The sequence below is a fragment of the Pelodiscus sinensis genome, chromosome 9 (assembly GCF_052426305.1).
Source record: "Pelodiscus sinensis isolate ZL-2025 chromosome 9, ASM5242630v1, whole genome shotgun sequence".
Classification (NCBI taxonomy): Eukaryota; Metazoa; Chordata; order Testudines; family Trionychidae; genus Pelodiscus; species Pelodiscus sinensis.
Genome location: NC_143060.1, coordinates 17,063,636 through 17,135,724, shown reverse-complemented (window position 1 = coordinate 17,135,724; position 72,089 = coordinate 17,063,636). Strand labels below are relative to the sequence as shown.

The window sequence follows — 72,089 nt, the reverse complement described above, 5'->3', positions numbered from 1 at the left end:
CAGGACCTTGAGATAATATTTTTGCAGGCCAGTAGTCCCTCCCTCCCCTCCGGCCCCCTCTCTCCTCTCCACATACACATTAGTTTAGCTTCTTGAAGTGTTTGGGTTTTTGCCTGTCCAATCTCCACCTTGACATCCAGTTCCAACAATAAAATCTCTTGCTTTTGGCCTATTGCTTCCATGCTTGCTGACAACCTCTGGACAATTTAAGAAGGGAGCAGGGTAATGGGATAGGCACACTTGTTAATATTCCTTCCTTCCAGCAAAATGTACAGCTGTCCTTGAAATGCTGGCTTTGGGTAATAGTTGTGAAAGCGGTTCCACTAAGATGAAACAAAATCCACAAGCAAAAGTTGCATGTTGCCTGGAAAGAGCTAAAAACAAACATAGGTCTTAAACTATGTATTTCCGCAGTTAACATTTTGTCCTGTTTACAGGATCTCAGCAGAATACTAGGGTTTTTGTCCTGTTCATATGTTTTTCATAAGGGAAAATATCCATGCTGTTCTAAAATTTTATTAGATTCAAACAGGAAAGAGAGAGGATGTGGTTTAAAAAAATACTATTCACTTTCTGCCTTTTTTGCATAGCTTCTTAAAAAATTTCTTTGAAGTAAAAAAAAAGTCAGGTAAATTAAAGAGGGGGGAAGTGATTTCTCATAATTGCTATGTGGATAAATTAAGACAATATGGGACAAACCTAAAGAAAAAACCATACAGGCAAGGCACATTGGCTGGGATGTAAGTTCAACATATGAAGAGAAGGAAAAAACTGTCTTTATTTTCAAAGCTTTTCTATTTAGAAACAGGAAAGCTGATGGAAAGTGCTGAGGTCCATGAGTAATAATAAATCATTTCCCCTCCTCTGCCACCTTCCTTCTTAAAAATTAGAGATGCAAAGTGAATAAGAACATTGTGTTAAATTCAGATGACAATCTGGGTGGTGGGAAAGGATCATTGAACAAATGTGATGTAGTCAGTTTTACTGAGCATTCTATCTCTGATTCTCCTGAGGCATCTTCAGTGAACCAGGAAGTTCTAGGAGAGTTTTACAGAAGGAAAAAAGCATTTTAAGAAACCAGCTTCTTTTTCTGCTAACTGTCCTTGCCTTTGGGTAATGAGAATATTAACAAAGAAATCAGTGCTTTACTCAGTTTTCACTTTACTTTGAATTTCATCTTTGATAAATTAATATATGAATAATCATGTAGATCTCATTACTATCAGTTATTTGCTGTAGCTAGCACTTCCAATGCACTAGACTCTTTCTAAATATAAAAGAAAGGGTCCTGCTCCAGTTGCCCTAATAAGTTTACAAGCTAATGCCTGATCCTGATATTTAAGAGCAGGTTGGATAAACATCTATCAAGGATGAGATGTTGCTTGGTCCTGGCATGAGGGCAGGCGACTGGATCTGATGTCCTCTTGAGGTCCCTTCCAGACCTAGTATTCTATGATTCTATCCTGCAAACCCATACGAACATGCTTTTCATTGTACATGTGAGTGATTCCATTGGATTCAGTGGGATTATTCACATATATAAAGTTGAACACATGCTTGGGGGTTTGTGAGGCCTAAAAGACAAATGAACAAAGTCGCCAAGGTGGTAATATATCACTCTAAATTCCTCTAGTTTTTCTATTTAGTAAAATTGTACATGCATTTAATAGTTAAGTAAGGGTAGAATCAGGCAAACAGGTGTACAAAACCATGGCTGCTGTCGTGCTGATAATGGCTTTATGAACTAGTTGCAAGAACTAGTTCAGTTCTATTTTTGTCCCCACCAGCCGTCCTCCCTTCAGTTTACTTTCCATCACAGGGAGAAAGAATAACCTGAGGGTTCATAAACTTCTCTGTTTTGACTTTTTAATAAAAAGATAAATGAAATGAAATGAGAGTAAATACACATACAAATTTCTCCTATAGTCATGGAGAGTGTTTTATTGAAATTAAGACATGAGGCTCAGCTTCTAAAATTATTACTGATCTGGGAAGGGTTTCTGAGGCACTTGGCTTCTCCCTATGAAGCTTGAATTTGACTCTTTGTACACTGGTCTTGGACTGTGTATACACTGGTCTGGTTTTATTCATCCTTTTTAACCTACCATGGCTCATATGAGGCCCATCGCTATTGACAAAGACCTAACAGGAGAGAGACACAAGAAACGTATGCAGGAAAACTATGCAGTCTTGTGAGATTTGTTTCTTCAACATAAATAAATAACTTATAAAATAAATAAATAAATAAATAACAGAATAAAAAAATAAATTATTTGTTTCTTCAGCATAAATAAATAACTCCATGTCATGATGCTTAGCTCTGTTGTAAATATATTTCCATAAAAAAAAGTGAGGGCACCTGATTTGCATGAAACACAGGTAACTTGGGGATTAAAATGAGTGATGTCTTTCCATATAAAGAGCATTTTGAGAGGTTTTCCTGGTTAATGACGTGAAATGTTCATGTCAAACAAGGAAGGAAGGGGAGCTACACTAATCTGTATTTCTGCAGATTAGCTGTTGTTGCTTTCACCAGTGCAGATTCATCATGGATTACACCGGTGTTTACTGGTTTGCAGATGTTTTAATTAATCAATATATTGTTTACCCCTGTGTAGAGCAGGTGCAGATGACATAGTGGTTAAAATGCCAATGCTTTGTCTATAATAGCATTGCCACCATTCCTACCACATACTAAGTTAAGTGTTTTTTTAAATTTCCCTCTAGCCAGTGGATGGGAAAACCTAAATTTTCATTGATATATGCAGTTTGGGAATTGATTTTGGCTTGCTGTAGAAAGGCTGGGAGTAACAGATTCCTGCTTAACCTTCCTTTCTCATGGGATAGTGGAAACTTCATTCCGATGTCCTTGTGACAGACCCAGCCGGGTCCGCACTCACCCCGGGGGGGGGGGGGAGGGAGATCGCCCTCCCAACAGCGCCGGGCGAGCAGGCAGTCAGCCCGGGAGACGGGGGAAGCCTCGGCCGGGTGGAAACCCGCCTCGGGGCGGAGCGTCCTTCCCCACACTGGGGAAGGCAGGGCCAGGAGCGACCACGGCAGGCGGGAAGGGAGCCCGAGCTTGAAAAGCAGCCGGGCAGAGCAGCTAGAGGCGGCACCCGGAGGCGCCGCCAACGACTCCGCTGCCAGGCAGAGACCCTCCCCCCTGTTGGAGGACCGGAAGGCCAGCCCCAGAACCTGCATGACGGCAGCTGGACGGGGCCGACGCTTCGGGCGGGGTAAGCACCTCTGGCAGGCACGCCAACAGGGCGGATGGGAGTGGGGAGTGGAAGAAGCCCAGGGCGGGGCCCTTCTGGTGCCCGTGGACAGGTGAGTTACGGGGATAGACCCCACCTGTCACGTGGGGGAATGCGGCCATTCTTCCCCCACTCAGGGCCCCGGGCTGGGACCCGGTGGAGAGGGTGGGCCCGGGTCCCCCACACCCCCCCCTCCTTGCACGAGCCCGACCAACTTTGCAGGCTGTGGTAACGCTCGCCTGCGCCTCGGCGGTAGACCGACAAACAGGACTACGCGGCAAGCCGCCCTATATTTCCTCCCCCCTTCCCAGAAAGGACCTTGTCCCAGGACAGGCCCCGGGAGGTCCCGCACCCCACCTTTACTGTACATTCGGATCCAGGGACCCTAATTGGGCTGGGCCAGGAGTTCACCGAGCCCCGGCCCGAACCTTCGGCCGGGTGATCGCACTCCGATTCCCGTACCTGGGGGTCAACCCTGGGACAATTGAGGTAATTTCAGGCGGTGGGTCCGCTGAACCCCCCTGCCCTGCCGGGAGGGGGTGCTCGCACCCCCTTACAACCGTCACAGTCCTGCTCAGCCTAATCACAGAAGAAGGTGATAATCCTTTTAGGAAAGTATCATTTTATCCTAATCCAGTAGATGAGAATTGCTGTGTTCCAAGAGGGTTAGCGGTATGGGAAGGAAAGATTTCTCTAAGGATGCACTTACATTTGTCTTTGTTCCCAAACATTTCTCACCACCATTTCCACTTGTTCTTCTACACCAGGGGCAGCAATGATGGAAGGGGCTAGTGAAGATAAGGCTCCAGGATCCTGTTGGTGATTAAATATTGTATCCTCTAATTTCCTCCTTAAAATCTGTCTTTCCCACCAACAACCTCTGAAAACACTGTCATCCGATGCTACCTGGTCCCCCCAGCGCCTCTTATTCATTTGCAATGTATTGTCTAAATCCACCATTGAAGTTGTCTAGGGCAAAGTTTTCCTTTGTGTTATCTTTGAGTGCCTAGTACAATGGTGCTGTGATCCTTGTTTGGTCTACCTAGATGCCAGCACAATAGAAATAATAAATAAGAATTAGAATATGTGTTTACTGCAAAGCATTGTGTGGTATGCAGCTCCAAAATCTCTACTCACGTCAGAGATCATAGGCACATCTTTGGAGCCTTCACACGCTGTCAAGTCAAAACTCACTTATTTAAAAAGCTTCTAAATATGGGTCTATAGATCACAGTAGCTTCATTAGTACAGTAAACTCACGTATAAAAATTTGTATAAATACTGTATGTTTCGGCAGGCCGAGCCATCTGCTGTACACAGCACACACTTGCAAAGCTGGTTGGCTGGAGATACAGTATGTGTTTACAGAACACCATAACAGTTCTAAAGAAGCCCTTTAGGTTTTATCATGTCAATTTTCATAGAACTCTAGGGGGAGAGAGGTTTCTTCAAAATGACAACAGGACAAACAGACCCATTTTGATCTGGTAAGTTACACTTGTTGGAGGAATAATATATTTGTAGTGGCAAAGGCCTCCTCATTTTTTGAGCTTTCAAACAATCAAGTTACTGAACATAACGTTATTGATAGAGGATAATGTAAGAATGAGTCTCTTGCATTTGTTTTCCTTTTAATATACAGATGCACAAGTTCTGTAAATATTGCCCAATGAGAGCCATTAAGAAAAAAACCATATAGAGAAATGGCTTTGTTCCAAAATTAATCTCAGGCTGAGATACAAAATTAATTTATTTTCTTAAAAATTAAATGAAGATGGGATTAGAAACGTTATGTTTTGGTTACAGGAGCAATATTGCTGTAATCGGCTATTCAAAATATGCTGCCTTCATGTATCTCCTCCAAAATACAAATTGTCAAACTGAAAGCGTGTGTCTACATGCCAAACATGTTTACAGTGTCTCATAAACATCCATCTTACTAGGTCTATGTTGCTTATAAAGCACCTAAGGTTATTTAACTTGCAAAATTCTACTATGCTGTGTGTCTACAATAAAAAAGAAGTTTAAATTGAGTAGTGAGGGATAGTTGTGTTGAATTTTCAGGGATTTTCAAAAGATGGAAAGTAGTCCTGCTTAGAGATCAACTGGTTCAATGAATGTACCAGAGTCACTATCACTATTAAGCATATATATTTAATGTAGTTTGCATGTACATATTCATTATAATGCAGAGACAAAGGTAGAATTCCATTCTAAGTCCAGAAAAGTCCAAATCCAAAAGATTAAAGGGGAATTGCGTATTCAGATTGGAAGTGTTAAGATCAGCCATGATGTGTTGATGAATCTTCTGGCAATGTAACATAAAATGGTTTCTCAAATTGCCAGTCATATCAATTTTTTTAAATTTCATTCAAGTTTCTTAGTTGCTGATTCCTACTGAAGAACATTCAACATGGTCTAGTGGAGTAGACACTTGACTAGCATCTGGAGACCTAGCTTCTAGTTGCAGCTCTGCCACTGATGTTTTCACCTTTTTGTGGTTTTCTTTCCCCCCTTGTCTTTTGTCTGCTTCTATTGTAAAGATCTTCAAGGCAAAGAATCTCTCTTACTACAGGTTGAACTTCTTTTATGCAGCACCCTTGGGACCTGACCAGTGCCGAACCAGAGAATTTGCTGAACCCTGGGAGGTCAATATTGTCTAGCAGCATTACCAACACTTCCACTGCTTACTGTACTCTTAGCAGACATTTAGGGGTAAATTAGAGCTAAATAGCAGCAGAGAACACTGAGGCTGTGTCTACACTGGCATGAATTTCCAGAAATGCTTAAAACAGAATACTATTCCGTTTCAGTTTTTCCGGGAAAAGAGCGTCTACATTGGCAGGCTGCTTTTCTGGAAAAGCCCTTTTTCCGGAAAAGCGTCTGTGGCCAATGTAAACGCGCTTTTCCGGAAAAGAGCCCCGATCGTCATTTTTGCGATCGGGGCTTTTTTCCGTAAAAGACTACTGGGCTGTCTACACTGGCCCTTTTCCAGAACAGTGTTCCGGAATAAGGACTTATGCCCAAGCGGGAGCAGAATAGTTTTTCCGGAATAGCGGCTGATTTTGTACAGTAGAGCATCGTTGCTTTTCCGGAAATTCAAGGGCCAGTGTAGACAGCTCGCAGCTTATTCCGGAAAAGCGTCTGATTTTCCGGAATAAGTGGCCCAGTGTAGACACAGCCTGAGAGCCAGGACTGGTACCCATGAACAAACTTTATGGGACTGTGGGAAACTTGGCCACACCCATAAGTGGACATCTGGCTAACTAAAATTAAGCTGGACCAGAGAGTGCTGGACTTGAGAGGTTCAACCTGTAGTACAATCAGCACAGTGGAATCTTTAAGAATTACTGGAGTACAGATAATAAATGAAATTCATACAAATGACATACACAGAGCTTTCTGTATGATAATATCTCTATTTTTAAACATTTCTCATGAAGGGCCTGATTTTGGATCAGAAAAGCAGGACTAGGGCTACGATATTTATGTTTTGAATGTAAATAGTAGTTACTACATTGACTATAAAATGTGGGAAATCATTCTCCCTTTGACCTTTGTTGTCTGCCATGTAGATCCCATGGTCACTTAGCCAGTGTGCATTCCCCCAAGGAAATGTCATGGCTTTGGGAGTTTGTCAATAAACAGCCATTTTGGATTGGTAAATAACTTTACTTCATTCGGTGAAAAGTCTTAGGGAGTAGCTGTATTTGCAAAAACAAGGAGGAGTCCTATGACATGTTCGGGTGTGTCTACACAGCAGTGTTATTTCAGAATAATGGCCTTTATTCTGAAATAACAATGTGGGCATCTACACAGAAATTCCATTATTTAGAAATAAATTCAAAATAACGGATGGCTTATTCCAACTTCTGTAAACCTCATTTCATGAGGAATAATGCCTCTTCTAAAACTGCTATTTAGAAATAGCTGTAATGTGGATGCTCCACTGCTGCTATTTCAAAAGACCTCCTCCCCAGGGTCATTCAAAGTAATTACAGTACTCCCTAGTGCTTCCTGGGCTCTAAATTGGGGTAGCATGTCCATATGGGTACGTCTACACTACCACCCTAGTTTGAACTAGGGTGGTTAATGTAGTCAATCGAAGTTGCAAATGAAGCCTGGGATTTAAATATCCTGGGCTTCATTTGCATCTTGCCGGGCACCGTCATTTTTAAATCCCCAGTAGTTCGGACTCCGTGCCCGCGGTACATGCGGCATGGAGTAGGTAGTTCAAATTAGGCTTTCTAATTCGAACTACCGTTACTCCTCGTGGAACTACCTACTCTGTGCCGTGTGTAGCCGCAGGCACGGAGTCCGAACTACTGGGGATTTAAAAATGGCGGCGCCCAGGCTTCATTTGCCACTTCGATTGACTACATTAACCACCCTAGTTCGAACTAGGGTGGTAGTGTAGACATACCCTATTAGAAGAGCCTGCCTTAGAGTAATTTTGAGACTTCTCTCTAGCGTAGATGCACTATTTTGAAATAAGCTATTTCAGAGTATTTCTTCCAGAATAGCTTATTCCGAAATAAGCATGCAGTGTAGACGTACCCTTTAGAGACTAAAAAATGTATTAGGGCATGAGCTTTTTTGGGTAAAAACCACTTCATCAGATGAATTGGAATGGCAGTTATAGAAGGAGGGATATGTATAAATAAGGAAGAAGTTTGTATTAGGGAAACTAATCAAGTCAGGGTAGAAGTGGGTCATTGACAGCATTTGGTGTGGAGATATCAATAGCCCAAGAGAGGAAATTGCCTTTATAAAGTATTAATCAGTTGAAATTATTTATTCAATCCTAAATTGATAGTGTTGAATTTGCAAATGAGTTCCACTTCGCCTGTTTCCCTTTGTAATTAGGTTTTGAAATTCTTTTCTAGAAGTTAAAATGTTCCCTTACAGGTTTAAGTGTGTTATCATTCCTGATGTCTGATTTTTGTCCATTTCTCTTTTGGGGAAGAGAGTGTTGGCCCATATACATGGCAGAGGGGCATACCTGGCCCTTGATGATATATATCAGGTTAGTGGATGTGCAGGTGCCTCGAAGGTGCCAGAGGACTTCTTGTTGTTTAGACTTAATTTGTTTGCACAGAGTTTGCACACTATTCATTTACAAGGTATGTAAAGATGTATGCTGTATGTTTTCAGTTCTCAAATAATATTTAACATAGAAGCATGTAGCTCTGGCTTTTTAGTTCTTTCTGTCCTGTATTTTCCACAGTAGCGCTAGAATTTTCATACTTAATCTATTGAGTGCTAAGGGCACAGATATTCATATTTTTATCACTGATCATGTTTTACTATTGGAAAAATTAACACAACAGAAAGACTTTCCATCAAATCTTTATTTATATTTTGTGATGGGACAGATTGTAAATGAAAGCAACACGTTATCTGTAGTGACTGTCTTCTACCACTGAATTTAGTGAGTTTTGCCATTGAAGTCAACAAGGGTATTAGTCCCCACTGTAAAAAGTACAGAGGTCTCACGGATAGCATTAGGTGGATAAATATTCCATTATCAGTACAGAAATCAATAAAGATTTAGAATATTCCGTGCAGAAGAGCAGGCCCTAAACTCATGCAAAGAGTCAGTACACCTTCAGTAAGGTTTCTGTGTTCCTCTTAGGCCCCCACAGGTAAATGCTCAGTGGAAACATTTATTGATCATCCATATTTGCTTCCTCATCTGAAAGACAGGATACTCCTCATCAGGAACATAGAGCACAATAGTTTATTGCACAGACTAGATATGGATTAGATCTCTGGCTAAACTCTGAATACCCTCCCAGCTCATCTTTACTTCTTAGGATAATTTCACTTGTAAAAAGGTGAATTGTAAAAAACCAGTTAACTTTGCTTGGATAGCAGAGCAATAACATGTTTATGAGAATACTCTATTCCTAGACTAAAAATACTGTAAAGTTACTCTGCTGTCTAGAATTTCTGTTACTATTATAAGATTGCATTCTTAAATCAAGGAAGAGAGTTGGATATGTTTATTACCAGTCTTAGACTGTGTCTAAACTGCATCCCTCTGTCGACAGAGGGATGCAAATCAAGCACTTTGGAAGTGCAAACGAGCCCGGAATTTAAATATCCCGGGCTTCATTTGCATACTCACATTCCGACGCTGTGCTGATGAGGCTCAGTGTCGAAAGTGAAAGTAAAGTGTAGCCGCATTTCTGCAGACAGTGGGGGCTTTTCCGGCAGATCCTGTACTCCTCATTTTTTGAGGAGTACAGGATCTGCCGGAAAAGGCCCCACTGTCGGCAGAACTGCAGCAGAACCGCGGCTACACTTTACTTTCACTTTCGACACTGAGCCTGATTGGCACAGTCTCGGAATGTGAGTATGCAAATGAAGCTCGGAATATTTAAATCCCGGGCTCATTTGCACTTCCGAAGCGCTTGATTTACATCTCTCTGTCAGCAGAGGGATGCAGTCTAGACATAGCCTGACAGAGGACAACAACCTTCTTTTTCTACATTAAAATACACGCTATTGCTTATATAGTTGTATATTTATCCTCCCTCACCACACTTTCATTATTGTTCTCTTTATTCATTAATGAGTTGTCATCAGGTTCCAGAGTATTTAAAACTATGACCCATGGAAACATAGCCGTATCTATGCTAGAGTAACACTGAGCATTTAACTTTACTTTAAATTCAAAACACATGACTCTGCCACTTCTCACTCTCAAAGCAAGTCTTGGAGTTCAGTGTTTATTGCTGAGTACAAACCACAGCTACTCCATAACTTAGCAAACCAAAACCATACAATTCAAACTGTGGTTCTGGTTAGAAAAGTGCTCCATTTTAATCAAGAGCTCTTTGCTCCCTCTACATTCTGCAAATGTCTCTGCTGATTTTATTGACTGAAACAAGATTTTACTGCCTTTCACTCCTCTTAGTACTGCAAATGCCAGGCAACTGGGAGAGTGAGCCAGATTCTTTACAACCTCACACATCCACAGAATAGTAAACTAGATTCCAACTGCAGAACATTTATTACAGATGATGTGAGAGCCAGGACAAACACATTTTGACTTTTGAATCTCAGGAAGAGTTTGCAAGGTGCCTGGCAATTTAACAAACCCCATTTTTTTCTACTTGTGAACTGGGTTATTTTAAATTGGAATTGTCTAAAGAGTATAGAAATGGAATCATGCAACGTCATTTTTATGGGGGGGGGGTAACTTTTCAGAATATATTAATTGTTTAAATCTCTCAACATATCAGGAATCTGGTTTCTGAACAAAGTAAAGCATGGAAACTCCCTGAAATGTGGGATAGAGAGAAGAAGGAAACTGAAAATACAAGAAAGTCAGAGCCTCAAATGGTATGTTTAATTTGTGGAGATAATTTCACTCCTTTCATATCCCCCTGATGTTGATTTCTTCCATCTACCTTTGAGGTTGAGTTTGGGCATTTTTTAAATTAATATAAAACTAGACACCTTTCCCCCTTGCTTAAGAGTGTTCTACATGTGTCTAATACTTCATAAAATTGGATTAGGTTTTAAAGCTTATTGCTTAAACTGGAATGTTAGCTCTGATACATATACACACACACACAAAATATAAAACAAATAAAATGCCGGTAGGTTGACAGCAAATTCATTAGATACTTTTAGGTGTCTCAACTTTACTATATATAAGAAGCCTCGGTATATTTCAGTCATATTTAAATATCCCTGCATATTAATTAACCTGTTGGAATTCTGTACTTCAACAGTTTCTGACCAAAATGTAACATTTGGTTTTAAGTGTTGACTGATGAGCACATGTGCGGAATGTTTTGGTCTTCTTGGTATGTAGTCTTACAAGCAAGTAAAAGTTGGCCCAGTGCATTTCTAAATGTTAAAGATGCTGAATTCCTTTCCCCCTACGGTGTTAGAAGAAATATTTGTTAACTGTTTGTGATGTGGAAATATTCTTAGGCTGGTCAAGGACCCCCAAGGAAATTTCAGGCTTATCCTATGCTAAACACCTGGGTGTTTTCCAAGGACTGAGTGCAATACCTGTAGACGTTCTATATTAATGGTGCCCAGAAAAATCTCATGAAAGTCTTCATGTCTCAGGTTGCCTTTAATAAATACACCAAAGCTTCGACATTATAAAAACATAAGAAAATAAAAATGACAATACTGGGTCAGACCAAAGGTCCATCTAGCCCAGTATCCTGTCTGCCGACAGTGGCCAGTGCCAGGTGCCCCAGAAAGGGTGGACCGAAGACAACGATCAAGTGATTTGTCTCCTGCCATGCATCTCCAGCCTTTGACAAACAGAGGTTTGTCATGATGTGATCTGTCTACCAGAGACTGGGAATGGGCAATGGGACAGATCACTTGATGATTACCTGTGCTGTCCATTGCTTCTGAAGTACCTGGAATTGGCCACAGGATACTGAATTAGATGGGCCTTTGTCCTGTGAGCTCATCTTCTATCTATCTAGCAGTGTTGTCTTCAAGTCATCATTGTCAAGTTCAAGTCGAGTCTCAAGTCACTACAATTCAAGTCTCAAGTCGAGTCTCGAGTCCCTAAAGTCACTTTCGAGTAAAGTCCCAAGTTGAGTCTCAAGTCTTAATTTAAAAAATGTCAAGTCACTTTTGTACAAGCCATCAAAATTGGCATTTTGGGAAAAAATTTTCACCAAGTCGATTTAACAAAATTAGCAAGTCTCAAGTCGAGTCTCAAGTCACAAACAATGAACCCGAGTTGAGTCTCAAGTCGAGTCACCTAGGCGACTTAAGTCGGACTTCAGTTCAAGTCATGGGACTCGAGTCAACAACTCTACTATCTAGGTACTAATACGTTCCCCGATGCTATAGTGTCTGAGGTGTTCTCTGACAAAATCTGGGATGGATCCTCTGAAGCCTGTTTCTTATTTGGTTGTTCCAAGGACATGATCAGAAACAAAATGTGAGATCTTGCTCCCTTTGAAGTCATTAGCAAAGCTCATACACTTCAGTGGTGCATGTCCACGAAGGATCGCTTTCCAGGATATTGCACCAGGCATACCTGTTGGCAGCAGAATGGTCAGGCTAAGGCCACCATTTCATAATCTGGTTGGAATATGGTGAGACTTAGAGCAGTAAGAAAGAGAGAGGGCAAATCAGTAAAGCCCTGGAAATCTATGAATATCTCCTTTATATCTGTGAGTATCTGAGGCTCATTTTTTGTGGACACAGATGCGGATGCAGATACAAAATTTTGTATCCACACAGGGCTCTATGAATCAAGCTCATACCCACTGAGAACCTTAGAAGCTAACCAGAACAAATCTCCAGGAGGGACATACAAAGGCCCATTATATCTTCTGAATAGTTGTTTGTCGAATGTAACCTGGCAGGCAGGAAGGATCCTTTATTTTCTTTTTTCTTTTTTTCTTCTGTGGCTGATCCCATTCTCCTCTGTTCTGGGTGCCAGGTTCAAAGACATGTCAAATGCATTGATACCTCAACAGTAATGCTGCTGCCATGCCAAGAAAATCTTGGGAGCATTTTGGGAGCTCTCAGAATGTTTTTTCAGAAGTAGCCATGGCAAATCATTTTCACAATTGCCATTAACAATGATGCAAATTGTGCATTTAATCCCCTGGAAATTAAATCGTCAGCTGCTAAGGGAAAAACAGGACCCGAAAGAGATTAAATATTGGAAGAGGGAAAATCTCTTTAAAAACAGGCTGCCTTTTCAGATAGGCAATCTCCCCATCCATCCACTATCCAACTGTTGAGTTTAATATTTGAATCATAGATTTAATTCATGGTTTAAAATGAATGTTGTTGTATACTGCTCAGAATATGATAATGCAAGATTAGGAAAAGAATCTGGACTCTTTCAGTGTTCTGAAGCGATAACAATCCACCAGAGGAACTGCTTAATTAAATGGAGTTAGCATGGACAAGGAGCCCTGTGGGGGTTTAAATGATCTTCCTCTTCATCTTGCTTTTGGAGAAACATTTGTGTGCTTTTTGTCCAGCCAGAAGAAAGACATATTCTCTTTCTGCTATTAAACTGTGTTTCAGACTCACCTTATGGATCCTGAGGCAGGGGTACATCTAACTTCCATTCCTATTCATCTGATGAAGTGGGTTTTACCCACGAAAGCTTAGGCCCTAATAAATCTGTTAGGGTGTGTCTACACAGCAGGGCTTAACTCGAAATAAGCTACGCAAATTGAGCTACGTCAATTGGATAGCTTATGTCAAAATAGCTTATTTCAAAATTGGGAGCGTCTACACAGCACTTATTTTGAAATAGAGCACTCTTCCTCCAGCTTCCCTTACTCCTTGTACAATGAGGGTTACAGGAGTCAGAGTAAGAAGTCCTCAAGCTTGACAGTATTTTGATATTTTGAAATAACTGCCTGCTATGTAGACATGGACAAAGTTATTCCGAAATAATGCTAGTTATTTCAAAATAATGTTGCTGTGTAAATGTACCCTCAGTCTCTACGGTGCCACAGGACTCCTCATTGTTTTGCAGATACGGCTACCCCTCTGAGACTAATGGGGCCCCCTGACCCACATCCTCTTTTTGTATTGTGAAACTTTTACTTCAGAGCAACTGGATAGCCATTAGCTCCACAGCCAATGTAAACGTGAACGGCTCTACTCCCATTACATCAATACTACCCCATTAATTTCAGAGGTGTTGTGCTAGTGTCAGTGAGAGCAGAACTTGGATGGAAATGTTCTTGCCTCTATTATTATTATTATTTATTATTATTATTATTTATTGTTAAATATTTGTATTGAGGTAGAACTTGCAAGTACCAATCAGGGCCCAGTTGTACCAAGCACCATACACATACATAATAAAAAGATATTATCTGTTTCTTAATATCTCTATTCTTTATAGTGCTACTTTTTAAATGATCATGGACAAAACTATGGTGCTTTTTTTTTTTTCTAAAAGCAGTTTCCTATGCATTTTATTAAAGGAACCTAGAGCTTTCCTTATATGTTTTATTTCTCTCTCTCCTCGGAAACTATCATTAAAAGCAGTTTCGCTGCTGGTTAATCAAGCAAGTGATATGACCTTGCATTTTAATGCTAAACCAATTAGCAGGATTTTGACATCATGCCATTCCACTGCTTGAAACAAAAATAAAGGAGAGTGCAGTGAACCTCACAAAGATTAATAACTCTCAGCTATTCCCTGGTGAAAGGGAAATAAGAAATTTGGCTGTTTCTGTAATTTCCAAACCCACACACCACAAAATCCATGCATTTGAAAAGAAACAACTAAACAATAAGGAGATGTGTATTTTTTAATCCCAATCATGTTATCCTTAAATACATTGACTTCTAACTCAGAAATCATCATTGATGTTTCTGAACCAGCACAAATTTGCAGATGATACCAAGCTCAGAGGGGTTGCAAGTGTTTTGGAGGATAGAGTCATAATTCAAAATGATGTGGACATACTGGACAAATGGTCTGAGGTAAATAGGATGAAGTTTAATAAGGACAAATGCAAAGTGCTCCACTTAAGAAGGAACAATCCGTTTCACACATACAGAATGGGAAGCGACAGTCTAGGAAGAAGTACGGCAGAAAGGGATTTAGGGGTCATAGTGGACCACAGCAAGACATGAGAAGTCATTCTTCCACTCCACTCTGCTCTGATTAGGCCTCAGTTGGAGTATTGTGTCCAGTTTTGGGTACCACATTTCAAGAAAGATGTGGAGAAATTGAGAAGATCCAGAGAAGAGCAACAAGAATGATTAAAGGTCTAGAGAACATGACCTATGAGGGAAGACTGAAAGAACTGGGCTTGTTTAGTTTGGAAAGGAGAAGATTGGGAAGGTACACGATAACGATCTTCAGGTACCCAAAAGGGTGTCACAAGGAGGAGGGAGACAAATTGTTCTCCATGGCCTCTGAGGACAGGACAAGAAGCAATGGGCTTAAGCTGCAGCAGGGGAGGTTTAGGTTGGACATTAGGAAAAACTTCCTAACTGTCAGGGTGGTTAAACACTGGAATAAATTGCCTACGGTGGTTGTGGAATCTCCATCTCCGGAGATACTTAAGAGCAGGTTAGATAGACATCTATCAGGGATGGTCTAGACAGTACTGGGTCCTGCCATGAGGGCAGGAGATTGGATTTGATGACCTCTCGAGGTCCCTTCCAATTCTAGTGTTCTATGATTCTATGAAATTATTCACTTTTTAGAACCACTTTGAGTCAGAATGATCCACAAGACATTTCTGTCCTGTATACGTTTTCTATCCTGTATTTATCCAATGTTCTCTGCATTGCATTCCACCTGTCAGGAGCTGTTGTGTGGTGGGTTTGATAGCTAATACAGCTGTATTGTTAATTTAGCTTACCTTGATAATGCACCCACATTTGAAATCCCCAAGAAACAGGTCAACAGACATGACAATGTATTCTAGGTTTGAGTGCAATCTCCAAATATGATTGATTTGTTTAAATTTATTTTCATCTCATTTCTTTTTATTTTTTCTTGACAAAATGTGTTTTTAAGCAAATATGTGGCATGGTCGCCACCACAAGTAATGTTGTCTACAATGAGTTGTCCTTCAGCTCAGTAGGGACAACTCCAGTAGCAACTGCAAGCAAGCACTGCAGGATGCTCTAGTAGCCTAAAGATGTCTGCAGTGCTGAGAACCCAGCTGTATGAATGTGGATGCTGTACATAGGCAATAACCTAGCTACACCATACTGTTACAGTGAAGTGTATGCAGACCCTGGAGTGTGGTATTCGAGGCACGAATGCCTCCAGCACACGGATGATGTTATTACTTACTGTGACCACATGTCGTGGAGGCTGCTGGTATGCATCTTGAACATGAGTAAAACACAATAACTGCTCCCAAAGCAGCATATGGGTAGAGCACATATGGCTAGTTGTTCATGTTCTCTGCAATACTTCTGCTGATATTTATTGTGATTTAATTTAGCTAATGTGAGGTAAAAATTAAACTGCCACTGTGCTTTTTAAGACTTGATCAGATCTGAACATTCTTAGTTATTTTTAGCACCCTGGCAGCAATTTGTACAGTGGGTGCCAGCCGCAAGTGTAGAAAAACCGTGAGCCAGGCCCCTGAAAACCATGGGAATTATTTAAAAAAGCATTAGATTTTGAAACCTAGTCAATGGGGGTTTTTCTAATAACCTTCTAGGTTTGAGCCTTTGAGTCACATTTTCAAATCTTTTCTATGCAACCTGAAAAGCTGAGACTCTACCGTAATCACAGGATTCCCAGGAAATGGAGCTTGAAGAAAAGCACCAAATGTCATGAGCATCATGATAAAATTGCTAGCAATGACAACACTTCCAATTCTAGCAGATGGGTGATAGTAGATGGGCTAGAAGACGAGAAGAAGGATGTGCTTGTGGTTAAAAAATGAGTTTTGAAGACCTGAGTTCAAGTCCCTTTTCTAGCACAGATTTTTTTGTGTGATCTTGGGTGATTCACTTAGCATCCCTGTCTTAATTACTTATCTCTAAAATGGGGGGTAATAGGGAAATGCTAACTCATAAGCTCTGTTGTACAAATAATTCCATTTATATCTGGGAGCTGCTCCGATACCACAGTAATAGAGGCTATATACATATCTGGAAAGATCAGTGGCTTAAGAATAATTCAGATTTTCCCCACAAAACTAGTAGCATTAAAAAAAATCCTACTTCTTTCTCTGCAACCATAGCTTGAAAGGAACAGTGATGTTGTGGTTAAGGCAAAATATTGAGTAGGGAGGCATGTGTTCTGTATAAACTTCAGTAAGTCCTTTAGGACCAACTTTTCAAAAGCAGCCATTGATTTTTGGGTACCTGCAATGCTACACCATAGGGGTACGTCTAGACTACATGGCTCCATTGACAGAGCCATGTAGTTTAGACACACCTAATAGTCCTTTGCACCCTGCTGCAGCCTCTCTGACCATCCAAAATGGGCAGGCACTGACATTAACTATTGATGAAAATTTGGGCTTGAATCTCTTAGTTCTCTCATCAGTAAATAGGGGAGTAAAATATTTATTTATTTATTTCTATAGGGATCTTTGAGGCAAAATTCTATAATGTTCAGAAAGCACTTGGCTATCATTAGAGGGAAGCTTCCCCAGACCCATACTGTGTTATAACAATGTTTTTTAATGTCACTGTGACAAAACTGCCTACTCTCTAAACTCAGTCTTACACAGCCTCTTGACACACAGCTGCTGCCAGGATAGCACAAAGAACTACAGATTAGAGGATTTCTCTGGGTCCTAAAGCCTGTAAAGTATTTGTTTAATGTTTGGTCCTTTCTAAAAGCAAATCTATAGTGAGCACCCAGTTTAGACGTATTGTTTGCCTTGCATGGATTTCCCTGGGTTTGCAGAAAACACTGCCTATCCATTTTAAACTCATGGTATTAATTATTACAGGTGGTAGCACTGTCCTTGGGAACCCTAATCATGGATCGGGACCCCATTGTGTTAGGCTTTGTACAAACACTGAACTGAAAGACAATCCCTATCTCCCCTCAGCCGGTTGTTCCTTATTAATTCTGGCAACACTCAGATAGTGAATAAGAACAAACTACCAATGTTCAGTCAAGAGTTGTTCACCTACAATGCTTAAAGAGACACTTCATGCCACATTAAGCCCTTTGCTATGTTAATGTATATCTGGAAGTCAGTGGAACAGTATTTTGCCCTCTCTGTATGATCCTATGGCCTGGTGAATAGACCACTTCTCTATCTTAGGAAAGGCTGCAGTCAACATGACAATGGGAATTTGTAATTTTCAGTAGGAACAATCCTACTAACAGATGATGCTCATTTTAGTGCTCACTAGAATCAGTAATTAAAAAAAATCCTAATTAATATATCTTAGGAGGAAGAGTTTTCCTTGATCCCCAGTATGACTACCAGGGGTGGGGAACCTAAGGACGCGGTCCCCTAGCTTGCCTGGATTTGGTCCTTGAGGCTCAGGGTTTCTCCCCATTGGGGAGCCTGTGCTGATTCTCTGCTCCTCCTCCCACGGTGCTGGAGCACACAGAATCTACTAGCCTAGGCTGCACTAGACTCTGGTGTGCAAGGGGAATGTGGGGAGTGTCTTTCTGCTTCGGAGTCAGGGGACACGTCAGTGAGGGTTTTTTTGTTTGGGTGGTTGTTGTTGTTGGGGTTTTTTGTTGTAGTTGTTGTTCATTTTGCTTCTCACTTGTGTGCAGCTCCCAATCGAAAAAAGTTTCTCTACCTCTGGATTAAGCCAAGTGAACATTTTCTTTGTGTTCAGTTCCTCAGAAACTCCTAGCTTTAAATTCATGGAGGATAGGCCCATTGATGGGTAACAGGGGATGGATCACTTGGCCTACGTCTACACTGGCCCCTTCTTCGGAAGAGGCATGCTAATTTCTAACTTTGGAATAGGGAAATCTGCGGGGGATTTAAATAAACATGTCCGCCGCTTTTTTTCCGGCTTGGGGAAAAGCCGGAAAAGAGCGTCCAGACTGGCGCGATCCTCCGGAATAAAGCCCTTTTCCGGAGGATCTCTTATTCCTACTTTAGGTAGGAATAAGAGATCCTCCGGAAAAGGGCTTTATTCCGGAGGATCGCGCCAGTCTGGACGCTCTTTTCCGGCTTTTCCCCAAGCCGGAAAAAAAGCGGCGGACATGTTTATTTAAATCCCGCGGGGGATATTTAAATCCCCCGCGGATTTCCCTATTCCAAAGTTAAAAATTAGCATGCCTCTTCCGAAGAAGGGGCCAGTGTAGACACAGCCTTGATGATTACCTGTTCTGTTCATTCCCTCTGGGGCACCTGACATTGGCCACTGTCAGAAGACAGAATACTGAGCTAGATGGCTGTTTTTAAGTTCTTAACTGTCATAACCCAAAGCAAAATATCTCTCCACAGAAATCTTGGATTGTACTTCATTCTCCTAGGCCTACATTTATTTGCTCTTGTTATTTAATTTCCCACCACAATATGAACTAAGGTCTTATCTGATATCCCTTTCTCTTTCTTTTATTAGTAAAACAATAATAATACGTTACACTTTGCTCTATCTAAGGGGCCCAATATGTCAATATGCGTATAAAGCACACTCCATCCAAAAATGGCCACTCAGTAGCATTTCAGAATATTGAAAAGGTCAGGACTCTGCAGGCCTATCACTTAGATATATAAGAGGAATAAAAATTGTAATAGTGGGAAAGGTGTAAAATGTAAACTGCTCCCTTGATGGTTTTAGGACTGTCATTATGCAGTCCCCTTTGGATAGCAGTTATAATCTCTACCAGGGTCTCTTCACCCCTGCCAGAACCTATAAGACAAGAAGGCACTACTGTGATCATCTAGTCCGACCTCCTGCATAATACAGGCCATAGGATTTTACACATTTAGGGTATGTCTACACTACCACCCTAGTTCGAACTAGGGTGGTTAATGTAGTCAACTGGAGTTGCAAATGAAGCCCGGGATTTGAGTTTCCCGGGCTTCATTTGCATGTTGCCGGGCGCCACCATTTTTAAATGTCCGCTAGTTCCACGAGGAGTAATGGTAGTTCGGAATAGGAAGCCTAATCCGAACTACCTAGTTCGTGCCGCGTGTAGCCGCGGGCACGGAGTCCGAACTAGCGGACATTTAAAAATGGCGGCTCCCGGCAACATGCAAATGAAGCCCGTGAAATTCAAATCCCGGGCTTCATTTGCAACTCCGGTTGACTACATTAACCACCCTAGTTCGAACTAGGGTGGTAGTGTAGACATACCCTTAATGCCTATTGGTACTAGAGCATGTCTTTTAGAATAACATCCAATCTTGATGTAACAATTGCCAGGGATGTAGAATCCATTAGTCTTTGATGAGTTGTTCCACTGGATAATTAGTCTCACTGTTAAAAATGGGTGCCATAGTAAAGGGCCATTCTGTTTCACTCTAGAAGATACTCTCTGAATGCCTATTACAGGTTGAACCTCTCTAGTCTGGTAACATCCATGATCCAGCATTCTTTGGTCTGGTAACATCTGTGATCCAGCATGATTTTAATTAGCCAGATGTGGCCAAATTTCCTGTGGTGCCATAAAGTTTATTTACAGCAACCAGTCCTGGCCCTCAGTGTTCTATGCTGTTATCTAGCTCTAATTTACCCCCAAATGTTGTCTAAGAACCCAGTAAGTGGTGGAAGTGTTGGTAATGCTGCTACACAATATTGACCTCCTGTGGTTTAGCAAATTCTCTGGATTGGTTCTGGTCAGGTTCCAAGGGTGCAGAACTAGAAAGGTTTAACCTGTAATCACTTCACCTATGTGCAACTTTTAATTCTTATAAATAATCTATTCCTTTAAATAGTTTAAAAGCTATCAAAATAAGCACAAAAGAATTACAGTGACAGCTTCTGTGTTCTGAAGGGGGGGAAAAAACCCTGCATCCTAAAGAGCTCTCTTTATTAATATGATATGGCAAATGTTTTTTCTGTTTATTAAATCATATGAAAGGTTAATTATGGTTAGCGACTGTGGGTAGAAAACAATTCTTGGAAGATGCTTTTATAACAACAGGTTGGCAGTTTGCCGAAGCCATCTGCTTCCCACAAATGTGAAGGTACAATCTCAAACTTGTGAGGTTAAAAATTACAGATTGCATAGTAGTTTGGTAGAAGGAAAATCCATGTTGTGTTGATATAAAGTTTCTGAGTCTCCTTGACACACAGTCTGGAAGGAATGCCAAGTTTTCTAACGGACTGTGTTTGGTTGTAGAGGATCTGGCACAAGAGTATTCTGTATTCACACTGACTGTCTCCTAACCTAATTAAACCAATTTTGCATTGGTCTGATTTAAAAAAAATAGTTTTGTCTTGACCTATGAAGAAAAATAGAGTGTAGATACAATATTTATTTCCTTTAAGCAAAGAATTTGGTTTTCTCCATAAAGGAACATACAATGTAGCTATGAGTTTGAAGGTGAATTGCTCAGAAGACTTGTTGCTACCGTTTGAGATCTGCTGTAAGCTTACTCTCTTTTGTAAATTCTTCAGGGAAGGGGTATCTATTTAAAAGCCAAAATATTCATGCTGTTTTACATGGCGAGCTGATGCAGAGAGAGATTACAAGATCTCACAGAGTCTGAGATAGGCTGGGAATTAAACCTGGATTTCCCACGCAGGGTCAAAATTGCTAATGCTGCCTCTTTGTGGCTCAGCTACTGCAGTTTCAAAATTTTGGCTGGATCTTCAAGAATAGTTTTCTGACTTCAAAGATCAAGTTAATAACAGAAAATATGAAACTTCTATATTAGTCCTCATCCAGCTCTTCCTTAAAGAACCAGTAACAAAATAAATATTCTCCCTCTACTTTCTTTCAAAAGAATTTGCAGATTCAGGATGCAATAAAGAAAAAGAATTTGTCACTGGGGAGGACATGTGGCTTCCCCCATCATCCTCTTGGAACCCTTCTTGCATAAGGAAAAATTTATCATTTGCTTGGTGCATCACATTTGGGAAAGGTAACTTTTTACTCTCATCCACTGCAGGCCATCTTGTCTTGTTGCTCTCTCTGATGTGTGAGAACTTCACTCTACCTATCTCATTGGATCATCTGGTCTGATTGCACACTGGAATGCAGGAATCCTGGATTGAATTAATCACATTCCTTAATGTCTCAGACAACACTGTTGCCATAGTATTTTCTAGGGAATGAAGAGGAACAGGGCCTCATTTTGAGCATATATACTGTACTCAGCACAGCTATAGAAAAGACCTGGTTTTTAAGTGTTCTTTCTCCCTAGTTTCAACCAGAACTTTTCAAAGTGTGCACTTTTAAATGCCCTTTAGAGTACTTCTGTACCTCCTACTCCTGTTTTTGTGTACTGCTCTATCAGCTCAGCCATCTAATCTGTTTATCTTTTAATCCATTACCACAAACCTGTTCTCCGGTAAAGTTGATGCTTGCAGCTTTACTGTCCTTGCTAGGATCAATACCAATAAATCCTGCACTAATCTACTGTATCCTTCAGTGCTGCAACAGCCTTGATCTGCCTGGTCAGGATTGTTGAACTTCTGGTAGGTGTCAGCTTTAGAAATCTTCCATGCCTGGGCCAAATTCCTTACTGATGTAAATGCGTGAAGCTCCATTGACTTCCATGGCATTTCATCCAGTTATAGCAATAAAGTCTAGCCCTCTAGTTTTATTTTTGTTCTTCAATATCCTTTTACTCTGAGAGCAATGGGTAACACTTGGCACTTGTAGTGCCCCTGTCATCCAAGGATCTCACCCCATTCCACAAAGGTAAGTTTGTGCCACTGCCCCTTTTTACAAAGAAAGAGAAACTGAGGCATGGAGAAACCAGGACTGAGATTTTTAAAGCTGCCTCAGGGATTTGGATGCCCAATTCCCATTAATGTTCATGGATAGTAGACAGTTATATTCCTATTACCTTCAGTCCAAGTGACAAGAAGTCTTTAGTTGTTAATGGATATACATGTGTGCTTTCAGCTTGCAACTCCAATTAAACATTCTATTTTAAGACAAACTGTTTGGCAGTATCCAACAAACACATCCACCCTGTTCTGCTGCCCTGCTCTGACCCAACACTTAAGCCCTCCGGTGAAAGCACATGGTGTCATCTCTTGCCATTTCTACTAGACAGGGAGTACAATGAAACTTGCTAATGGGTTGCTAAGTTAGTGAATGATGTAAAAAGTTGATTGTCCATCATTCTAACAGTCCTTCAAAAGGTTACAAATGGCTGTAGAGGCCATTCTGCCTGCACTATATGGAGACACTTGAACTGGAGTAAAAGTTTTCGGTATAATTGTATGCCTGGAAGGGATGCCTACAAATCACAGCTGCTGTTAATTGGCTCCAGAAATCTAATTGGTCCCTTGTGATTGGCCAGTGGCGAAGTGCTGGTAATACTTGGTCCATGGGGTTTTTTATGGTTGTTACTGTACATGACAGGATGTGTGTGAAAGAAGTACACGTAGATACAGTTGGGGATACTTCTGCACTGATCAATAGATTTTCATCTGCCAGCGGCTACTTATCTGTGTATCTGTGGGTTTGGGGTTTTTCAGAACAGCTTGGGGTGCTTTGTTGTTAAATCGCTTGATAACTGGACTGACCTGTGCAGGCCAGGCCATTTTGCAGATGGTTTAATCTAATCACCTCTGGGAGGGTCTGCTATAGGGACACTTAAGGCACTGCCTAACCCCCAAAAAGTATGTTCAAAGGGTCCATTGCAATTCTGTTTATCATCCACAGTTAATAACTAAGCTGAATAACTCTGGATCCATACAGGAACAATCGCTCTGTAGAATGCATGATGCCATAAGTATGGAACAAAGAATTCACTCAACTGCCTGGTCATGTCCAGACTAGGGAATTATTTCAAAATTACTAAATTTGGCTTAAGAACTCCTGATTTAACAAATTCGAACTAGCGTGCCCTCTCTATGGGGAAGCATTGAAACTAGTCCAAGGCAGGCTCCATTAATGTGGGATGTGTTACCTTGTATTTAGAGCCCCAGGAAGCACTGGGGAGTAATTAGTTCAAATTAATCTGGGAAGTAATTATTTCAAAATAGCAGCACCAGCACGTCCACACTGCCATTATTTTGAAATAACTATTTTGGAATTAGTGCTACTCCTGATGAAAAGCAGGAGTACAGATTTCGAATTCCACAGCCCATTTTGAAATAACGAGCTTGGTAGTGTGGATAATCTTCTTATAAATTTGACCTGGAGGGGGAGGTTATTTGGAAATAATATCCTAGTGTAGACCAAAGCCCAGTGAGCTACTACAGTACATGGAGGGACAATTGGAAAAGTGCCATATTAATGACCATCCATACAGATATGACATGTTGTAGTGTCCTGCTGAAAATCTTGACCCACTGCTACCGCTGTGATAGGCCTTTGTGAGCTGCGATTTACTGAGAAGAATGTTGTCCTTTATCAAGAATCTTTTTGTGACTAAGGGTGATATTGTAGCTGCAGTGATAGATTCTAAGGGTGCGTCTATATGCACCGTTATTTTGACATAATTAGTGTTATTTTGAAATAACAATGCTAGCATCTATACAACCATTCCATTATTTCAAAATAATTTCAAAATAACGGACAGCTTATTCCAAAATCTGTAAACCTCATTCTACAGGGAATAACACCTATTCCAAAATAGCTATTTTGAAATAAGGCGTCTGCAGATGCTCCACTTCTGTTATTTCGAAGTAGCCCCTCACCAGGGCCATTCTAAGTTATTCCTCCTGGGGCTCTAAATGAGATAGCATATCTACATTAGGGAAGCCTGCCTCAGACTAATTTTGAGGTTTCCCTGCAGTGTAGAGGTGCTATTTCAAAATAAGCTATTTTGGTATAGCTATTCCGGAATAGCTTATTCCGAAATAACTGTGCAGTGTAGACATAGCCTAAGAATCCCACCAACAACATAAAGATCTGGAGTCAAACTTGTCCATGGTGTTTAGATTGAGGGTTTAACTTAGCCCATTAATCAAATGTGGACAGCCCCAAAATTCATCCCCAATTCTATTGAAATGATCAGTTCAGATTCATTTTAGTCTAAGGAAAAGGTTTGTGTCTATTCTTCTTTTATGCAAATCAACTCACCCAATCCTATTTTTCAATAAAGATGATTAATCATTGTACCACAGCCAAGGACAAATGCTACCGTGTTTCTTGAAGTTGAATTCTTAAATGAATTTACTGCTTGGATAATTAATTTTGGCTTAAATTGGACATAGCAACTCTCTTTACAAGGAATAAAAAAATATCTTGCAAGTTATGAATAAGCTTGAGGGGGAAAAGATGGATTTCTACAAACTGTCCATATTCTTTTTATAAGCAGCATCAAATAGACCAGATTTTCAAAGGAGAGCTTAGCTTGCATAAGCAAGCTTCATTCTAGCATTTCTTACCTTGAATGCTTCACTTTGCAACTTAAAAATGTTCTTTTAATGTAGCATATACACACATATGTGATATTTACAAATACAAATCAATTTATCTACAGCTCAAGTGAAACCCTTTCCGGGGTGAAATATGGTAGCTGTTTAATAGCTTCCAGCAACACTAAAAATTGTGTTATGACAAGAAGAAAATAAAAATATTACTCATCATTTACTTGCTATATACCCTTCCAGCCGATCTCTAAGACTCTATCCATTATTCTTCTCCTTCCTGTTTGTGGATATTCCAAAACTTTGTATTTTTTTCTTCCTATACATAACAAGAACCTTGATACCCTCAGACCTTTCCTTTTAATTTTTGAGAAAACATTTTCATGTACTTGAAATTACAGCCTAACATTTATAGCATTGATACATTTTCAAATGCAATTTATGTTCATGTGAATAGTTAAAGAGTAATGAAAATTTAAAAAATGGGCAACCCCTTGGATTGATTTCCTTCTTGGAAGGAAAGGAGGGAGGATCTCAGAATGCTGCAAGACAGCCCTGCCCTTTTATATATTTCACTGTATTGTGTTTGTTTTAAATCTTATACTACTGGGAAGAGAATCCATTGTAAGTGGTGCAAGGGGGTGCCACAAAGTAATAGTTCATGTCAATTGCTTCCGGAAACAGCTTACACAGATATGAAAACTTAATGAGCCAGGCCTTTCAATTTGCCCTGTTTGCATTAAGAATCAAGTTCATTTGGCAGATATAAAAAAACTGTGCAAATCACTTGAACAGCTGTTAAGTTCTGATGTTAGCCGGTTCACAAACAAAGCAGAAAACTGTCTCATGTAGTACGTCTGCAGGAAATTTGCCTTATGACTAATACTTAAGGGTATATTTGGCAAAATTTCTTGAGGCCCAATTCTTATTTTGCAGGGTACATTTCTACCCACAGCTTGAACTTTTGGCCTGGCACTGTAAATCTGCACCTGCTTTGACCATTTGCTGGTGGCATCTCATGCTTACATCAACCCATGTCTGAAGCTCTTCGCTGGCTCACTAAATTGGATGGGGTTATTTGAACATTGTAATCACCTCTACCTGTTTTATACCAACAATCAGACTGATTTCAATACTGGATTTAATTGAGAATGTACAACTGTAGTTCAAAATTGTGCTTGTAAAGCTGGGCTGCAAAACCCCAGTTAGGCCCTTTGTGCAAATGCCTTATGATTTACACTTTAGCTATGTGAGATTATACAATAATTTTTCAACAGGACTCGTACAGTCTGGTCATGGGGAAAAGCTGATCTGTGGGGATGGTGCAAGCACAGTGTAGTCTTAGTCACAGTTTCCCCCATTACTCCCAGTCTCTCCTTCTCCTTGTAACTAGTCCAGTCTCTGCTCAGCCAATCCCCATTCTCTCTTCTCAGCTCCTCTTGTGATCTGTCTCTTTCCCCTGCCCCCCACCTAGCTTCTCATTCAACCTGAGTCTTTCCTCCAACCACTTCCCTGTTTCCTTGGCTCAGTGTGCCCTCTATTATGACATCCCATTCTCAGTTCCTGGCCATTCCCAGTTTTCCCCACACATACCTTGCTAGATCTGTGCCTATTACTCCCTTTGGGTCCTAGACCAGCCTCTCCACTCCCCCAGTTCCTCTTTCTGTCTCATTGTTCCTTTTCCCAACCAATTAGCTTCCAATCCTCTCTCCATTTCCCTTACCATTTCCTAGTCTCAGTCTCTCCCCACACCCAGTCCTCAGTCTCTTTGCCCAGTCAGTCCCAGGCTCCTTTTCTCCAAAGTTCCCAGTAGGGCGGTTGACAGAATTGCCAGGCTCCTAGGCAAAGTGGGAGGGAGGTGGTTCTGGGCCCTGAAGGGACAAGTCCTTGGGTGGAAAGGGTGGGGCTGAGGCTAGCCTCCCTCAGCCAGCCTTTCAGTGCTGCCCAGCCCACGCTGCCCATGTGACAATTTAAAAGGCCTCTGGCCCAAGTTGCTGCCACAGCAGCAGCAACCAGGATCTCTGGGCCCTTTTAAATTGCCAGGCCCTGGGGCAGCTGCCACTTTTGTCACCCAACCCACCTACCCCTGTTTGCAGCCCTAGCTCCCAGGTCTCTGCCCCTATCTCCCCTCCCCAAAAGCTCTCAGTCTCCTTCTCCTTGCTCTATTCTATTCTATTCTATTCTATTCTATTCTATTCTATTCTATTCTAACCAGGTCTCATTCTGAGCTCACCACTATGATATCTCAGCACCCAGCCCAGTCTCTATCCCCACAGGTTCCTTTTCCAGTCTCCTCGCTTAACCAGCCTATGTCTTCTCCACCCAGTTCCCAGTCATAATAGTTGCTCTCCTCCCCTTTGTTATGTTTCATTAGACTTCTTGGCCCAATCTCCTCCTTTCCCTCTGCCCAGGGTTGCTGTTTCCCCCTCTTCATTGGAATCCAGTGGTTTCCCTCTCCATGTTGCCTGAGCATTAGCACGGAGAACACAGAGGAAACAGGCTCCCTGCTGACACTGCCAGTGTCCAGCGCAAAGCCAGCTGGGAGAAGCAATTACAGGGAAAGTCTGGTTTAGCCCATATAACTCTTGGCTAGAGCATGCTCAGTTGGGTAGCGTATAATTCAGCAATAGGAATTATAATTGGCTGGAGCATGCTCAGTAAGCATGGAATCTTCAGAGACTTTAGCTGCTAAAATGAAAGTCACTCGTGAGCATGTGTGACCTGTGATCACTTGGACAAATCTAAGCAGATTTTCATTAGGATGGCAAAAGGCACAACATTTCCTCCCCCTCCCTTCCCTCCTCCTTTCCCCCCCACTCCACCACCCAACACCAAATTTGAAAGAGTGGGGTTGCTACAGCAGTTGAAAATATAGATCTCAATAATTTTTAATATGGCCAAAGCAACATATTCGTGGAAAGGATGGAACTTTTTGTGGTGAAATTTTCCAAAGTATTTAAAAAAAAATGAATCAGAGACAGATGCATGACATGGAAAATTTCAGCCAAATGTTTAAAATTTAGCAAAGTTATAAGCAACTGAAAATGTGGTCTTGTAATGGGAAGTATCAAGCAACCTTAACAATAGGTAAGGCTAAGTTTTAGTCATGGGTATTTTTAGTAAAAGTCATGGGCAGGTCACAGACAGTAAATAAAAATTCATGGCGTATCAGCTGTTCTTGACTTGCACTATATACTCCCCACTAAATGTTGGGTGCTCTGGGAGCAGGAAGTAATCCAGAGGGGCCGTGGGTTCTCAGGAGGAGTGGGCAAAGGTGTGTGACCCAGAAAATCTTGCAGGTGCTGAGGGGAGGCTAGGTGGTAGCATGTGGCTGGAAATCCTCCACTGTCACTGCTGCTGAATAGCAGAGGTGTGTGACTTCTACACAAGCCATGCAGGTCCCAGAAAGTCATGGAATTCATGACTTCCATGGTGTCAATGACAGACTTAGTCTTAATAATGGACCATGCTTACCATCTCACCTATGATGTATATCACTCTCTCTCACACACACACTCACTACAATTTAAAATCCTTTAAGATTATAAATGTAAGATTATTTTCTTTTATCAACTGAAAAGTTCAGTACTTATTTTAAAACATTCCCACCAAATATTCTAGCAAATATATATTTATATATAATGAAAAGCTATCATGAACAGCATCAAGGTAGTAAACTGGACTTTCAGAAGCAATGATATGCAGGTCAGCATTGCCATCAACTTTACACTCCTGCCCATGTGCCAAGGTAAATCTGAGAAGCCTGAGATTTCATGGTTTAAAAAAAGTAATAACTAAATACAGTGTATTAGACACCTCAGAATTTCCAGACTTTCATGTAAATTGTCTGGATACTACTGTGGTAGGATGCGTCTAGACTGGCAAGATTTTGTGCAAAAGCAGTTGCTTTTGCGCAAAAACTTGTCAGCTGTCTATACTGGCCGCTTGAATTTGCGCAAGAGCACTGACGTTCTAATGTAAGAATTCAGTGCTTCTTGCGCAAATACTTTGATACTCCCGCTCAGGGATAAGCCCTCTTGCACAAGAATACTTGCGCAAGAGGGCCAGTATAGACAGGCACCTTAATATTTTGCGCAAGAAAGCCCAATGGCTAAAATGGCCATTGGAGCTTTCTTGCGCAAAACCACGTCTATACTGGGCATGGATGCTTTTGTGGAAAAGCACTTTTTGCGCAAAAGCATTCATGCCAATCTAGACGCTCTTTTGCGGAAATACTTTTAACGGAAAAACTTTTCCATTAAAAGTATTTCCACAAAATCATGCCAGTCTAGACGCAGCCATTTTGTTATAGAATTCATTTTAGTTTTCCAGGAATATAAATGGTTGGCAACCTTTTTTGAGTAACTGCTGTGCTTTTGGAATGAAAGAAAATCTTCATTTAAAATGAGCTTTGTGTAGAAAAAAACTAAATGGTTGCACAATTTGAGAGTACATTAGCTCCTTATAGAATTATTCTTTTGAAGAAGGATTGATGAACTAACTGTAGATTGTATTATTTACATACAGTGCTTTTAATTAAGAAAGATTTATGTGACTCTGATCGTAGAAAAATAATAAAAAGTCATATATTTTCAACCTTTATAATGCAAAATATTTTCTGTGCAGTATTACCACATATACATACCATGAATCCAGAAAATAAATTCATTTAAATTATACATTTTCATGTAACTATTATATTTATCAAGTTCAGACCAGAAAATGTATCAAATGCTACATTACAATATTTCACATTGCCTATGCCTTCTTCGAATTTTAATCTGATTTTCTTTTTTGGTTGAAATTTCTATTGTAGTGCCATCAAGTGGCCAGAACTAGAATCGAAGTTTCCAATTTCACGGTTACAAACACTTTATTGTATGCTTGCTGCCCATTAAAATGTAATGTGTACTAGACATGAGAGGCAAAGCGATTATCAATTAATATTGCATTGATTGGACCTTGACTGTAAAAATGGCTGCCTTTGTGTAAAAGGAAAAGCATGTTACCAAGCTGTTTTGTAAGCATTCTGGGGAACTCTTAATATATGTATAATATTTACACCATAAAACAGATCTGGAATTTTTTCCAGCAGGTCTGGCTCAGATGATCCAGACCCATTTGGTGGACTATGACCCATTTGTTTTTTTCCTAGCAGGAACTTTGCCTCATTTTTATAGTAAAAGCTGCCTATATGATTTTTCTTTCCTTCTCCATGCTCTCCACCCCCCTCCCCATGTCTTTTCTACAATGTTATCATAGCTTTTCTATGGCGTAGCAGACAGGAAGTGTAATAAGAGTAACATTTTCCTGATTCAACCACCTGTGGTTTTCAACCTATTTACCATTGTGGACTACATATGCAGCCCACCTGTGTGACCCTGAGACTGTCACATGGCCTACAGCTGTGTGCTGATTGGGTACCAGATTGAGAACCACTGAATCAGTCCCTGAAGGACAGAGACACTCATGAATCTGTCTTCTCTGTAAAACACTGGATTTGCTGTTCAGAAAAGGACTGAACTATGTGACTGAACCTTTCTTCAGGTGATTAATTGGTTGCTCATGTCATCATGTACTACATTAGAAATGTGCAAAACTGGGAATGGATATAGTTTTCAAAAACCTCATCACTTACTGTTTTATTTTGCAAAATCAAAACTTGTCCTATTTTATCAGAACTACCAAGTCTAGAAGTTGATGCACTGCATAAATGGTTCCAGTTGTGGCCCATTTCCAGGTATATGTAGTGTGAAAAATAAACCATATGAATCTAATTAGACCAATGGGGAAATCCTACCTGATGACTTATTAGTAAATGTAAGTGTTCACAACATTGTTTTGTTTTACTACTTTGATAATTTTGAGCTGTATTGAAATTTCTGGTAGTAAAACAAAGAACTGGCTTTTAACAATGAGCTGTTACAGGAGTGTTGGGACATTTTTATAGTAAGGTGCTGCTGATGGGAAACCATGCATTTGTTGTTTGTTATTGCTTCAAGCCAGTTGCTGCATCCCTAACACCCCAAGTCCCAACACCACTCAACTGTTTTGTCTATCAGCTTATTACTATGTCAACGGTATTAGCTGTTTATCTTTGGGAAATCAACTTGCTTTTACTTTTATAGCGGTGTAAGAAAACAATGCACTTTTCAGGAAACCATTGCACACGTACACTACTTTGGCGCTCTGTGCATTTGACATGTATATGCTTGTCCAAAACTGGAACGTGCTGCGCTCTTTGCACTGGGGTTTTAACATGCCTGTTGGTTCACACTCAGCGCAGAGGTTACCTCCGTGTGAAATATCCCCCTTTGCAAGTCGATCTGTAATTAAACTTTCGGGCAGAACAGGTTTCCTGCAGAGAAATGTGTCGGGTTTTGACTTTTGCCGCCTCTCCATTGGAGCTGGGTTTCTTTTTCATGCCTGTTCAAGTGCAACAAGAACGGGGAGGCTCCAAACCGGCTGCTTTTTAATTCACTCTGGACTGCTGCTCGCCTCGTTTCCTTTTAGCAAAACGTGCTAACAGCGAGGGGGCGCCGTGAACTCTGGCCACCCGGAATGACGCTGCTCCGGGGCAGGGACTAAGGGCGAGGGCCCGAGCCTGCCTTCTTGTGCCTCCCCCCCCATGTCCATTTGAATTTAGGGACTGCAGCCCCGGTTCAAACGGGGGAAGAAGCTCATTTCTGGGGGCCCTGTGCGGGGGTTTTGTTCTGTAGGGCGCCCACCCCACCGGGGCACGTGCCCCAAGCCAGGCGAGCCCTGCCCGGCTGCAGCCCCCTGCCGTGAGTCCACAGCCGGCGCTGGCCCGGCAGGGCGCGGCTTGCTACCGAGGAGCCCCAGCCCAGCCGCGCCCCGCGTCCCTAGCAACAGCCTCCGCCTCCTGCCAGCGGGCTCGTCGCACCAGCCTGCGCTTGCGGCGGCAGCGGGGCTCCCCTGGCCTGCGCCCCGGCTCTGCAGGCTCTAGGGGAGGCGGGCAGGTAGGGGCTGGACGCTCCGGGCGGGGGCTTGTGCGGGCGAAGCCTCGCAGCGGCTGAGGTGTTTCCCTGGGGCCGAGCCACCTCCCCGCGCCCGGTCGCAAGCATCTGCTTGGATCCCGGCTGCCCCGAATGTCCCCCGAGACCCTGCGCTGCAGGGCAACCCGCTCCTTCCTCTCCCTAGCCCAGGGGCCCCCTGCCTTGCTCCCCGCCTTGCTCCCCGCCTTCCTCCCAGGGCTGCCCACAGGCGCCTTTATCCGAGCCTGGGTGGGTCTGGTTGGTTTCCCTAGTCCAGAGATGGGAGGGGGGGAGGTGTGCGACTTGGCAATCAAGGCAGGAATGAGATTCTACCCCAGCCCTCTTGCCAGTCATATAGTTTGGGGTGACATTTTGTTTATTTTGTTTGGCAGCTTAAAGACGAACACATTTATGTGGGCATAAGCCTTCCTGGGGAAAAACACTTGGTCAAACACCTGGGCTATGTCTACACTGGTGGCTTCTTGTGTGAGTAATATGCAAATGAGGCTATGCAAATGAGACTAAACGAGGAATATCACCAAGCCGCATTTGCATACCTAAGGAGACACCATTTTTTTCAGAAGAGGCTCTTGCGCAAGAAGGAGCGCCTACACTGCCCCTTCTTGCACAGGAAAAACCCTCTTGAGTAATGCCGTTCTTCCTGAAAAGTAATAGGGCTAAGTCTAGACTGGCATGATTTTCCGCAAATGCTTTTAATGGAAAAGTTTTCCGTTAAAAGCATTTGCGGAAAAGATCGTCTAGATTGGCACGGACGCTTTTCAACAAAAGCACTTTTTGCAGAAAAGCATCTGTGCCAATCTAGACGCGGTTTTGTGCAAGAAAGCCCCGATAGCCATTTTCGCCATCGGGGCTTTTTTGCGCAAAACAATACCGTGTTGTCTACACTGGCCCTCTTGCGCAAAAGCATTTGTGCAAGAGGGCTTTTGCCCTAATGGGAGCAGCATAGCATTTCCGCAAGAAGCACTGATTTCAGACAGTAGGAAGTCAGTGTTCTTGCGGAAATTCAAGCGGCCAGTGTAGACAGCTGGCAAGTTTTTCTGCAAAAGCACGTGCTTTTGCGGAAAATCTTGCCAGTCTAGAAGCAGCCATAGGTGTAATGGCATTGCGCAAGAGGGTTTTTCTTGCGCAAGAAGGGGCAGTGTAGATGCTCCTTCTTGCGCAAGAGCCTCTTCTGAAAAAAATGGTGGCTCATTAGGTATGCAAATGAGGCTCTGCGATATTCCACACTTAGCCTCATTTGCATATTACTCGCGCAAGAAGCCATGAGTGTAGACATAGCCCTGGAGTGGAAATCACCAAGGTAGGATATGTGTATGTGTACTAGCATATCAAAAGAAGGGTGTCACTTATCGAGTGTAGGACCAATTTTAAGGAGGCCCATTCAATTAGGCTATGTCTAGACTGCAGGCTTCTTTCGAAAGAGGCTCTTTCGAAAGCATCTTTCGAAAGAGCCTCTTTCGAAAGATCGCGTCTAGACTGCAGGTGGATCGTTCGAAAGAGCAATCCGCTTTTTCAAAAGAGAGCACCCAGCGAGTCTGGATGCTCTCTTTCGAGGAAGCCCTATTTACATTGAAGAACGCCTTCTTTCGAAAGAGGAACTTTCGAAAGAAGGCGTTCTTCCTCGTGAAACGAGGTTTACCGCCATCGAAAGAAAAGCCGCATTCTTTCGAAATTATTTCGAAAGAACGCGGCTTGAGTCTGGACTCGGGAAGTTTTTTCGGGAAAAGGCTACTTTTCCCGAAAAAAACCCTGAGTCTGGACACAGCCTCAGGGTTGATGTCACTTGCTCCCAGTAATTGAAGGGGAGGTGTGAATACCAAAAGAGAGGGGAAATTGCCTTTGTAGTGAGAGAACCAAAGTCCTTACTCAGTCCTAATTTGATCATGTTAAATTTACAAATGAATCCTAGCTCTGCTTTTTCTCTTTTTTTAGTCTGGTTTTGAAGGAGTTTTTTTTATACAGGGATGGTTACTTTTAAATCAGTAACTGAGTGTCCAGAGAGGTTAAAGTATTTTCCTGCTGGTTTTTGTATGTTACCTTTCTTGATGTCTGGTTTGTGTCCATTTAACCTTTGGTGCAGAGATTGTCCAATGTGACCATTACTTATGGAAAGTGGCATTGCTGACAACATGATGGCCTATAGCATGTTAGTAGAGGTGCAGGTGGATGTGCTCCTAATGGTGTGGCTGATGTGGTTAGGTCCTATGATGTTGTTGCGTGCTGTGTCAGCTTCCTTCTGGGGCCAAAGGAGTATGCCTCTCCCAGCTGATACATACTTACACAACAACCCTTCTGAATTTTGTTTTATGTTACAGGAGAGTGGGAATGGACAATAGATAGACTGCTAGTTGTACTCCATGCCAAGCATGTCTTCAGTCAGGAATGTACCTTCTGGGGCTGCAGCCCACACTGAGACCATTGTTAAAATAATTGGGAGCAAGTACGTCCGGTACACAGTAGAAAAACCAATAATGTAAGTACGGGGCTTGAAGACCTCTACCGTGTATCAATATAATGATTTGTTTTTTCAGGAACCATCAATGAGGGACTTTGAAATTCTGGGTAGGTTTAAGACCACAATAAAAATAAAATCAAGACCCCAAATTCTAACTTATAAGTACTTAGGGCCAAGATTTTTAACAGGGGGTGTGATACGTTAGGTACTTACACGTGAGTTTATGAGCCTAAGTAAGCAGCCTTATGCAGATGTCATTACATTCCAAGGAGCTATTGGGTATTCTGGGTATTTAAAAATCAGGTGCCTTGCATGCCAAACTGTGCTTCAGATTATCGAAAGAGCTCCATTAAAAATGAGGTTTTCAGAAGAATTCAGCATCCATCAGCTTCCACTGAAACCACCAGGAGCTGCCAAAAGCTGGGGTATTGTTAAGGAGCTAGCCACTTAATTTAGCAACCTAATGTGCTCTGAAAACCTGGCCTGTAGGAGTCGCAAAAATGCCCAAGAGATGTGGCAACCCAGGGCAACATTTTCAGAAGCACTAAGGGTATGTCTACACTACCACCCTAGTTCGAACTAGGGTGGTAATGTAGGCAACTGGAGTTGCAAATAAAGCCCGGGATTTGAATTTCCCGGGCTTCATTTGCATAAAGCCGGGCGCCGCCATTTTTAAATGTCCGCTAGTGCGGACTCCGTGCCGCGCGGCTACACGCGGCACGGACTAGGTAGTTCGGACTAGGCTTCCTAGTCCGAACTACCGTTACTCCTTGTTTCACGGACTCTTTTTAAATACCAAATCCTAGATTTCTCTTTGTGAACTAGATTGGAAAATGTGAGCACCTTGACATTTATAAAAATTAATGACTTTCTACTGGTTCTTCTCATCTAGGTTATAGTATATCACATGTAGTAATTTGATGGTGGTGTTTAGTTAATTTGTTTATGGTATGTAAAAAAGAAGGGTATTAATAATAGATTGTCAATGGTAAGAATTTTCCATGAGTGTTGCCTTTCTTCCTTTGCTGTAAGGTCTGGTCTTCACAAAGAAAATGCAGAATTTCAGTGGTCTGACTGCCAATTCAGCTTTAGTTAAAATACATTTGTTGATCTCACCCAGTCAATAGTGAAGAGGAGTTGCATCTTCTAAGACGTTACAGTAGGGTATCATAAGAAATTACCTGACTTACACAGGAAACCTAGCTCGATAATTACTAATAGTATCCATCCAGGTGTTGACATTCCAGTCTAACATCTGTGAAAAAGTGAGGGAAACTGTAAATTATAAACTCAGTGGACCCTTAACCAAAGATCCCTTTTATATTCTAGAATACCCATCACCGAGTGTATTTAGGTAACCTTTCGGTCAGTGATCCCTGGGAGCTGAGCGCTTGGGCAGCCACCCAGGAGAGATTATAATGCCAGCCAGATGATTAGCAGAGCACCCAGAGTGCTCACAACCGGCAGCATGTGTTTCTACTGGTGGTACACATCTGCACCTGCCTTGGTTCACATAACAGAGTTTATTCTACACACGGATGGAAGAAATTAGAAGGAACATTGCTCTAGGTGCCTTCTGTGTGAAATAAAAAACTTTCCTAGAACAGAATAATACCACTCCTGTTAGGTCAATGTTTCAGAGACTATTCACTAGAACTGGAGATGTACTTGTCCCATGCTGTTGTAAATGCTCATTTGGTTCATCACGCCTAATGTTGAATCCTAAAGCCACAACAATTGAAGTTTTCTAATGTCTTCTCCTCTACAAGTGATACAGGAGTAACTTGATGAAATTCTCAAGCCTACTACACAGGAGGACAGCCTAGATGATCTAGTGGTCTCATCTGGCCTTAAAAGATATGAATTTAGATTCCACTGATAATATCTGTGGGCTTCAATCCAAGCAGCAAACTTTCTAAGAATGGAATATTGTACATGAATGTCTAATCTAAATGCAAATGGAATATATATTTGCATAAGGCTATATCTCTGCTCCTGTTTTTCTCAGCAAGGCAAAGGAGGGCATGAAAGTGGAAACTCAGTCTGCACTCCAGAAATTGCCCGCTTGTAATACAAGACAGACACATGGAAATTCTCCAGGTCTCAATAACCCTCTTTATCAACAAATCAATTATGACCGAGCTTATGAAAGACGGAACACAGACAAACAAGATGAACACGAGCCTAAACAAGCGCAAACAAGCAATAGCAGATTTTTGGATGGCAAAGTGAGTTGCTATACTGTCTGTAGCTGCAGCATTTTGAATGGTACAATCAGTTTCAGGGAAGATCCATGGGTAATATTTAATATTGAAATAACCAGATCTCTTTGCAATAATATAAATATTATGTGCACTAAGAACCTAGTAATGCAATCCTTATGTTTGTGAGCACTTAGTCAAATAGTTGCGTAGAAGCTAAGTCGAATAAGAATTTTACACTCAGGTCCTTTGTAACAGGAGGACTTAAAAAAGGTATTGTTGTTTATTAAGCTGCACTATGTTCCATTAAATAAATAAGCAGAGTTGTACCTGTTCCACTGATAGATACATTGGTTCATTGAAGTTTGAACAAGAGTTGGGCAAAATTTTGTGTCCAAAACGTTTTTCAGACAAAAAAAAAAAAAAAAAAAAAAAAGATTTAGTGAAACTAATGTTTTTGCCAATGTTGGTTTTGCCATATTTTTTGTGTTGGAAACCCTATCTCTGCCCCTCAAAAAATCAAGCTGCTTCTGTTTTTCAGTTCTAAATTCTTTTCTTTTCTTTTTTTGAAGTTTTCTTCAATTTTATTTTTTAAATTTATTGTTGATTTGAAACATTTTTGGGGCATCAAACATATTTTGTTTGACCAGAAATGATTTTTTTTAAAATTGAGGCTAGCCAGTGAGCCAAAAAATCCATTTTCTGCCCCGTTGTAGCTGGACCCTAAATATTTAGAAGTGTTTAGTAATTTTGGGTACCTCCTTTTGTAGGTGCACAGCTTGGGATGCTATGCACCTCCAACTCAAACTGAGTCATTCTAGAGGTTGTTCTTAATGAGGTATGGCTATAAAAATGTAGACTATGCCCCAAACAGGGCATGGTTCATAGTCACATTATCCTGAGGGGAACTGGTCCTTTTTTGAGTGCTGCCTTCTTGCTCAAAAGAAATCACTCACTGGATTCCTTTACTAAATTTCCCATTCTCCCTACTCTTTTGCTCTCCTTTGATTTGCTGTGTTGTTTGCCAAATACCTAACAATGCTCTACATTGTTCCATGTACAACTCTGCAGTCTTTGTACAGCTTGCCCGCCATCCCTCGGAGTTTCATAAATAAACCACTTTAGCCCTTGTTGTAGAAGACTGATATTTGGGACATTATGCCCTTGTTTGGGACCTAATGTATTTTAGGAGAGTAGGAATGCAGTGCTAATGGAGGATGGCCATATGTGTGGTAGTTAGAAGGAAGAGTAATATTTGGGGATGATCAGTGCTGAAAGTAGCTAATCATTTGTTTGTTTTAAACCTATTGCAAAAGGCAGCACCTGGCCTTTGTTTCTTTCCACATCAGGATAGGGTTACACTTCAGCAGAGGAATAAAGGAAAGACTTGTTACCAGTTCAGATATTTGTGAAATGAACTGATCATAGGCGTGCGCATGGGATGTGCCGGGTGTGCCAGGGCACACCCTAATGTTTCAAAGGGCCGCCCTGGTGTGCTGGGGAATGGACGCTGCGCAGGGTTTGCCACGCATGCGTGGCTAAAACCGGCGGGTCTTAGGACCTCGCGGAAACCGGTGGCAGGGAGCAGAATCGTCACCCCGCCTCCCCAACAAGCGAGGTAAGTTTAAACCCTAGGCGGGAAGGTGGGGGGTATGCCCGCCCCTGGGCAGGAGATGGGAGCAGCACAGCTATGCCGGGGGTTGGCTCGGCTCAGGAGCAGCACAGCTGAGGTGTGTGTGTTGGGTTGGGGCAGCGCGGCTGGGGTCCGGGCAGGGGGGGGCCGGGGTCTGGGGTAATGCAGCTGGCCCGGCCTGGCCCGGCCCGGGGGTCGGGGGCAGCGAAGCTGGGTCGGGGCAATGAGGCTGGCCTGGGGAGGGTAGGGTAGGGTCGGGGGCAGCGCGACTGGTCCAGGGAGGGGGGAAGCACAGCTGGCCCCCGCCCCCCAGAGCTGCTTCCCATCCTCCCTTCCTCCTAGACCCCCCTCTTTCTTCCTGCCAATCCCATGTTCCTCTACCCCGCACCCCAGTTCTGCTTCCTGCACCTCCTTCCTCCCGGCCAGCCCTGCGGCCCCTGACCCCCCGCCAGCTCTGCTTCCTGCTCCCCCTTCCTCCTGGCCAGCCCCCCCCCCCACTAGAGGCTCCCAGTGCCGATTTTGCCCCACCTTCCAGTCATTTCCCCCGCCACCACCAGGCTTCAGTCTGGTGCCCAGCCGGAAAACCAGGAAATACCAGACGTTGCATGTGTCCGGTATTTTCTGGATTTTTTTTACCAGACAGAGGGCCCAAAAACTAGACTGTCCAGTAGAAAACCGGACACCTGACAACCCTATGAGTTGGACCTGGTACAGGCACCAAGTGATGGGGAAACTGCCAGAACTTTGGGATCCAGAGACTGTGGGGTGGGGTTTGTGGCCCAAAAGGGGGCTGAGAAACCTGAGGATATGTCTAGACTACAGGCTTCTGTCGACAGAAGTTTTGTCGACAGATACTGTCGACAAAACTTCTGTCGACAAAGAGCGTCTAGACTACATTGAGTTCTGTCGACAAAGCAAGCTGCTTTGTCGACATGGTAGTGTAGACGCAAAGGACAGTTTACATGCAATAACACCTTCTGTCGACAGAAACTCTGTCGACAGAAGGCGTTATGCCTCGTAAAATGAGGTTTACCAGCGTCGACAAAACTGCTGAGTTCTGTCGACGTTATGTCGACAGAACTCAGCAGTAGTGTGGATGCAGGTATAGTTTTGTCAACAAAAGTCCACTTTTGTCGACAAAACCCTGTAGTCTAGACACACCCTGTAAGAGACAGAGTAGGGGGAGCACCAGAAGGGTGACAGTCAGGGCGACCCTAGAACTCTGTTACAGACCAGCTGGCTGGAGGAGGAGGGAAGAATAGGGGGAAAGGGTCAGAGAGGAAGAAGCTTATGCTGAGGGGAGGGGGGCAGGTCAGGAGAAGAAACGAGAAGGCACCAAGGGACAGAGTGGAGGAGAGAGACAAATGCCAGGGGGCCAAGTGGAGACAATGAGGAAAAGGGCAGGAGGGGAAGTGTCAGTGAGAGGGGGGACAGGATGGTGCTAGGAGAGGAGAGGGGAAGGGCTTTGGGGGGCTATATGGGAGAAGGGGAAGTGCTGGGAGAAGGCTTGAAAGAAGGGGTGGGCATGAGGAAGGCAGGGATGGAGCAAGGCATGTGTAAGGGCACATGGGAATGGGGGCAGACGGTGGTGAGGGGATGAGCATCAGGGAAAAAAAGGGCAAAGGGGGTAGGGGCAGTGAGGGAAGGGGGAGGCACCAGGAGGGTGCAGGGATAAGGGAAGGTGCAGGTGCCAGGAGATTCTGGGGGTGAAGCAGAAGGGAAGACACCTGCAGGGGAGGGACCAGCACCAGTGGAGAGAGGCAGGGCAGGTGTGTAGATGGAGGTGTTAGGAAAGGGGATGAGGAGGGGTAGCTCACATGATCAGAGTGGGGCTACTGGAGGAGTGGTTACAAGGGGGGAGAGAAGGGCTGGTGGAGGGGGGCAGGTCTCAGGAAGGCTGAGAGCAGTGAGAAGGGCAGGAGTCCAGACAGCAGAGGTGGGTGAGGGGTTGGGGCCGGGGGCAGCAGGCACCAGGGGAGCTGATGGAGCAAGGGGAGGAGATATGGTAGCAGAGGGAAAGGGTAGATAGGGTATGTCTACACTACAGCGCTAATTCGAACTAACTTAGTTCGAATTAGTTAATTCGAACTAAGCTAATTTGAACTAACGGATCCAGACTAAAAAACTAGTTTGAATTAGCATTTTGCTAATTCGAACTAGCATGTCCACATTAAGTGGACCCTGAACCGGGGTTAAGGATGGCTGGAAGCAGTGCCGGCAGGGCATCAGATGAGGACTTAGAGCGTGGAGCTGCTGTCTCAGGCTAGCCAAGGGCTGTGCTTAAAGGGACCCGACCCCCACCCCGGACAGACAGTTCTCAGGGGTGCCCCGCTTGCAAAGCAGTCCTGTCTTGGAGTGCCCCGAGTGCCCACACTGGGCACATCACAGCACTCGGCCATCAGCCCGGCTGCACTTGCCGCAGGCTGCCATCTGGGGAGAGGGGGCAATTGGGGGGCTGCAGGAGAGCTTCCACCCCCAGAAGCCCGCAGAGCCAGCCCAGTCCTCCCCATCGGGGGCTCGTACCCCATTCCTCCCTCACCTCCTTCCAGTTACCCTTCTCTAGCCCCCCTTCCTGATGTAAAAAATAAAGAAAACGTGTGGTCAAAAATAGAATCTCTCTTTATTGAACAAAACCCGGGGAGACTGGGAAAAGGAGGTGGGAGAGGGGAAGAGAGAGGATGGGAGAGGGGAGGGCAACTAAAATGATCAGAGGTTTGGAACAGGTCCCATAAGAAGAGAGGCTAAAGAGACTGGGACTTTTCAGTTTAGAAAAGAGGAGACTGAAGGGGGATAGGCTAGAGGTCTATAAAAGCATGACTGGGGTGGAGAGGGTGCATCAAGAAAAGTTCTTCATTAGTTCCCATAATAGAAGGACTAGAGGACACCAAAGGAAAGGAATGGGTAGCAGGCTTCAAACTAGTAACAGAAAGTTGTTCTTCCCAAAGCAAAGAGTCAACCTGTGGAACTCATTGCTGCAGGAGGCTGTGAAGGCTAGAACTAGAACAGAGTTTAAAGAGAAGTGAGATAAAGTGATGGAGGTTCGGTCCATGGAGTGGTATTAGCCAGGGGGTAGGAGTGGTGTCCCTGCCCAAAGTTTGTGGAAGGCTGGAGAGGGATGGCTCGAGACAAATGGCTTGGTCACTGTCTTCGGTCCATCCCCTCCAGGGTCCCTAGGGTTGGCCGCTGTCCCTAGGCTTAGTCCTCGTACAATGAGGTTTACCTAGTTCGAACTAAGCGCTCCGCTAGGTTTACCTAGTTCGAATTAAGTTTGAACTAGCGGAGCGCTAGTGTAGCGCCTATCAAAGTTAATTCGAACTAACGTCCGTTAGTTCGAATTAACTTTGTAGTGTAGACATGCCCATACTTATTAATAACTTGGGTGCCACAGTGGCACATCCAAACAAGCCACAAACTCAGTACTGGTGCACAACACAAAATTTATTGTGTTCATGGGAGGAAACACTTAGAGGAGACACTTCCCCCAGCCTCTCCACCCCCCAAGTTAATGTCACACACATTGGATTAAATGAATTGCAGGATAGTTGCATGGGCGGGGGTTGTTGGTGAGGGCCAAACTAATCCCTATTGGTAAGAGGATGGTGGGAAAAGTCTTTTGGGGGGGTGGTCACATGACACCTTTTATTTCTGGTCATATGTCCATATTGCCCCAGAGGCGTGGCTAATGGGAGTCAAACAATACATTTTTAAAAAATTCTTTGGGTGCACACCCTAATGAAATGTGCTGCTCATGCCTATGGAACTGATTAATTTATTCCAGCTTGCTTTTAGAAATGTTGGGCTTTAATTAATTTCTAGCTGGAAATAATGTGCAATGTCAACTTTAATCTCTAAGGGTATGTCTACACTACCCCGCTAGTTCGAACTAGCGGGGTAATGTAGGCATACCGCACTTGCAAATGAAGCCCGGGATTTGAATTTCCCGGGCTTCATTTGCATAAACCGGGCGCCGCCATTTTTAAATCCCGGCTAGTTCGAACCCCGTGCCGCGCGGCTACACGCGGCACGGAGTAGCTAGTTCCGATTAGGCTTCCTAATCCCCATTCCTAATCCCCATTCCATGAGGAGTACAGCTAGTTCGGATTAGGAAGCCTAATCGGAACTAGCTACTCAGTGCCGTGTGTAGCCGCGCGGCACGGGGTTCGAACTAGCCGGGATTTAAAAATGGCGGCGCCCGGTTTATGCAAATGAAGCCCGGGAAATTCAAATCCCGGGCTTCATTTGCAAGTGCGGTATGCCTACATTACCCTCCTAGTTCGAATTAGGAGGGTAGTGTAGACATACCCTAATGCAGGAAGGCATTTCTAATAAGTGTGAAATACTAAACTATGAGACTTTTTAGTGGCAGGTTTAGGAAGTTGAATGCATTCTATTATTGTAACAAACTGGCTAGTGTGTGAGCACCGTGCCTTCTACAAGGTAGAATTAGAACAGTACATTTATGAGCTATCATACCAGCAGCGGATGGAGAGTTTCCTTCATCTTGAGCGAAAGGGGACAGTTTTACAGCTGGAGGAGCTAATTATACTAATAAAATGAGGTCTAATTTAATAGCTGTTCCAGTTAAATATGTCTTCAGGGTATATCATTATTGGAGTTTAAACATTTGCTTTCTAAAAAGGAATGAACCATATATTTTGTATGTCAATATTTGTACTCTGTGTGTGTTTCGTTTAAAACAAGGCCACTTATTTTTCTTTGATTGCCTTATAACTAATTCTGTGTTTATTCTTCGAGGGTTTAAAGCCACCAAATATTCACTGTGTGTCTGTCCCGTCGGGAGATCAGTCCTTGTCCTACATTCATGCCCGCCAAAAGCCATCGCTTAGAACTTGGTCTTTAGGACAACATCTAGGACATCACCAGGTAAATGTAGTTAAATATTGCCATAACGGGTCATCTGTTAAATATTTTCAGTGACTGTTTGGTTCACTGTTGGCTTTCTAATGATGGGCTTAGTCCTCAACTAGACCAAGTTCACCAGGTGAGGGGAAAGAGAAGGAACGGAGCCAGGGGAAGGGTGGTTCTCAGTCACCTTTTTATCTCTCTGATTCTGAGCCAGCCAAAACTGCCTGTGGTGTAACTGAGAGCAGCTTCAGGGCTACTCTAAATTACATCCGCAACAGCTGAGGATCTGGCAAACCACCACAGGCGCTCATCCACCCACGTCTTACTCTACCATGCCTCCTTATGCTGAAAAGAGAAACTGCAACTTTGCTTGCTTTGTGCAACCCAAGGATTCCTCTGTGGCAAATGGAAGCCTCAGCTGCCTATGTAGGGCAGCTTTATCCCTGTGGCGCAGCTTTTGTAGCATGCAGCCAGAGTGCTGAGGACTGACCTGGCTGTTTTACTCAGCGCAGCCATTGTAATGATGTTGTAAAGAAATCTCCATTCAACCCTCTGCTCTACCATTCTTCAGTGGAGTCACTGTATGCTATATAACCAGATGTTTCTTTTCTAAATGATTTCCAGCAGACTATATGCCAAGGGCCAACCGAGTCACCTGAGGAGGAAGATTCTCTCCTGACTCTTGTCAGAAAGGAACTCAGGCAGGGTCCTTTCAGGTTAGCCGAGTTAGAAGAGCTGCAGAGAGAGCTCAAGACTGTGGACCCCTTCTCAGCATTTCTTTCTCAGTCACAGCTGAGCGCCCTCCTTCTGAAGCATGAAGTCCCTCTACAATTACCAACTGTCAAGCTCCTCTTTCAGAGGTTTTCTAAGTCAAGTGACTCTAAATGGGTATGTTCATCAGAATGTCTTAACTGTGGAAAAAATCAATTAGTCTTTGTTCTATTTACTTGACTTGCATAAGTTGGATAAGTTAAAAAAACTACAGCGAGGTTAATAGGTAGCAACTTTCTTAGCTAAGAAGTGCTTATATGTTAGGCTTTATTTTCTACTTGGGGATTAGTCAGCATTAAAGCAAATGTGGTTGGAATGATCTCCACATTTTAGGCATTCACTGTCTTCTAACATGCTCTGGTGTGGCTACCATTTTTTATGACAGTAACTGACAGTGGAAAGGAACTTGGACTAGGCTAGCCATTTTGCTTATGTGCCCCTGCCCATAGTGATTGGCAGACATAATCAAATGGGATTTTTGGAATCATTCAGCATCATCCTAATTCGGAAGTTTTACCCTTGAGTGGAAAGGGAGCCAAGTTAGACCAACCCTGGTCTTTTGTAAATTGCACCCATTAGCTCCAACAATCGGCTAATTGAGATTCTTCTTCAGTTCAGGTAGTAAACACCTGGGCTAGGTCTACACTGGCCCCTTCTTCGGAAGGGGCATGCTAATTTTGAAAGTGGGAATAGGGAAATCCACGGGGGATTTAAATATCCCCCGCGGGATTTAAATAAACATGTCCGACGCTTTTTTTCCAGCTTGGGGAAAAGCCGGAAAAAAGCGTCTAGACTGGCCCGATCCTCCAGAATAAAGCCCTATTCCGGAGGATCTCTTTGAAGTAGGAATAAGAGATCCTCCGGAATAGGGCTTTATTCTGGAGGATCGGGCCAGTCTAGACGCTTTTTTCCGACTTTTCCCCAAACCGGGAAAAAAGCGGCGGACATGTTTATTTAAATCCCGCGGAGGATATTTAAATCCCCTGCGGATTTCCCTATTCCCACTTTCAAAATTAGCATGCCCCTTCCGAAGAAGGGGCCAGTGTAGACATAGCCCTGTATTTTTTCAGGGAATGAGCCTGAGATTCCTCTGCCTTGCACCCTATTTGCTAAGTATTATTATGCCACTTCCAGTGGTACTGGCATAATTTTTATAATTTGGGTACTGAAGGTAGAAACCATGTATTTGGGTTGTTATTACCAATGGTCCCCATGTATGGATTTTTTCCATCCATGTGCAGAATAATGTTTTATGTGCACCAAGACACATGTGAATGTGCACCACTAATAGAAACCAAAACCTAGCTGTGGGTGTTCTGCTAATCATCTGGGTAGCACTGGAGTCTCTCTTTAGTGGCCACACAAGTGCACAGCTTACCGGGAACGCTGATTATTACTACTTTAATTCGAGAGGTGCAGCAGCATCATAGTTCCAACATCTATGATCACATCAGCATAGCCCACTCTGTCACACCAGTGGTAGCATTTACAACCTATTTTGCCCCCTTTCACATTTGCTCCAACAGGATTTGCTCTGCAGTTTTAATAATAGCACTTCCTACATAACAATTGGCAGGAAGACAGGCTGTGTGAATGCTCATCCAGTGTATGGTGCAATGAGTATTGTGTCTTCTTAGGGGTTATCATGGCTCCTTCCCCACTTTGGCATGATAAATGCAGAAGTGGGGGCCAGCAAGTGTACCCAAAAACCTTATTTACCAGGCTTTGGTATAAAACTTCCCCAAAAATCTTAAAATCCTAGATTTTGGGAATAAAACTTCCACTGCCACCACCCAAATATTAATAAGGAAATCAGGGCACACAATTAACCAATCCAAGGATAATAAAAAGAAAAGAGAAAGAACTTCTGTTAATACAACAATATTCCTGTTGCAAGCATAATAACTAGATGGAAGATTAACAAATAATATACTCATGGAGAAACTCCATGGGCCTAGAACTTAGTTACAAAGAAAATCCAAAACATTGTTTAAGTGTGGACAGACAGCAGATTCCATACCCAAACCATAAAACAAGAAAAACCTAATGGATTTATCTACACTTTACCCTACTTACAGAAAGTGAAGCATTGTTTCTTGAGGAGAGAGGCATTTCTGTCTGCCCCTCTCTGTAGCTGCAGAGGAACTCTCAGAGGGTATGTCTACACTACAGCACTAATTCGAACTAACTTAATTCGAATTAGTTAATTCGAACTAGTGCATCTAGACCTAAAAACTAGTTCTAATTAGTGTTTTGCTAATTCAAACTAGCATGTCCACATTGAGTGGACCCTGAACCGAGGTTAAGGATGGCCGGAACCAGTGCCACCAGGGCATCAGGTTAGGACTTAGAGCGTGGAGCTGCTCTCTCAGGCTAGCCGAGGGTTGTGCTTAAAGAGACCAGACCCTCACCCTGGACAGACAGTTCTCAGGGTTCCCCGCTTGCTTGTCTACCTCGATGAGGGACAGCAAAGCAGTCCTGACTTGGAGTGCCCTGAGTGCCCACACTCAGCACATCACAGCACTCGGCTATCAGCCCAGCTGCACTTGCCGCAGACTTCAATCTGGGGGGGTTAATTGGGGGGCTGCAGGAGAGCTTCCACCCCGAGGAGCCCGCAGAGCCACCCCAGTCCTCCCCATCGGGGGCTCGTACCCCATTCCTCCCTCACCTCCTTCCACTTACCCCCCTAGCCCCTCTTCCTGATGTACAAAATAAAGGACACGTGTGTTCAAAAATAGAAACTCTCTTTATTTAACAAAACTGGGGGCAGGGAGGGGGGATTAGCCTCTGGGGAGACTGGGAAAAGGAGGTGGGAGAGGAGAAGAGAGAGGGTGGGAGAGGGGAGGGGGAAACCTGGGAGGAGGGAGCTGGAAGGGGGAAGCCAGGGGAAGAAGGAGGAGGGGAAGTATCAAACTATGGTACGCCATATCTTCAGTACTGTGTACAGATGTGATCTCCTCACCCCAGAAAAGATGTTTTGGCCTTGGAAAGGGTTCCGAAAAGGGCAACTAAAATGATTAGGGGTTTGGAACACGTCCCATATGAAGAGAGGCTAAAGAGACTGGGACTTTTCAGCTTAGAAAAGAGGAGACTGAGGGGGGATATGATAGAGGTCTATAAAAGCATGAGTGGTGTGGAGAGGGTGCATAAAGAAAAGTTCTTCATTAGTTCCCATAATATAAGGATTAGAGGACACCAAATGAAATGAATGGGTAGCAGGCTTCAAACTAATAACAGAAAGTTCTTCTTCACAAAGCAAATAGTCAATCTGTGGAACTCGTTCCTGCAGGAGGCTGTGAAGGCTAGAACTATAACAGAGATTAAAGAGAAGTTAGATAAAATCATGGAGGTTGGGTCCATGGAGTGCTATTAGCCAGGGGGTAGGAATGGTGTCCCTGGCCTCTGTTTGTGGAAGGCTGGAGATGGATGGCACGAGACAAATGGCTTGGTCATTGTCTTCGGTCCATCCCCTCCGGGGTAGCTGGTGTTGGCCGCTGTCGGCAGGCAGGCTACTGGGCTGGATGGATCTTTGGTCTGACCCAGTACGGCCATTCTTATGTTCTTATGTTCTAAGCTCAGGGCTCAGGGTTGGGGGTCTCACTGGACCACCTTGATTTTCATGCAAACCTGCTCCTGGGTTCGCATGTGGCCTTTAGTGGCCAGGCTGGCAGCTATCCTGCCTAGACGGCTGCTTTCCTGTGCCTAGTGCGGAGATTATGGACGTTGGAGGCCTCCCCTCCAAACCAGGATGAAGTCCACGATCTCCGCACTAGACCAGGCGGGCACCCACCTCTTGCAGCCCCGAGTAAGCTCCTGGGAGCCGTCAGCCTGGTCCTGGGAAGAAGCAGAGGGCTGGGTGGCAGCGGGTGGCTGGCTCATGTCATGCCAGGTGCAGGGTCTGCTGGCTGGGTGCTGGCAGGCTTGCACCTGGCACGGGCACCATAGCCAGACTGTGGCCCTTTAAGGACTCCGGGGCCGGGAGGGGGGCAGAAGAGTTTCCCTGGCTTGGCCCAGAGTGGCCACCAGGGAAAGCTGGGGAGGGCTAGCCTCCCACTAGTTCGAATTAACTTTGTAGTGTAGATATACCCAGAGAGACAAAGGAGGGAAAAATCCAAATTCCTTTGTCCCAGTTTGAAATTCCTACCTACATTCCTATTGGCCACTCCACCTGGCTAGGTGGAGTTAACCCCTTAGTCATCAGGGTGCTGGCTAACCCTCATAATCATGACGGGGTAGGCTGAATGAGGAACAGGGGAGTTCTTGTCCCATGGAGTCATTTCTGTAATGGTGAGTATTTCTGGTATAGCCCTATAAATCAATCCTCCAATGACACACCCAGCTCTTCATTCTAGTTCTTCCCTACACACAGAGACATACACAAAACCTTTTGCTCCAATCTTTCTGGTCCCATTAATGTTCTGCAGCTCATCCACTAATCCTATGGACCTGTCTCCCTCTTGCCCTCCACTGACCTATACAGGTCTGATCCAAAGTCCAGTGAAGTTAATGAAATGACTCCCATGGACTTCAGTGGTATGAATGGTTCACCATACATCATATATACATAGATAAAAAGGCACAACTCCAATATTTTTAATTGGTGAGCTACCTTTAATGTAAGTAAAATTTAATGTGATTCCTTCACCCAAAGCACTTTACTTTCACTTTAAATTTACTGGGACAGTGAAATATACAAGAGGTTATAACAGACTGACATTGTCCCATGCCCTTTGTTTGTGTTTATACCTATCTTTTTTATTAAAGGTAAATTCTGAAAAGCTGATTCAGTTTCTAAGCCTAGCTACAGCAGCTGAAATGCAGAATATCAAGACACGTGATCTAGGTCTTCAAGCAAAGAGTCTAACTTTCAAGGATCTAAGAAAAAGGTTTTATTTTTAATGGATTTAAACGAATGAAAATAGTATCTGGGAAAGCCTCTTGTGTTGTTTTTTTCTGGTTTCCATTTGGAACAAGTTTTGCAGGTGCTGTATTTTCAGAATGGTCTCCAGCCTGCTCTTTTCACTGAGTTGTCTGAAAGCAAAACTGATTCCTAAATTATGAAATTTAAAAAGCATTTTACATAGAATAGAGAGCACAGATTTTTCTCTTGCATTCATTCAAACCACTACATGTTTCGGGTCACTGATTACCTATGCTACATGCTGCTGGAAGCATCATTTGAGATTATACAGACTCCTCTTTACTTACCCTTGGCAAGAAGAACAATTTCAATTAGAGACCATTTTAATTGTGTGTGTGCATGTGTGTGATGCTATTCTGAATTCACTGGAGACTCAAGTACTCTATACATAGAATAGGTACAGTACATACGCCTCCATCACGTGGATGAGGCAGACCCACTGCCTTAGCAAATGATCTCACTGCTGAAATTGACAATAAGGATGTTGATGATGACCTTATATGAAGTGAGTATCAGCACACTAAACGTTGGATTTGAGACCACTATCTTATTTCTTATAATCTATGGTGCCAAGAGATGGCAACAAATTTCAATCACCATTAGCCAAGGCTAGATTTTAGAACCTGTGGCCTTGAGGTGAAATCTTGTGTAGAGCTGGGAGATGTTTATAACAAAACTCTTTTTCAGACCAAAAAAAAAGGCTAATTCAGGTTGATCAAAACAATTTGAGAATGTGTGTCCAATGAGCAATTTTTTCAAATGAAAAAAATTGAAATGATAAAAAATGAAAATCACTTTTTGTCTTCACTTTTTTTAAATGAATTATTTTGATATTTTTTAAAATTTAAAATAGCTTTTTGGTTTGAAATTTTGTTTAATTTTTTAGACATTTTAAAAAACCCTTATAATCAAAACAATGAATTGTGGTTTGGGACAAACTAAATGTTTAATTCAATCCAAAACATGTTTTTTTACTTTTCATTTTGCTGAAACAGTTAGAAAGTTTTTGCTGTGGGTGGACCTGAAATAATATTTTAACTTTTTTTTTTAAACTGCCCAATAATCAACAAATCGGTTATTGGCAAAGCTCTACTCCAGGGTTACTCAACCCGTGGGCTACATGGGTCCCGCATCCCGTTTGTTTGCAGCCCGTGGTGTGGTTTCGGTTTACGCGCTCTTGACAAGCGGCCCGCGGATAGGAGCCAAAACAAAAAAGTAGTCAATATAATGGTCTTCTGTTGATCTGCATTTTAGTAGTTAAATTCCTAGACTGCCACTGTTCATTAAAAGTGGTGTCATGAGTGGATATTAGGTTAATATTGTATTTTATTAATATCAGCAGAACTGATATAAGCGGGGCCTGCATGTTGTGTAGTCTTGCCTTAATCTTTGTGTTCATGCCTGTTAGTGTGAAATAAGCTATTTGCATATACATTTATATGTATATGCAACCACAGTTAAGTTGCAGCCCTCGGCATGTGCTGTGAGTATCACTGTGGCCCCCGGAGCGTCCAAAGTTGAGTAGCCCTCTTGTGTTTACTCTGGTCTACTCTATTGCTATATTATCAGTCCTCTGAGCCATCCTGTGAGGGAGTGAAGAGAGGAGGGCCTGGCATCACTGGAGTTAAACAAAGCCTGTTGGCCAAGCTAGCCCCGCCCTGCTTTACCTCTAGCCAATGCCAGGCCTGGAGAGAGGCTAAAAGAAGGAGCCTGGCTCAGTTTGGGTCTGACCAGCAAGGAGACAGGACTGTAGTTCTGCAGTCTTCAGGACCTGAGCCAAAGCCCATTCACTTGGCTAGCCACAGGACCAAGTAAGCCTCCAACACCCCTTCTGGAGCAAAAGGGGGGAACCTACTCAAAACCCTCACTGAAGAGGGGAAATTTGGACTCTAGAGGCCATATCCCAAACTTTAGGACTGTATGCAGATAGTAGGCTGGAATTCCTAGGCCCGGGGCATCAGCAGCACGGATCTGCACCCCTTTTCTGCCAGCTAAATCTGGGACCTAACCACTAGGCCACCCTGCTGCCAGAGAGACACAGCCACACATCCCTTCTACTGTCACGATGTGACACAGCAGCATTATGCAATACCAACAATGTCACAAATTGAGGAGCCATATGCAAGTAAGTCATTTTATATTAAGCTGTGCTTTACCAGAAAAAACCTGAGACCGGTATTTAAGACGTACAGCCTGCAGTCACACCAGCCCACCAGTGCTTTGATACAGAGTTGGGCCTGGCTGATTACTGAATGGAAGAGCTTCAACGAAACCTAAGGGAGCATTAGTGATGATTCAGTAGATGGCTCTCCTTCTTTCTGAGTCAGTGTTGAGTCAGGCCTCAGTACAGAGGTAGGAGGCATTTGGAGGTACCATCTTTTAGGTGAAACAAAAAATCCCAGGTGTTTAATACCATTAAAAAATTCTTAAGGAGTTTTTCACTGGAATCAGGAAGTTAAGCCTGATAATGTGGCCACAATCCCAATTTAGGTAATTTACTATGTCATTTTAGCTGTATTTGCTATATTGTTTTGCTTCCTCCCCAAGTCTGTTTTGCAGTGTTGCTGAGATTAGTTAAACAGCTGTTGCAGAACATCTCAGAGGTTCTATATTGCCTTGCTCATAGAGCGCTTTGTGGTCCTTTGTGGGGCAAGGTGAATGATAAGGTATTATGTATTATTTCTGTGCTAATCTGTAAATTTTAATTTTCCAGCTCCCAGGCTCCTGAAGACCCATTACAGATCTTGAAGCAAATATTGAAGGAATATAAAGGAGAACTGGACATAGAGAAATTGAGTTTGAGTTTTCAAAAAGAAGATAAGTCCTTCTCTGGCCTCCTTTCTCTAAATGAGGTAAATTGACCCCAGAATAGGGTTCATGTATCACAGGTAGATTACTCGTATTTAATGGCTGTGTAACACACAACCAGAGATGGGCCATTTTTCTCAGTCTAGTTATGAATCCAATATCAATCCAGAATCTCTTTCTCAATCCAGTCTATTGCAGAACATATTTCAAAGCTGTATTTTCATTCTTAAAAACAGGAAAAGATTGTGAATCCTACAGGACTGGCTTAAGAGGGTATGTCTACACTGCAGTTAATATATCCGTGGCTGGTCTGTGACACCTTGTGCTCACAAGCTCGGGCTGCAGGGCTATAAAACAGTATTGTGGACTGTACTGGGGCTTGGGTTCTGGGACTCTCCTGCCTTACAGGATCTTGGAACCAAGCCTGAATGTCTGCACTGCAGTTTTTTAGCCCCACAGCATGCAGTGTAGATAATCTAGAGGTGCAGATTTTAAGAAGTGCAAAGACCTTAAAAAACCACCAAAGTGAGTGGGAATTGAGAGCACTTGTTAAACTGGAGGATTTGGGGTGGGGATGGGGACTTATATTTCTTTAGGCTAGTAGAGTCCCAATAGTAGTGATCCTATGGCTTTAAGATAAAAACTTGAACGTGCATGGGGTGCAGAGACTAACTCCTGCATTTGGTACACATGGTAGCTTTTGTAAAGTTAGAACATTCCTAGATCACACCCATGGGAATTAAAATAATAGAAAGGCTTTAGAAAACACTTACATCATCTTCAATAATAAATGACATGCCTCATGTCTACAGGTTGTCCCCTTGGAAAACCAGTGATGAATCTGAAATGAGTTTCTCGGCAGAGTGAATGCTTGAGGCTTCATACCATCTAGGAGACAGTAGTGAGCAGTGGGCCATGTGTCATGGGCCTAAAAAAGGGAGGCAGGGATGTATTAAATAGATTTTGTTAATATTGTTTAGTTTGAAACACAGAATTCTGTGTTTAATACCCCCAAACTAAACAATATTAACACGGTCTATCTTACACAGAATTTGAGTTCATCTGTTCTGTTAAAAATAGATGTAGGAGTTACATTTAAGAATTATTAGTGGAGCTGGGTTGAAAAATCAGATTTTTTTTTCTGCAAAGAATTTCAACTTTTGTAAAAAAAAATCATAAACTGAACATGTTTGGCAGAAATCTGCCAAAATTTGGAGTTTTCAGCTTTACAATGACACAGTGTAAATTTTCAAGGATATAGAATGCTTTCCTACCAAAAGAATGGTTTTGAAGGAAAAACTTCAACCAGACCTAATTCTTAATAAGATCTTCAGGTAATCTCTTTGCACAGTCACTTGACTCTATGTGCAGTATTTGCAAATGGAGTTTAGCATGTACTGCAGAGTCATGCCCACAAGAAGAAATGACTCAGTCCCGGTCACAACTACGTATGTGTGTATGCTGTTTTATAGTCCATTTCAAAGCACATTGCCATGTATCTTTTATATTGGAGCTGATGGCTGTGATGCACACTGGATTCATAATAAAATCTGCTCCTTTCCATGGCTTTGCTGTGGTTAAAGAGAGCTCAAATTTCAATGGGAAATCTTATTTTGTATTCCAGATTGAGACCATTTGCTGGAAGCACAGACTAACCCCAACTCCTTCATTGCTGGAAGCTTTTCTCAACAGTCATGATTTGTGCAAACAAGGCAAAATAAAGTAAGTTTTTAATACCATCCTGGTGAGGGATGTTAAAAAGTAGTAACTGTGTAACCAATTAAAATTCCATTGGTTACACGGTTAAACACTCCCAGCGGTGATGGCCCTGTGGACATCTGGCCACATGGGCTGCTGGCCTCATGGGTTACCAGCACCACCAGCATTGCAGGCTGCTGGTTCCACAGTTCCAGTGACACTGGCCTTGCAGGCTGCCACCCTTGCGAGCTGCTGGCCCCACAGGGTCCAAGTGCTGCCAGTCTGGGCTGCTGTCATTACGAGCTCCCAGTATCGCCAGCTTCACAGGCTGCCAGCCTCAGAGGTTCCCGTTGGCACTGGCTTCCCAAATTGCTGGCCCTGCAGGTGCCAGGCAGCACCAGCCTCGGAGGCTACTGACCTTGCGGGCTCCCAGCGCCACCGGTCTCGTGCGGTCTGGTGGTGCCAGTCTCTCAAACTACCAGTGCTGAAGGCTCCTGGCAGCACCAGTCTAACAGGCTGCCAACTCTCTGGGCTTCCAGCAACGCTGGGAACCCTTGGGATTTTAACTGTTAACAGGAGCCAATAAGCTGATGCTTATTGGTTAACGAGTTAAATTCTTACATCTCTTAATCCAGACCTGATATTTCCTTCTACAATAGCTATTTGGTTGTACGGGGCAGCCTCATGCACAGGTTTCAAAGCAGCTGCTCTGTGCATGGGTCTCTCCCATCCTCCTATTTTTAGATGTATTATGGAGACTTGCAATTCACAGATTGGCCCAATCATCGCTCCTAGAGAGACCCTGAAGTAGGAGATCACTGATTGATTTTTCCGTATCTCCTCTCTGGCAACTTGAGGTCCCCTATTAGTGAAGATCCCTGCCAGTTATAAGATCAAACCGGGGCTGACTGTGGTCACAGCTACAAGACAGAGTTCCTCAGCACAGCTGGAAGTTAAAAAACCAGTCCACAGCCCCTTTCACATCAGCAGAACTTTGGAGCACATTACAATGAAGCCCATACAAGGCTAGTTTGCTCTTAGCCTGCAGCAAAGACCTTAACCTAACTGTAGCAAAGTCTTTGTGTGGCTTCTCAGGTCTTGATTTAGCAGGAATCTCTTGACTCTCAGCAACACAGAGACTTCTCAGGACTCATTTTCCCAGCTGTGCATGCCATCCATCCACGCACAGTGTGATGAAGGGCACTTTTGCTTGGCTGACCAGCAATGAGGAATTACATTTGCAAAGGATAAACTCTTCCATGCACATACCAGCTTTGGCTAAGGCCTTGTCTGTTAAATTAAAGCCATTTTGTTAAGGGCTTTAAATACTTGGCCAGAGACTGAATTAAGTCTCTTTAGGGATTAAAAAATCCAATATAAACAAATAAATCTAGAAAGCTGAATGCATGAATCATTGTTTTAGTATATATGGTCCACTCTAATCTGCAGTCCAATTGTGAAGCCACTCAAAAGGCTGTTTCTCAAATAATTAGCAGGAAGAATCCAGCTCTGACCACTTTCTGATTAAATGTGCTTAAAATCAATAAAACACCATGAGTGATTGCAGTCACATGAGATTAGCCCTGTCGAACAAAGCGGAACAAGTTGTGTCTTCCCTGTAATTTGTCAAAAAGAAAAATGGGCACTGGAAGAAGGAAGAACTTCTGGTATTTGTATGCAGATTTTTCTGTCTCTTGTTTAATTATTTAGTAATTCATTCATTCCTGGAGAAGTGAGGGAATCAGTTTAATTTCTGAAAATTACAGGGACCAATTCTACATAAAGGTTTTCTAGCACCACTAAAAAGCCACTGCAGGTTAGCTAAACTGGTGGAAATCCACATAGCTCAGTTGATTTCAGCTATCCAGGCTAAGCATGTGGCCCACAAAGCAAAGTTTGTGTCCATCCTTCGCTTTAGTTGTAGATAGATATTATTTTTAAAAATCTCAAAGCTGCGAAATGCACTGGGCAAATGATGTCTGCCCTTTGAAAAATGTTTTCCCAAATGTGTATATAGTGTGTCATGTGGTTTGCTGCACTTGCTTGCAGAAATTCACATTCCTGCTTGCAATCATGGTATGCCTTGCTGCATATTTATTATGCCATTTGTTTCTTGATTTCAAAAACCTTTTCAGATGTTTAGTGCTTATTTGTAATGAAGTCTTTGGCCTCCATTACATAGCTCTAAGAAGTCAAATTGTTTGGGGGACTGGATTTGTTTTTAAATAATTTATATTTAATTTTAAAATGTTTGCTTATGCAGATGGAAGAAGTTTGTGGAGTTGCTCAAGAAAGCTCATTCCACTGTGACTCCTAATTTGTCTGTTCCTGTGGGTAAGTGAAGTGGCTGTCACTCTTAATCACACCTGTGAGATGCAACAAGCACCAGGAAAATACTACTTTTTTTCAAAACCAACGATTCTTAAAATATCTTCATCACTACATAGTGAACTTTTTCCCAACACATGTCCCGCTGCTGATAATGCTACCCTGTCAAAATGCCATGCTGAGCACTGGCCTTGTTTTTAAAAAATGTAAAGGTCTCACAGGTCTAGAGCAACAACAACAAAATCCCACAACTCACCACCAACAATGCAAGTTCATTAATTATTTCTCTTAATTTTAAAGAGCAGTACAATGTATATTCTCATAAGGAAAGTTGTGCATCATGCATCCCCTCTCCTGGATACATACAGGAATTTCACTAGTTTGATATTCAAAAATTGTTACTAGCAGGTAGCATGCACCTGTTGGATGCAGGGAGCTTCTTTTCCAGTTGTTGCAGAATTTTATTTTTAAAGAATAATTGGAGATTTACTCAGCATTGCCCAGGTCCTTAACTAAAAAAAGTTTGTTTTTCTTCATGTAATCATTGCTCTGGGATGGGGATGGGGATGACAGGTTCAGTCTGCAGGCAGCCCCAGGCAGAGAACAGCCCCAGCCCTCTGTCTCCATACCCCTTGCGGCCTCTGAGAAATGCCTCTCCACGGCTGCTACAGTGAAGTAGTCCATATTTTGAAATGTTCAACTTGTTTCTTTTGTTTCACTTGCCCAGGATGTTTGGGTACCACCAGGGATTCATTTTCAATCATCTTTTCCCTTTGTTTATTGATGAGTGGCGCTTAAGTTTGAATACTCCTGTTTATCAGACAATGTAATCAGCCTTGCTCCACCTGTGTGTATTCTGCTTGTGTCTGTTGCTCATTGAACAGCCTACAAAATGCTAACAAAGCACAGATGTTAGAATTGTAGAAGATTTCTATTCCAAGGGACACCTGTATGCAATCAGCCAAATTCTAGCCTTGGATGCATTCATAAAGGTCTCATTGAAATTCATGGTAGTAACGCATAGGCATCTAAACCCAGAATTTGTCCTAAATGAGCCATATAAGGTGATGAGTATATGGAAGTCTAATTTTGTATTGTTTACATACCAAGAGATAGCAGAGAGTAGTGTAGATCTCCTAAGTTACAGTAGCCTTACCCTTTACTTTTCTTGCTATTTACATTCTCCTGTTAGTTGCTTTATCTCCTACAACCTTTCCCTTCTAGTAGTCTCTCAATTAGTTTGAACTTGCTAAAATCCCATGGTCAAATTCTAAGGCCAGGTCTATACTAGACCCGGAAGGTCAGCTTAAGGTATGCAACTCCAGCTATACAAATAATGTAGCTGGAATCTACATACCTTAAGCCAAACTTGGTGCTGTTTTCACAGTGTGAAGTGAATGGGAGCAAATGGTCCTGTTGGTTTCCCTTACTTCTTGAAGGAGTATTGGCACTGACCAGTGGCACCCTCAGCATTCAATTTAGCGGGTCCTTACTAGACCTACTAAATTCAATGCCAGAAGATCTATCTCAGGTACAGCAAGTGGAGCTGTGGCCTAAGAGGATGTGCAAATAGGTGTAAGTTTCACCTGGGTAATGTGCTTCCTTTGGAGAGAGTATGTGAATACAAGTCAGAGTAACTTGCAACGTGAGGGAGCTAGAAGCAAATGTAAATCACACCAGCTTAGATTCTCCTTTCGATTCTTCTATAGGCATACACTCACTTCTAAATTTTGACCTTCCTTTCCTTGCCCAGAGCTTATTTCAGATTGCTAATTAGCACATTTTTGGCTGTCAGTAGCGGGACTGTCCATTCCTGATAGACACATGTTTTATGCACATAGATAATCATCCAAACATTTATATGCATAGATAATCATGATAGTTTCCAAATGTCACTTGGCCCTAATAATTGCTGTAGCTTGCTTTTTCTCTTTCATTTGTCTTAATATTTTCTTCTACTTCTCCATTCTAACTTGGTTGAGAAACAAGTAGATTGCCTGCAAACTCCTCAGTCCTCTTTGGAGTTACTGAATTTTTGACTTGCTGTAGTCACAAATCTTTGGAGAAGCAATATATCAGGTGAACTTGTGCTGTATTTCAAGACCGCAGTTTTGTGTGGTAATGATATGAAAATTGATGGTTTTGATCCAAAATAGGCAAAAAAGAGATTGTTTTAGGATGTTTTCCTTTGAAATTTCAGATTCTTTTAAAGAGACAAATCAGGGAATGAAAACAGAAATTTTAAAAAAAGGGGAATGCCCTTTTTTCAAAATTTTCTAGGAGATGTAAATATCTCTTCATAGTTTGCCCTGTTTGAAAAAGCTATTTCCAAACTGAGATGTGAAACAAAAAATTCAGCTAATGGCCATTTGCAAAATTTAGATCCAGCTTTATGTTTAAATTTTGAATGTCCTCAAGGACCCTAATGTGTTAGGTAGGATCCATCATTTTGACTAGGGCCCAACTTTAATAATGAATGTTTGCTTATCTAGAAACAGCTGGTTTTTTAGCATTGCTTCAGGTTTTCTGAAGCTGAAATGTAGGCTGGATTATGAGCTATTGACATGTACTCAACACTAATCTAATAATCTTTAGAAAGGGTATGGAAGGGGTGTTTAATATTCATAGGATGGCCAAAGCCTGTGTTCAACCCATCATAATCATAACATCGGAGCATATTCAGGGTTCTAAGTTTGGACATGAACCTATGACCATCTGTTTGGAGATGAACCAGCTGTCTGTTGAACTACAAACACCCTTCATTCATTGTGACAATTCATCTTTCCAACTACTGACATTTTATACTGCAATCTATCTTGCGGTGCATAAATTAGTGTAATCTCCAAATAGATGACTATTAAACAGGTATTGGAAGAGAACTGATTTACAGTACTTAGTCAGAGAATCATGTACAGGGTTTGAATTTTAAGCTGTAATAAGGTAATTGTGAAAACACAGGGAGGGCTTGTGCCAGTTAGGCTGGGATCCCTTGCATAGGGGAAAGCTTACTGGTGTGTGTTAGTGTGGTGGACGGAGAGAAGAGAGGATGCCTGCCACATAATCATTTTATGAAGTATGGTATGTGCAGCCTTTTCTAGCTGGTCATCTCTGGAAAGTGAACACCTATGAACTAAAACTGGAGAACAACTGGCCACACAAACCCTTGCACATGGAAGCAGATTCAGGGCTGTAGGAAATTTTGTACAGGTGTTTTCATTAAAAGTTTATTGTTTGCCAACAGCTGTGGCACAATGGTAACTGGCATGCCTCTGTTAATTCCCTGTGTTTAGTACAGGAAATGGTGGCAGTGAATAGCACACATACAGCAATAAAATAAAAGATGATGGCAAAGATTAGAAACTGGGAAAAGAACCACTAGGAACAAACTGATAGAAAGCCAGGTGCCATAATAATGAGGGGGACATTCAAACATAGCTAGATTCACGAGGCTGAGCCAAATTCTGTCCTCAGAAGTGTGTTTATCACTGGAGTGCAGTGTTCCCTCTAAGCTTTGTGGGTGCACAGCCCTTGAGCTGTTTTATCAGCCCTGCCCAGCCAGGGGCTCAGGACTCATGCATGGAGCTGCCTGGCTGGAGGATAAGCACTTCTCCCTCAAGCAACATCAGCAGCTTGCTGCAGAGCACAGAGCAGCCAGTCTTTCCCAGCTGTTAGGGATATGTCCCCTCCTTACCAGCTGGGAGAGACTCTCTGCTCTGTCCTCAGCAGGGAGCTGCTGCTGTTACAGAGGGAGAAGTGCCCTTCTCCCCACCAGGCAGCTCCGTGTGGGGAGCCCTGAGCTCCTGGCTGTGCAGGGCCGATTAAGCAGCTGCAGGGCCATGCTACCACGTAGGTTAGAGGGAACACTGCTGAAGTTGCATATGAGTTCTATGCCGTAATTCATTTCCTTTGTTATAGCTTTATGGGGACTTTTTAAAATCCAAGATTATAGACAGTCATACAGTGCAGTGAAGAGTGGTGTTAAAAATCCTCTACCTCCCCCCCCCCCCTTAACTGAGCCTTTTGGGGTATGCTTTCCACTTCCCCTGGGTCAAATTCTGTAATGACCATGAAACAGGACTATGTAGCACTTGAAAGACTAACAAGATGGTTTATTAGGTGATGAGCTTTCATGGGCCAGACCCACTTCCTCAGATCAAATAGTGGAAGAAAATCGGCACAACCATATATACCAAAGGATACAATTTAAAAAAAAAGAACACACATGAAAAGGACAAATCAAATTTCAGATAGTTTCCCCAATTATCACCTCTAATATCATTAGCTCACAAACATTTACCTCCCCCTCTCATCCCTCTTCTGTTCTGAAATTTGATTTGTCCTTTTCATATGTGTTCATTTTTTTGATTGTATCCTTTGGAGTATATATGGTCATGCCAATTTTCTTCCACTATTTGATCTGAGGAAGTGGGTTTCATGGTCATTACAGAATTTGACCCCAGGGAAGTGGAAAGCATACCCCAAAAGGGTCAGTTAAAAGGGGGAGGGGGAGGTAGAGGATTTTTAACACCACTCTTCACTGCACTGTATGACTGTCTATAATCTTGGATTTTAAAAAGTCCCCATAAAGCTATAACAAAGGAAATGAATTACGGCATAGAACTCATATGCAACTTCAGCAGTGTTCCCTCTAACCTACGTGGTGTGAAATACTGAAATAGATGAGGGTTATATTATAAGACTGCCCAGTGCTCTGGTATTCAGTGCCTTTGTATTCTGTGCCCTTGGGGAACCTGCATAACAAGGTGAGGGACTCAACCAGTTCACCCCACAGAGAAGAGTTTGTATTTGGTAAATGCAGGGGGAAAATCCTTTCAGATCTTTTTTTTTAATGAATATTAAAATGCCATCTTTCCGACCCTTCACTCAGTTACACTAGTGTAAATCCAGAATGATTCCATGGAGCTAGATGGAGTCAGTATGGATTTAAATATGTGTAACTGGTAGCAGAACTTGGCTCTGCAGACTTTAGGTGCCAGTAGGATCTGAATGTGTAGCAGGTGCTGTTTGGAAAATGGTACTCACAGAGCCCCAGCTGGTAGCCACAGCTGAAATTTGAATAATCAGAATCTTCAGACTCAGCTGCTATGCCTGGTCCCATTTCCATGGAAACAGATGCAGGGCTGTAGAAAATTATGTACAGGTGTTTTCATTAAAAGGTCATTGTTTGCCAACAGCTAGGACACAATGGTAACTGACACACCTCCACTAATTCCCTGTATTTAGAACAGGAAATGGTGGCAGCGTCTTAGCTATCACTGTATAATAATTTTTGGCAAATGTTGCTATTTCATTAATGGCAACCTTTGTGGGTGCTTTGTCAATATACTCTTCCTGCAGCATCCTGGCGATACTTTGTTCTGTTTTGGCCTATGTCTTTGTACCCTCCTCTCCCTTTCTGCCAAATCATAAAATTACCTTCAGATGGTTCTGCCATCCATCATTCTGGCTAGGAAATGGAACGTTTCTCCAACAGGAAATGTTGACATTTCTAAGTGAGGTTCCATTTTGAATCTACATAAAGTTGAAATGTCAAAAACCTTCACTGAACAAAAAATGACAAAATATTTCATATCAGAAATCTTAATATGAAAAAATGATCAAATCTTAAACACAGTGACATGTTTTGTTTTAATTTTCTTGATTGAAAAAAATAAAACAATATTGTCCAAATTGCTGTGTTTTCACCCAAAATGTTGATTAAACAGCATTTTCAGATAGGAATATTTTTGTGTGAAAATTTTTGACTGGCTGCACTTACTGATTTGCTTTGGGCAGAAAGGGAGAGGAGGGCACAAAGACATAGGCTAAAACAGAACAAAGTATCTGACTACTTCCTTGCTGAAATTCACTCATCTTGAGCAATACCTACGTACTTTACATCTACTGGAACATCATTGCCTGCAAAGCATTTTGTGGTTGTTGTGCATGAAAGGTACCATGCAACTGAGAAGTTGCCTTTCTTCTGTGCTTGGGTGCAGCTGGGTTGGATTCCGATGCAACCCACTTGTGATTAGAGGGAGGGATTTTGAGAGATTTTTCATTGTACACTGAGGGTGCGAAGGAATATCAGGGCTGCTTAGTGGAGACTGAAGGATTCTCCAGCAACAGGAATGGGGCAAAGACCTTTGCCATGCAGGGAGTCCCCCCAGTACCCTGAGATATACATTGAATTTATGAAGGCGCTTACACCACCACTTCACTTCCACAGCAGAACAACACTAGCTCTCAATGGTGGTGACCATTTGGTCCAGGAGAGAAGTGAAGTAGCACCTTTGTTCCCTCTGTAGGGAGGTGTAGATTGAGTATCGAGATAATCAATAACTGGTTTGTAATTTGAACACAAGTGTACTTGAATGTGTACATTGCACTAAGCTTTGGTGACACATATCTCATTCCTAGTGGAGAAAGGGGGAGCAAAGGCCTGCCTCAGTATTAAACATTCAGGCCCTGATCCAGTGCCCTAGTGAGGGTATTTCCATTGACTTCAATGAGTATTGCATCAGGTTTGATGTTTCCAGAACTTGTCTTTGTGATTGTGTTTATGGAGCACCTAGATGCAAGAAATTCTTACAAATGTTTCCATTTTAGGGGAATTCCAAGAGGAAATCGGCAATGCTGTGGCTGCCCGTCTGGTATGATCCATAGAACGGATATAGCTGATAAGTAGTCTTTGGTTGGTATGTTACAGATGATCTTTTTAATAACTGTTTCCACAATAGAGAAGGCAAGTCCATAACTTGTTTATTTCTTAATTAATAAACCTAATATTAATATGCAGTCAGCAACTGATGTCGTTAATGGTTTTCCCTTTGCCTTGATGCCCAACAACTCAGTCCAGCAAAGTGCATGTGTAATTTTAGCATAAGAGTAGTCCCATTGGCTTCAATGGAATGACTTCCATGCTTAAAGGTGCACAAGTTAGTGAACTGGGGAAGGAGAAAGGAAGTATCCAGTCTCCCCCTTTTCTTCTCCTTTAATGCTGATATTACACTTACTTTCTGGGGCCTGTCACACCGTCATTTAAAATCATTAACTATCCCACTGGAATTTTGTCATGCTGCTGTTGGGCTCTGCTGGCTCTTATTAAAGGAAGGCCGGTCAAAAGGTTAGTGTCAGCATCTCAAGCCCATTGTACGTTAGAGAATAGTGACCTTCACTCACAGATGACAGAATTAGAAATGTAAATATAATGGACTGAGAAGAGCCTTTGTTTCCAGTAGCCATTTAGAAGAAACTACAGGTTGGACCTCTCTGGTCTGGCATCCTCAGGACCTAACTGGTCCTGGATGAGGGATTTTGCTGGACCAGGGGAGCAGATGCCCATCCCATCACCCTTCCACTGCAGTGTGCCAATGTTCTCCGACCCTGGAACTTCCATGGTCTGGTTGCAAGACCTGAGAGCCATGGTTTATGGAGGTGCAACCTGTATTAATTTTTTCCAATATTTTGCCTTAAGGTTCCATCAGAAAAGAAAATATTTGTTTACAGTTAAGGAGTTTAGCACAATTGAGATCTGCTGATGAAAATGTGTTACGTAAGAGCTAGCTATTTTTGTTAGTATCTATAATTATTAAAAGTGACTTGGCCTCTGTACTTGCCTCATGATGCAAAGCACTTCAGAAAATAATATCAGATTTGGCAGCCCATCTAAAAAGAAGTAATTACAAAAGTCTGTCAGTTGTGGGTTGAGATCTGTCCTCTGATTACTGTTGGCAATAAGTTGTGGAAAAGTGCAATGATGCTACACGGTTCAATGGCTGGTATCCAAAGCTAGACAAATTCAAAGAGGAAATAAAGCTTACATTTTTAAGAGGCAGAGTAATTAACCATCGGAACAACTTACGGAGCATCGTGGTGGATTCTCTATCGCTGATGATTGTTAAATCAGCATGAGATTTGTTTTCTAAGAAAAATGCTTATGGAATCATTTTGGGGCAGTCCTATGGCCTGTGTTGTCCAGAGGTCATGCTAGACTATCACAATGGTCCCTTGTGGCCTTGGAATCTATGAAAAAAATACTTACTCCTTGGTATGCAAGGGATTAACTACAGCTCATTTTCTCCCATCCATCCCTTAGTGACCATCAATTGACAGTGGGGAGAATGCCTGTGGGAAGGTAGAGCTCCAACCAGGGTCATTGGGTTTCATCCCAGGCTGGGGGAAAAAAGTTTGTTGCTTTGTTTTTAATTTCTTTGTGACTTCTTTTGATATTTGATCATCAACACCATTTCAGTGTGATTTAGGCCAAGGGCGCTGTTTTGGGAGAGCCGGGGGGAGGAGGGGACAGCAGCCATGCATAGTGAAACATGACTTGCTTTTCTTCCCATTCCACTGATAAGGGAGCAAGGAGAAAGTATTTGGGGGTCTATGCATACCTGGTGAAGGGAGGGGGCAGAGGAGTAATTCACGGAGCCCAAGTACTTCCCCCTTGCTCCCTTATTGTCAGGGGAATGAGAAGAAAAGCAAGCCGCATCCTGGTACACATAGCTGCTGCCCCACCCGCTCTCCTGAAACGGTGCCCTTGATTTAGGCACCTCTATAATTTAAAGAATCTGGGCCCCATAATCCATATTTAACAACCTCACTGTGGATTTAAGAGCCTAACTTTAGACTCCCAGATTTGAACATTTGACCCATTATTCTTTGAGGGCAGACATTTGCTAGGCTGTGTTTCTGCTGAAGCCTCCACCAGTTGGTGGGAGTGTCTTAAGGGCATCCAGACCTAGAACTTGCCTTGCCTTGGCCTTTGGTGGTCAGCAATCAGTGCAGTGCACCAGTGCCTACTCTGTAAACATAAACAAGGGCTACTGACTGGGCAGAAGTCTAGCTCAGTGAGTCCGATGTTTGCCCTAATCTATATGTGGGACTCCTCAGAAATACAGCTTCACCAGTGACTGATTTGTGGCTCTTTCTAGTGGTAGATCAAGCCCACAACTATGGCGTTCATAGCTGCCCTAAATACAAAAGTATTCTATTGTTGCCATTTACCCAGCACGATGCTATCGCTAATAGTTTTAACTGTATGTTTTAATTTGATTTTTTTAGTAGCGACTTGTGATTGAACAGCAGGGATTTAATTTTCTTTGCAATTGCCATTGAGTGAAAAGCATTCTAGTGTGGAGGAAACTACCACTTTACACAACATACAGTGCTAGCGGTCACTGGGTAGGCCTCATTCTTTCACTTGGCACCATGCGAGAGATTACAGTGGGTGTGGATCGTCCTGGCATAGCATTCTAGTGGAAACAGAATGCTAATTAGCCATTTAGCATGAGACTCCACCATTCAGAGGAATGCTTGCTGAAGAAAAAGAGAGGAACTTCACAGATAACTTTAAAAATCATCAGTGTCTGAGCTGTTAAAGTGGGAGGTGAGGTTAGTCCAAGAAAAAGGTGAATGTAACTCATTTGTTCAGTGCAGGGAAGAGGCTGGTAATGAGGGGAAGGATCAGAGTTGGAACATGTATGTTGGCTGTCTTCAAGTCACAGCTCTAAACTACGGGGAGTAGGCTTGAAAATAAAACCTGTTGTGCCAATTATTCACTGTAGCTAGGCATTGAAATACAATGCAATGGAAACCTAGTCTGGCAATTGTCCCAGTGAAGTGAGGAGGTTGGTTATCAGAAAGCCCATTAAGTGAATTCTGGGCAACAATGGATCTTGTTACATTTTTCCTTCCAAGTAAGGATGGTCAGACTGAGAAGGAAGGGTGTGCTGTGTGGGGCAATGCCTTGTGGTGGAGTCACACCAGCCCAGGGGGATCTATTGTACCGCTATTCTCCTCTCTCTGGAATCAAATCTGTCTTCCCTCCGTAGAAAACGATTAGTGGTTAGTTTTTCATTTAGTCATTCCCTTTGCAGGAAAATACCAAAGATCATGAAATTCTTGCTTCCAACACTTTGGCTCAAAACTATCCTGCCATGGAAGGAAAAGAAAGACCAGCAATCCAGGCTCTCCTCAATCAGACTGACTCCAGTGACTCTGAAGAACAGGAAGCTTGGATAGACCGGTTCAGAAAACTAGAGAGAGCTCTTTATTTGTGTGATGTAAAAAACACAGGTACTGTTTTAAAAGCCAGCACGTAGACCTTACTCAATGGGCCACTCATATGAGTAAGGGATCAGACCTATTATTTGAAAGTAATTCACTTTCTAATGCACCTGAGGTCAGATGGGTGTTATTCTGGGATCTATTCCCAGCGTCACTATGAAATTATTGCATGACAGAGGGCTCTCATCACTTAAAATCTCTGGGACTTATTTTCCTGGTATGTACAGTAGAGCTAATACTCCTCCCGTTGGTCAGGGGATAGTCTACCAATGAGTGCCATAGGGATGCCTGTGAATAAATACATCTTAAAGAAAAATATCAGTTACTACTGAAGCCTGAAGAAAGGGTCTTAGGTGGGCCATACTTTGCTCTTGGATGTATGTGGCTTCTCTGGCTTCACAAGCTACTTGTTGTCATCTCCATTGCAGTTCCTCCCTCACATCCTGATAGATCCTCTTTCTTCCCAGCTAGCTTGCAGCTTCAGGAAGGGCTGAAGAAGTGACACTATGGTGAAGTGGGCACAACAGCCGTCTGGGGATAAGAGTTGTTGCTGAAAGGCTAGAGGGGTTTTGTTCCAGTAAAAAAAACCTATCCCATCCCCACTGCCCTGTGCCCAAATAGCTGGCCGCCTCCTAACAGCCTCCTCTCCTGGCTCAGCCTTAACGTCTAAGAACTGGCCAGTCTCCAAGCTGTTAAATCCCTGATATTTAGCCAGTGTCTTCAGCATGAATGAATAGATATTTGCCAGGCAACAAGTGTACCATAACAGAGACTGTACATAACAATATACCTCCCATTTGCCTTTGGTCACACAAACACACACCCAGTCAAGAAAGAATTTCACCAGCACAGTTAGGTAGGGCAGGGAAAGGAGAGGACACAATTATTTCCTTTTGGGGGTTAGTCTTCAATGGTTTGTTGGCTATTCTCTGGCTCTAACTGTCCAGTAATTTCCCATCCAGGAACTATGGGCATGTCTAAACTACATCCCTCTTTCGAAAGAGGATGTAAATTAGGCAGATCGAAAGCACAAATGAAGCAGGGATTTAAATATCCCATGCTTCATTTGCATAAACGCATAACAGCATTCTTTTGAAAAAAGGGTATTTTGAAAGTGAAACTGCTGTTTAGACATGGTTCTTGATCCTGTACTTTTTTTTTTTGAAAGAACCGTGTCTAGACAGCAGTTTCACTTTCGAAATACCCTTTTTTTGAAAGAATGTTGTTATACGATTATGCAAATGAAGTGCTGGATATTTAAATCCCCACTTTATTTGCACTTTCAATCTGCCTAATTTACATCCCTCTTTCGAAGAAGGATGTAGTTTAGATATAGCCTATGTACTGTGACTCAGTAGGTCTCTCTGTCTCACGTAGTCTTTTGCTAAATATATGATCTGGGTCTGCTATGACACTTTTCTGTAGCTACCCCAGCTTCATACGAATCACACTCCACAGTGCTCAAAGATGAGCTTGAATCAAACATACTGACACTTAAGCAATGTACCTGTTCAGTCTGATGGAACAGATTTCACCTGGCTCCCATCACCAGAGTATCTGAACTCTGCAGATTTTATCAATGTCCTCTTTGGTTTGCTGGGCTTCAGATTTTTGGCAAAATGAAGAATATGCTTTTAGTACATGTGAATTTACTAAATGTAACAATTTACTATGAGGGCTTCTTTCATGCCTCTCTGATCCTCTTATAAATGGAGAATATAGGATCTTTATGGTATTTGGGAACCATATTCTAATAAGGAACCAGAGTCATTAAAGGGTTTGATTTTTACTAAAGGAAATGAGTTGACAATCTGTACATAAATTAACCATTTAAAGTCTTTTTTTTTCAAATGTAGGCATGCTGGAAAAGGATAAAGCAAAGCGCCTCATCCACAACTACAACCTCATCTACGATCTAGCTCTGAGTCCTCTGAAAATTGATCAAGCCTTCCGAAATTTCCGTTCTGGTGAAAACATGCCATTGCAGCCAGTACTGCAGTATTTAAAAGAGTTGTAACAAGTACTTACTAAACCTTTCTCATGAGTTCTGTTTTTCACCCAATGACAAATTTCTTGAGAACTGAATGTTGGTGATGTCATAATTACTACAGCAAATTAATAAACTTCTCCATACTCTAAAAAGGAGGAAGCAAAAATAGAAACAGCTTCATCTTGTATATCAGTGACATTTTAATAGAGTTGCAGGGTTTGAAATAAAACTAAATGGCCATATAGAGTCAGGGCTTTGTCTCTGATTCTCAGTGATGAGTTCAAGCTTCAGAATTCAGAGATAGATGTATTTCTGGATTTGTAACTCCAAAGTCTGAAAATATCTGGATTGGAATTCTAGCTTCCACCCATTATAAAGATTTTGAACACCACACAGGTGTTCAAATCTGGGTCCCATCGCTGTTGACTATGGTAATAAATTGATTGTTAAATGATTTCAATGAAATTTTAAATCAAGGAAATGGGAGTAGGGAGGTCACATTTAAAAACATCCACCTGTTTGAAAGATTCTACTAGTTCTAAAGGAATTCCCCATATTAAAAACAAAGCCTCTGTCTAGAACCAGTTGATTCTTTCAAACCAGTGTAACTTTTTATGCACATCCACTGTAGGTCATTCAATCAGGGCTATAAACTATAGTCTTCATATACTAACATTGCAGGAATAAGCAAGGAAGACTCACCCAAGTGCCTTAATGATTTAATTTTCCTTAACTTCATCTTAATGCCATTGTCTGTCACCCAACCCCTCTCCCTGATGCTCGTTCCTGTTCTTGTCTATAGAGACAAATTCTGAAACCCTTAGCATGAGCCTCAATTGGACTTAAACACATGCTAAAAGTTAAGCATATGTATAAGTGTCCACCCCAGGTAGGGATGTTTTATGGGATCAGGTCATTGCATATTCCATGAGTAGCCACTGGGATACTGTACTTCTGGGAATGTGTATTATACGTGGTAGTGAGTGGCTGCAGCATCATGCTCATAGACTAAATTTTTTGGAGGGGGGAATCTTCAGAGCTTCATACATATCAACTGTGCAATGTAGCTATAATAATAGGTGACAGAGGTGCCTGTTTTGCTTAATTTATAACATGTTGGTGAATTGTGTGATGTTTTCTTGGGCAAGCTCTAGTAGTCATATTCTTTATCTGCATAAAGTTTCATGTGTGTCATTGTTAGGTCATGAACATTTAAGATTCAAGATTGGGGTTTTCAAAGCAGTTTAGGGGAGGTAGGTGCCCAACTCTCATTAAATTCCAGTTGGAATTCTCAGCCTAAAGACTTGTGTTGACTGAAAGAAATGATGTTACTGATACTTAAATTACGTGGTTGCACAATGTATTGGAGAGTTCTATATTTGGCATTTTAAAATTGTTTTAGACCCAGAAATTATGATTATAACTATGCTTTCCCTGCTGCCTCTTTATAAAACACAGATGTTCTTGTCCCAGAGTGAATACCTCTAACTTGTATGAAAATGTACCTGTTCTGTTATGCAGCTATGTGACGTTCTTATCTAAGAAATAGTCCTTTAAACCTTATGCTTGAGTGGTTGTCTACCTGTGTTTCTCTGCTAGGTACTTTGAAAACAAGGTTTCATTTTTTTGGCTTTAGAGAGTACAGATTTGGGATAGGTATGAGTACTGAGCACTCATTGTGGGCTTGGAGTAGGGCTTTCGCCGGTGGAATGGGAACACTTTTACTAGTGAGGGTACTAAAAGCCAGCCCCCTTGCTCCTGTCTGTCCCCCTCTCAGCTAGGGGCAGGTGCAGGGACCAGGGGAAGCAGGTAAAGTAGGTATGGAAAGCATTGCCTTCCTAAAACTGCCCTACAGCTGCCCAACAGATACAACTGAATCTACACTGCCCAGCAGCCGGGGAGGGCTAGGCCAATGGTACAGCAGCCCTGGCCATCTGGATGACCAGGAAGGAATGGGCTTGAGGGTTGGGGTTGGGCAGGGCTTGGCTTGGGAGGGGGAGGTTGTTGAAGGAGTGTGGTCTCGGAAAGAGTTGCAGCTTTGGGCAGAAGAGGCAGGATTGGAGGAGATTGTTGAAGGGGCATGGTCTCAAGGAGAGGTATGGCTTTGGGCAGAAGAGACGGGGATTGGTCTTGCCTTCTCGAGCTGGGCCTTCACCTGCCACCCATGGTAGGGACCCCAAGCACTGAGCCACATGGCAGCCAAGATCCTGGAGGGAAACCAGACCATGTGTCAGCCAGGACCTGGGGCAGGAGTAGTTCAGCAGCTGGGACTCGGCACTGGGCCAGCAGCAGAGCCCCAGGTAAGAGCTGAGAGTTCTGCAGCACCTCCCCACCCTTGATTCCCATGTCTATGTCTATCACTCGGTCTTAGCCTCTCCACTGACCCATGTGGATACTGCGCTCCCACAAGGGAGTGGTTCACAAATTGAACTGTAGAAATAAGAGGTGGAAAAGACTTACATCCCAGTTCTTCTAAAGTAATGTATGCACTGTTCTGCTCTGCATTGCAAGGCATGTGGGACTTGAATGGCAGAGTCCCATTTTCTAAAAGTGACTGAAGCGTTTAACCATTTACATCACGTGGACCTTGCAATGCTGAATGGCGCAATGCCATAATCCCTTCAAAATCTGGGTCCCAGGCCTAATGCTGTCAGTCAAGAGTAGCGCCACTGAAGGTAACACCAGTGTAAGCCAGACGTGAGACTGGAACCGCCCTGATAAAGCCCATTGTCATGTGAGCCTCCCTTTGGCCTGTACACTTTGATTTCCAGTCTTTGTCTTGTTCTTGTTTCAAGTGGGTTGGATGATGGGTCTCAATTGTTGGGAAATTATTGCTGTGGCTTATAGATCTCCTCATTCAACAACTTTCCTTGATATACAACCTACATTTCCCTTGCTTAGCGCACACTCCTGTGACTGTCAGGCATGTGGGCCAGCCTAAAGAATTCCCTTCTTTGCATGGTGTTTGTATCTTTCATATACTTGTACTGCTTCTAATGTTTCCTCATTAGTCCATCCCTCTAGGACCCTTAATTGCTGTGAATTCCCAGTTCAGAGGCCACAGTTGCATCATTTCTTCTAACAGGCAGCTGCCATGTGGCAATTAAGACAACAGAACATAGGAATAATGAGTCTAAAGCTCCCATAGATTTACGTCCTCCACTTTTCACACATCGGGGCTAGCGTCTCTGCAGCTTTTACTATCCAGCGGGCTTTATGCTGTATTCACCAGTTGCATTGCAGTGGTTCTTACCCCAGCTGCAACTGGTGTGGGGGCGGGGACAGAGTTGAGGGGAGCTGGCTGGCCGCTTCATCTCTTCTCTGGATGACCACCGACGTTCTTCCTCTCCCCCCCTTTCATGACTCCACCTACTGACTCCAGAAATGCCCTCTCCTCATCGGTCTTCATGCCGTTTCCCAGGTCCACCTCCTTTCCTTCCTTCTTCCCAGTCAGATTCTTAACCCCACTTTCCCTTCTCCCTTCCTACCTGGTCCTATGACCCATGCTGCATGCCGCCTTTTCCTGCTTTTTTTTGCACATTTACCCCTATTCTTTGATGCGTTGCACAGGCATTGGCCTCACAACTCTTGACTTGTGGGTATGTCACGTGGCCACAAAACAAGAATTACTTTTTGCCTATCATCACTGAGCCCAATCCAACTCCCACGGAAGTCATTGACTGCAGCACATGTAACTCTGCAGGAGGCCTCACTTTATACCAGTGGCTCCATTGATGGTGTTTAGATCACATTGTAAGAAATACTCAATGTTTGAAAAAGTGGGTTTTCAAATTGAAATCACAAATTTTGTTCAGTAAGGATTTGATTGCAGACACCCACACACATCTTGACAGACAAAAAGTCCTTTTTGATGCCCACGTTTAATGTTAATATTTTCTGTTCCTTTCATTTTGTTACATGTTCTTTCTCTCCCGTCTCCAGTATTTTTTAAGGGCAGTCCTTACCCTCCAAAGCATTTGGCAGGAGTTACTTTTACCTACCACTATAATGCAGCCAGTACTGGGGCAAAAGATAGTAGCTGATTAGGAGCACTACAGAACATCTTATAAACTAAGGCTATGTCTGCGCTAGCAAGGTTTGACAATGATATTGCTGTTGACTGGTAGGAATCGCCATAACTGGAAATCCATCAAACTGGTTTTTCTGGTATCCATTGTCAACAACTCCT

General features: G+C 42.7%; 1 protein-coding gene across 4 annotated transcripts; it reads left to right on the top strand.

The window, feature by feature from the left end:
* The first annotated feature begins 30,557 nt into the window (after positions 1 to 30,557).
* Positions 30,558 to 69,463, top strand: C9H1orf87 (chromosome 9 C1orf87 homolog). 4 transcript variants are annotated; one of them, XM_006132335.5, is made up of 12 exons: positions 30,558 to 30,689; positions 34,474 to 34,631; positions 36,622 to 36,841; positions 43,203 to 43,331; positions 43,938 to 44,201; positions 48,849 to 48,970; positions 51,719 to 51,857; positions 53,438 to 53,535; positions 55,775 to 55,845; positions 62,449 to 62,492; positions 65,721 to 65,919; positions 67,767 to 69,463. In XM_006132335.5, the coding sequence occupies exons 2-12, from the start codon at positions 34,516 to 34,518 to the stop codon at positions 67,925 to 67,927; spliced, it is 1,563 nt and encodes a 520-aa protein (XP_006132397.3). In that variant the 5' UTR covers positions 30,558 to 30,689; positions 34,474 to 34,515; the 3' UTR covers positions 67,928 to 69,463. The 4 variants fall into 4 exon arrangements, with proteins under 4 accessions (XP_006132397.3, XP_006132398.3, XP_014433693.3 ...); XM_006132336.5 differs by lacking the exon at positions 30,558 to 30,689 and adding an exon at positions 31,348 to 32,122 and having other exon boundaries at positions 43,941 to 44,201; XM_014578207.4 differs by lacking the exon at positions 30,558 to 30,689 and adding an exon at positions 31,355 to 32,122.
* The last annotated feature ends 2,626 nt before the right edge of the window (positions 69,464 to 72,089 follow it).

Excerpts from the sequence above, each read along its gene's own strand:
- C9H1orf87 (XM_006132335.5), top strand. The coding sequence starts at position 34,516 with ATGCCAAGCATGTCTTCAGTCAGGAATGTACCTTCTGGGGCTGCAGCC. Across the intron at positions 48,971-51,718 it reads TTCAAGGATCTAAGAAAAAG|CTCCCAGGCTCCTGAAGACC; the intron begins GTTTTATTTTTA and ends TTAATTTTCCAG. Across the intron at positions 65,920-67,766 it reads GTGTGATGTAAAAAACACAG|GCATGCTGGAAAAGGATAAA; the intron begins GTACTGTTTTAA and ends TTTCAAATGTAG.